Below are 72,089 nucleotides of genomic sequence, written 5' to 3'. Positions count from 1 at the left end.
TGGAAAAACCCATTTCTAGTGTATAAGAATCCAGTTCTAGTGTATAAGAAAGATGGGAAAAAATAAATAAATAAGATCAAAGAAAAGGGCACAGAGCAGACTTTATTGAGAACTTAGAAGTATGTGTTGTGTGGCAGTAAGGCAGATGAATCCCTAAGAAGGAGGAAGGCGATTATACGCTAACCTAGACTAAGATGGGCTACAGCCAACCAGAATGTACCTGGTCTTTCTCAAAAGCTATTACCAGGTTCAAATGTCAGTTAAGAAACAGTGTGAGCATCTGTAGCTAGCACAGTACTCTTGACTATCTTAAGGACTTCATTTGTCCTATAGAATTCGGAATACAAGCCAGGTCACCTGGCAGGCAAAATGGCAGTTACCATCAGGATGGCTATACTCTTGTCAAGTGGGATCCCTACACTGACCTATGATAAGATGTTTAATAGCTTACTGCAAAATGTAAAATATAAGAACAATGTATCAATCTTATCAAAAAGATACATTCATTTAGGCTAAAGGATCATATTTCTACACTTTTATACTAAAATATAACTTCTTCTATGAAATGAGAGTCAATATTAGAGCAAAATATATTTTAGCTACCCTCTTTTAAGTGTTCCATATTCTTAATGCATTTTCTGATATATGAACCCCAGACGCCTAGAACCACTGACTCAGGAGTCTGAGGCTGTAGTGCACTGAATGTCCTCTAAAGAAACAAAGGAACCTCACTTTCTATTAATATCTTCTGGTCATTAGCAAAGCTCTAATTTCGCATATTAAATTAAGAAAGATACACAAAGACAGAGAAGTAGGATTAATAGATAATGGTGCATTTCCTCACCAAGGAAATGTTGGGCATAGGAATGGTTAAAGGTTTTAATATAACTTGTTAACTAGAGCATAAGTCATTGATCACATCTTATATATATTTTTATTTTTAGTGTCTAGAATATAGCCCTATGCTTGGAGAGGTGAAGTTATTCAATGAGCATTTGTTTATTGAAAGATGAACAATTGAAAATATTTTAACTTAAAGAATGTTCTGGATGGAAGTATGGGAAAAGATGCAAATTATATATTTCAGGTCTTTTTGTTAACAAAAATATTTAAGACACAGAGGAAAATATAGGTGGCAATTTAACAAACATCCATGTGCTTATTGTAAAGAATTACAAATATTAATATTTTGTTTTATTTCCATGATAGCATTTTTCTTTAAGGGATGAACATTAAAATCTTATACAAATTCCTTTATCCTCACCCATCACATCATGTCCTTCCTCTTGAGAACTAACCATTTTTCTGAAATTAGGATGTATCATTCCAAGTCTGCATTATTCCTGGCTATTTTAAAAACATATGTGTCCATGAATAATACATATGATAATTTTGCATGCTTTAAAAAATTAACCAAGTAGTATTTCAATTGTTATCCTTATTCAGCTTGGTTTTCTTTAAATGTTATTCTAGAAACTATTAATGTTGAGGAGTGAAAGTCTAGTTAATTTATTTTAAGCTTGATAGAGTATTCAAGTCAAAATATACATATATTATGCACTGAGAGATTACCCCAAAATATTTTCCAAATTTAAATTCCAATAAACTCCAATGATACATGATTATTTCCCAACATATTCGTCACTTATTTCTGTCAGACCTAATAATCCTTGCAAATCTAGAGATTACAAATATGTGCTGTTGCTGTTTTAAATTGTTTCAAAGGTGGATAGATTTTTTTAAATTTTGTTTTGCTTTGTTTTGTTTTTAGTTGTTGATGGAACTTTATTTTATTTATTTATATGTGGTGCTGAGAATTGAACCCAGTGCTTCAAACATGCTAGGCAATGCTTTACCACTGAGCTGAAACCTCAGCCCCAAATGTGGATAGACTTTGACATATTATCCTTGCTCATTTTTTCTAGTAGATAACAGAAAAATATCCCTATATTGTGGATCAAAACAGTCATTCCATCTTTCAATTCTTTACTTGATTTTAATAACTTTCAAATTTACACCAAATAGTTAACTTGAAGGTTACTTTATATTGCCTGGATAGTGTTCTTTGTTGAAACAAAAACAAATAGGAGAAGTTTATTGTGTGGAAACTATAAAGCATAGATAACAAAAATTTACTTCTTGCTGTGTGATTTTAAGAAAAATTTCTAACCTCTCTTTATATCATTTTATTAGTAGATTTTAAATGTGCCAGATTATTTAAAGGGATAATGAGTTATTTTTATTTTAAAATAAACCCAGCAATCTTAATGTTGATTACTAAATCTGCGTATTTATAGAAAGAAAAAAGTTCATAAATATAAAATTGTTCTATTATTGACATACACTCCGGTTTTCTACCAATGTAAAAATCTAGTAATTATCACTAGAACCACTCTCTGAAATTAAGAAGTACTGTCGATAAATAAGAAATAGGAATGGCATTTATTTCTTAACATTCTAAAGGCAAATATATCTACCTATTATCCTTTTCAATAATCTGACACAATGACAATGGAATAGAAGGTTGTCACAGCATAATAATACCTGGCTGAGAAATTAAAACTGAGGGGAAGCCGAAGCATTTATCAAAAATAAGTGTCAAAGTGAAGGAGAAATGGTTATTTTTTTCAAAGTGAGAGACATTGATCCTGTGATAATGCTCTATTGAAATAACTTTATTTCTGTTACACCAATTGACTGATTTGGGCATAATTATTTTTAAAATAGAATTTGATGTGCTATGGCCCAATTCTTTTCTTCAGGACATAGTTACCATTTGGTGCTTCCATTTAGCACTTTGACATCTATCTTGGAAGCCTTGGATGAGATGAGAACACTGTACCTCTGTATATCTGTTTACTTTTTCAACATCTGAATTTTAATCTCCCAACATCTGAATTTTAATCTCCTTTTATGTAAGATACTGATTTATACTGAGGAGAGCTAGAAAAGTGATGTTTGCCATTAAGGACAACAGATTGTATCTCCTTCACTCTTAGATGCCTAACCCAATTTCCATTGAATGAGGTGTTTGAAAGGATGGTGACTCCCAAGACTCCATTTATGGTTGTCTCTCTGAGGTGTAGAAAAAGCACAATACTGTTCAACTTTGCTTTCACACCTATTGTACAATTGAAAATGTAACATTTAAACATGAAAATTTGGGACAGTTTTACCTAGGCCACCTCAAGCCTCTGTAATTTGTCTTTTCTACAGATTAATAGTTAGCAGCTTCCACATTTGAAATTTCGATTATAAATGTCTACAAGCATTTTTCATATAAAGGGATGCCATATTAATAGAGTTTAAAATTACAAAAATAATGTGAAAATTTATAAAGCATGGTAATTTAGAAAATCACATTGAAAGCAGGACAGGTGTTTGAATTATCTTTGTATTCCCACAGAGATCATTTAGAGGCTTGAATGTGGTACATTTTCAATAAATAGTCATTAAATAGTATTAAAAGAATGATGCTCACAAAAAATAGAAAAAATTCTATCAGTTATATGATATCTGAGCAAACTACCAAAGTTTCTCAACACCCCAGATTTTTCTAATATGAACATAAGACTAAAAAAAAGAAAGAAACAAATATTTTTCAGTTTTGGAATATAGCCTGGAAGTATATCTTCGTAAGACAGAAATATATGTCCATAGGTCTGGTCTGTATTTAGATAATCCTTGAAAACATTCTCATGGAAGCTTCAATTTAAAGTGGCCTTTGTAGATAAGAAAAATTCCAACCCTCAGAAGAACTTCATTTTCATGTTATCAAAGGCAATATTCTGAACATATAAGATAATACGTCATTATATTTGGTTCATTCTCTCTACATTTTCATTTTTAAAAGAATGTTGGTGACCTTATCAATAAAGTAAAAACTGGATTTCATTTTTTACTGATAGAACAGAATGTAAAACAGAGTCTCAAAAATTTTAACCATTTCATATTTTACACACACATGCACACAAACACACACACACAAATAATGCACAAAAGCATTTCTAGAATCCCCCTTTGTTGCTTTCACATAAGTGACATTTTAGCATATAACATGCAGAAGATAGACAGTCACTTGGTCCTACAAAAATATAATAAAAGTACATAAAGTATAGTTTACAGTAAGACATTTGTTGCAAAATAGCCTACCAGACCTTCTATAATATGTACCCAGTGGGTGCTCAATAAATATTAATTGATGATAATGATCATTTGAAAAAGCCATTGAACTTGCTTCAAAGAAATGAAACTATAATGAATATCTGGTATGCGAATTGTGTTTCACCTGAGGGAGAAACTGGTAAACAGAGGCAATGTGTATTGCTTACAGGTGATCATCAGTTCTCTGTGGCTCATAAGATGGTTTTCTTCCTTTGTACCACAGTGTTTTATATCTTGAGTCTCACACACCGCCCACCTCCTGCGTAAAATTTACACAAGCATTGAAAGATTGTGGAATACCCAAGGAAATCATTTTTCAGTCGATTGAGTTCTTAATGGAAAAAGCTCTCTGAATGCTATCTTACAAATTAGAAGATCCCCTGCTTTCTAAATAGTTCAATTGAAACCAGCTTTGTATTTATCCTTCAGGTCATTCAGGCTGAAATGTTGTTAAGTCTTAAGTCCAAAAGTCAGACTTTTAAAGGTAAAATGTCAAGTCCTTTTAGGCTTCAACTGACCTTTTAAACCAGATTAGGGATTTGAAGCATTACACATGGATTTCCACATTTTATATCCCCATATTTAACAAATGATCAAATGTAACTCCCAAGAATACTATTTTTACAAGCTTGACATTTTGGGTCTGAAAGGTGGCTGTCTGACTCTTTTTACATAAATGTATTGGTGGGGGAATTTAGTGAATTCTTTGGTCTTTCCCATCTCCATTTAGCTGAAGAAATTTGTCTGTTTTACTGTAAGATGGACAATAAGCAGTGTTTTAAAGACACAAAAGGATCAAATCTTTGTAGCTCTTTACTCAAGAGCCAGTGAGGTGAAAGTAGACACAGTAGATACCATGTAATGATGATTATGGTGATAATTTCAATACATACCCCAGATTATAAATTTCATGGGTCCTAACTTATCTGTGTTCTCCATAGGGTTTCTTTCATAAGTGGTTCCTCGTATTAGGTTTCCTTGTTCAATTATCCTGGAATTGTTTGCTATTCTTGCTCTTCTTTTCTTTCTTTTTTTAAAATTTTTTTTTTGTAGTTGTAGATGGACATAATGCCTTTATTTTATTTGTTTATTTTTTATGTGGTGCTAATATTCGAACCCAGGGCCTCACGCATGCTAGGCAAGTGCTCTACCACTAAGCCCCAGCCCCAGCCCCATTATTCTTGCTCTTCTATATTGCTTCTCAAACTTGCCTGAACATTAGTTATCCAGAAAGATTTTTTCAAAACAAAACAAACAATGCTCAAGTTGAACTCCAGATCAACTAACTCAGAATTTCTGGGAGTAGATCTTAGCATCAGTGGCTTTTAAATCTCTCCAGATAATTCACCTGTGTAGCAAGTTTTTGCAGCACCTCAAAGAACTATAAGAACTAAAAAATATTTATACAATTTATTAAAAATAATTTAATTATGAAAATGAATAGAGAAGTGAGAGGTTTCATTTGGCCACATTGTACTTGGATTTTAATACTTGACTGGGAGAAGTCTCAATATCTCTTTATTTAACAAGTGGTTATCGAGATCTTTCTATATGCAGTACAGCAAAGGGAGTGCATTAATCCATACCTTGAAACAAAAAAAATTCAGTAGGAGAACATGAGCACATACATCTATAACATAAGGGCATCGTACACATTCATACTCAGATGTTTACATAGGCTAAAGTTAGTGAGATTCTTAATTTCAGGTAAGTAAAATTAAAAAGAAAGAAGCTAACACTGCCCCACCACTGTGCAGCTCTGCTAACTCCTACATCTTTTTATGAAGTCAAGTTCAGGAGAACTCCACAATGCAAATGTACTCTGAATCCCTATACAATCTCCTCCCTATAAAATAATGGTTCTTATAATGACAAATATTTCTATACAAAGTTGTTTATAGCCAGAGCAGTATTTAAGCACAGGGAAAAAGTGCCCCAAAAGTATTGTAATGTCAAAAGAAATCAGTTATTGGGAACACAAATTGTCTGATTTTCCTTTAAAGCCACTCTGAGATGTTTTGGTTTTGTATTGGCTTCCTGTCTAGTTTTAGTCTCTAGGTTATAAAGTCCTCTGGATTTTTGCTGGGGATTTCAGGATAGCTGAAGAGTCTCCAATGCATACCTCAAAAATAATTTTGGGATAGGTCGTTCATGATCCATTAAATAGGAAAAAATTAAGATGTTAGAATTTTAAAGAGAGTTTATTGCCTGTATATTGAATAATGAATAAGGATTCCAAAATAACATAGTGAAAACCTCCTTTAAGTCTCAATGTACGGTATAAGCAAAGTAAAAGTAAAAAGGATGGGAAATTCAAAGAATGCAGAATTGCCATTTGTGGGGGTATGGCTTAGCACAGTGATATTAACACACTAAAAGCTATAGAAAGGAGTTTTGTTTTATCTTGTTGGACAATGCTGAGCACATTTGAAGTATTCTCTATATATATTATGGTATTTTTGGAGAGAATCAAAGAGGAAATCTAATTCAACTCCATGGATAAAAGTAAGGTCAAAAAAATAATAAGCAAAAGAAAGAAATGTTGAAGACCCTAGCTGGTGACAGAACCAGAAGAAAAAAAATAATTGAATATTCCACTAAAATATTTTAATCTCAGAAAGCCAAGATGACACCAATCTCTGTCAGGCAAAAGAAGCATGTTAAAAATAAAGGCATATCTATAAGGAAAACTTTTAATATCATCATGTAAGATGACTAGGAACCAAATGTCTGAGGAAGTTTGTAGAAATTTCCTCATAGGTGATGATATAAAATTACCCCTCCAGGATGACTTTCATGCAATTCTGTCTGAAAAAAGACAAGAGCTTGATTTGGGGGTGGGGATCTCTTCCAAAATGGGATTAGAGGAATAGTTGTTTCAATATTTTCACGAGTTCCTATCTTTTTCAATTTCTTTGACCGGTATGAAAAGACTTTACAGATGAAAGACATTAAGAGTACTGGCAAGAATAGCACAATATTCTTTTAAAATAACTCATTCAAAAGATGAAAATTTCAGTCATATGAAATAACATTGAGAGTGTCAATGTAGAACAATCAAATTACGTTTCCTGCAATACATGGTATACACTAATGTCATGGAGGTGAATTAACTCTTCCCAGTTCTGTACTTGCATTGAATGCAGCTGTCATCAAGTTATAATCACCACCTTTAAAGACTAATGGTCAGAAAATAGAAAGAATAGCCACAAAACACAATCTATGCCATTTTCGTGAATGGTATATCCTTTCTCAGTAAAACAGAAAACACAGTCTGGCTTTTTACTTTAAATCAAACTAAGATGTGGTATAGTAAATATATACAGTGCTAAAGAATAGGCACATAAATATACATAAGTTCCAGGTTCCTAAGGAGCTCAAAATTAATAGGTGCTACTGAATCAAATGTGATATTAGAAAATAGTAATAGCCTAGAACTTGGAGTTGGAAAGGAATGGTTTTAAATCCTAGCACTTCTGGGTACTCCATATATGGCCTTGAGTGAAAGACTTAACATCTATAAAGCCTACTTTCCTCATTTGTATTATAGTTAACGTGTTATTGAGCCCTTTACCACTCATCAGAAACTCTTCTAAGGAGCTCCTGTGCATCAGTCATTTAATACTCACCATAAGTCCTTCATCACTCTGATTCTGTGGATGAGGAATCTGAAATATATGAAGTTTAAGTAACTTATCCCAGGTATGAAAGCTAATGGTTTGCTCAGATTTTTTTTTGCAGCTGTAACTAAAAGATTTGACAAGAACAATTTTAGAGAAGGAAAAGTTTATTGGGGCGCTCATGGTTTCAGAGATCTCAGTTCATGGGTGGCCATCTCCATTGCTCTGGGCCAAAGGGAAGGCAGAACATCATGGCAGAAGAGTATGGTGGTGAAGGAAAACAGCTAGAACATGGAAATGGAGAGAAGGAGAGACAGACAGAGAGCGCCTCCAATACAGACAAAATAAAACCCCAAAGGCAGGACCTCAGAGACGTACCTCCTTCAGCCACACCTTACCTGCTTACAGTTAGCACGTACTCAGTCCCTATCACCGGATGATGCACTGATCGGGTTGATGCTCTCATAACCCAATCATTTCACCTCTGAACTTTCTAACGTTGTCTTTCACGTGAGCTTTTGGGGGAACATCTCATATCTAAACCATAACAGCTAGGAAGCAGTAGAACTGGCTTTTGAACAGAAGCAACTTACATTTTAGCAAAAGAACCCACCAACTTGGTGAGGATAAAAGCAGGTGAGATGAGAACACTAAATGCTTAGCAGAGTTTGGAACAAAGTAAGCACTGTAAATTTGACCTCTACTTGCCAATATTATTACTGTGATTGCTATTGTCTATATTACTATGATTGTTACATGTCTACTTACATATAGAAGAAAATTTTGAGGGCTAGATTACATAAAAAAATAATACAGTTGAGTTGGCAACCACTGAATAAATATTTCTTATTAAGTAGAATGACGATTTCTAATAATTTTAACAAACATAAACTAATTAGTGTTTCAAAGTCTTATTCTCTTTTTAAGAAATGTTCTTCTTCAATCCCACAACATCTCTGTTTGGAGGCATTTCCCTCCTGTTTGTACTTCCCGTCAAAAACTTTTTAAAAGTGACTTGGAGTGAATTGTAAAGTGATTAAGATACATAATAAAAAAAATTATTTGCTCTGAAACCACAGAAATGAAAAGGTTTCTCTAATATTTACTAGCTCTCAGAAGCACTACCTGTAAACAAAATATCCACACTCTGTAAAAAACATCCAGTCAATTCAGAAAAAGGAAGAAGGATAATTCCTTCTCCAAATCTAACATTGGTCATTTTGTGTCATTTAGGCTGAAAAAAAAATTGCTTTAAATTCTTAATTTGGTGAGGAACAGAAAGATGAAATAGGAAAAAAAATTGTGTCTATTTCCATTTTAAACATGTGCTCGGTCAAATTGCTCAGTCTTCTGAAAAGCAATTTTTCAATCTATAAAATATAGTCATTATCTTCTTCAAATACAGTATGATTTTAGCAAAGTAATATTAGATAAATACCATGAGATCCATGGATGAGAGACATTTCAGAGCTCTGATAATTTTTTTTATTATTATGTCCATTCTCGAAGACCTAAGAGGGTTGATTTCTTCCTGTTAATAATTCCCATTCTTCCCAAATAATTGTTGGTTCAAACAAGCTGGCACCATAGGGAAATGTTCCAGCCAGCTGGGAACACTGCTTGACTCTTGCATCTTTTCTTTCTTTAGTCTTTAAGTTTCAGTCTACACATTTCCTGCTGTTTTGGTCTCTGGTTTAGCAGTAAGAATTAGGACTTTCATTTTCTCTTTCTCTTTTTTAATTAACGCCCTATTTCACTTGTTATTGTAAGGCTTTTTTTTTTCTGAACAGAGATATTGCAATATAATCACATATTTATGAAATTTTCAAGAACAGGGATGACAATGTTGGCATTAATTCCAGGATCCTATCTATTTAAATGGGTAGGACCTTGAGCAAATCAGAGCATAGTGAAGGGCTATATGTCCAGGTGTGTAGGAGTGGGTGGTTCACGCTGGTGAAGGGCTAGCAGGTGAGTCAAAACTAATATTCCTTTCTGAAATATTTGTAAGTTTCAAGCAATCTTATACATTAGGCTAATCTGAATTTCAGATTTCAAAAAAATTGGTTGTATCCATTTTTTTTCTGATAAAATTTCAAGACAGATAAAATTCAGTTATTGTTATTGAGTTTGGTATTCAGCAGTTTTTATGCTCAAAAAATCTGATTTGCTTAGTCTCTCTTTCTCACTCTTTGTACCAGCCCATATCTACCCTTCACCGCTACCTCCACACATTTTTTTTTTCAGTAAAGATCAAGGAACATAAATCTCCCTCCCTTACAGCAATGGAGAAGACAAAATACATCTTTCCTTCCAACCCAGTGCACCACTATTAAAAATGATTTGCAGGTCTACAGTTGAAGTCTAGTACTACCAAAACACTTTACAACTTGCAAGTCCCAGTGTAATAGGATATACATTAAAGAAAAGATTTTCTTATGAAGAAATTGCTGTAAAAAAGAACAAAGTGGTTTTAATAGACCAAGAAAAGAACTTCAGTAACATAGAAAATTTGAATCTGTACCAGAAAGTTTATTGAGTATTTTCACAAATGAATTATGCATTCAGAGAATCATAGATACTGGAAATGTCATCACAGACATTTAAGATTATGATCTGATGAGCCAAGTCTTTGCCCTACCCAATTTTCTATCACAGTGTTGTCTCCTTGGACGTCTGCAAAAACTGAATACATATGCTTGACCAAAGAACACAAGATACCTCCTGTAATGGGCCATATGCAACATCATCATGGCTCTCTGCCATGATTCTATTTTTAAACCCCTGAACATTTGTTTTCTGATCTCATGTGAAACCTGAATATTTCCCTGTGCTTTTTTATTCATGTGGATATATTTCCTTACTCAAATTCTGCTGTACTACTTTCATGCACAGACTGGGAGAATGTGAATCAAAAAACGGCAGTAATCCTTCAGATAGCAAGAGACTTTGGCTACAGGGACTTCAACCAGGAAATTTTAAAAACAGAAGAGTCTTCTGCCAAGGATACTGTGACTTCCCTTGGTTGGAAGAATACCTCTCCATCTTTAACAACATTAATAAATTTCCAATCCAAGGTGGAATTAGTAACTTAAACCAACACTATCTCCTATAACCATCATTGAAGTACTAGTTATCTGTTCTTAGTAACAATTTAATGGAAATATTTGAGAAAGTTTCTAGTTATATCTGATTTTGATCTTAGAGGATCAAATAAATCATGTTTATTATTATTTATGGTTTATAAAATAAATCAGTGAAATGTTTAGACACATATATGATATATAGACAAATATATAACACTAAATAATTTTTTTAAAGGGTAGAATAAGAAAAAATTATAAAAATTTGCAAACAAAAATATAGCATATTATTAAAGAACATCCCAAGTCCCAAATGAGACCTATATTACTAAGAGATTAATAGTTATCCGATATCCATTAAATCAACACATGCTTTTAAGTCAAGTCTTGAGTTCATGAAAATATAGCACTTAAATAATTCTTGAGATTGTAGGTTATAATTATTATCTGTTTCAAGAACCTGAAATCTTCATTTTAGAATCTCACTTACCTATGTATGAGTCCTGAAACATGAAAAGGGTCATTTCCTCATCACTGCCCATTTCATTACAGGCAATATGAGGTTGTCCAAAGTATTTATATATAGCTATAGGTGTTTTCAACTTTAAAAACAAATTATAAGAAGTCATTTGTAGAATGGGCTCCAGTAGTTGTTGGTGTGTAATAGAAGTTCTATCAATAATACACCAGAAAAGTACAAGTATTATTCAAAAAGAGATATAGGTTCACACTACAAAGATTTCTGTAATTGACTCTAGAAATTTGCCTCAGCTCTATCATTCAAGATAGACTTTAATAAGTTCTGGTGCTCTATCAGACAGTAGGGTGACTATAGATAATGATAGCATATGTGTTTCCAAAAAAGAAGAGGAAAGAGTTTTGAATATTTCACCACAAACAAATGGTGTTCATGAAGATAGATATCCTTACCATTTTTTGAAAATTACATGATGTGTACATGTATCCAAACACTACATGGTACCTCATAAATGTATGCAATTTTATGTCAGTTTAAAAAATAAACTTAAAAAAGATAAGTTTTGGTTATTTTGCACAAGTGGATGAACAATGCTGTCATATGAATTCAGTGACAAATGTCATGCTAAACTTTCCACAATCTAGAGACAGCTTAATATATTTCAATCACCCACATAAAAGCAAGACAATGTGAAGAACAGAAATTATAGAAATAAGGAATGCTTTGCAAATTAACATGCACAGAACAGCTTGTAGAGATGGTGTTAGTAACATTCAAGGAAGGATGATACTTCTGGGATGATTAGTTGTGATGAAATAGCTCAACAGCACAGAATTGCAGTGACTATAGGAATACGGAGTTGAGAGAAGTGAAATGTAAATTCTGTGAGGCAGAAACTCTGTCTTGTCTATTACTGTGTCCCCAGGGCCTAGGATAGTGGAGCTCAATAACTACCTGTTTAATTAATCTAAAAATATTCACCCACTCTAGGCAACCTTGCTTGTTTCACAATTATGGAACTTTTTCACAGTGGTATAAGATGTCATATTAGAGGAAGTTGAATAAAGGATATGTAGGAACACTGTGTATTATTTTTTGCAACTCATCTGTAGATCTAGAAATGCTTCAAAAAAATGTTTTACTGTGAAGAATTTAGAGATGAGCAAAGATAGTAAGAGGAGGGCTCACTGTCCCAGTCCCTCCTCTGAGGCCTTTATGATTATGGTGATATATATTCAAGGAAATTTCAGAAGTGGCCCAAAGGAACAAAGAAGTAAAGGCAACAAGCAATGGCCAGTCAAATATATTTATTCTCTGAGGATCTTCAGAATATGAGAGCAGAGTTCTAATTTTTGCAATTAGAACTGTGGGGTAAGCTACTTTCATGTACTTGGTTATTAGTGTAAAGATGACTACAAGTGGCTGAGAAAACAGAAATACTCAGATTATATTTTGGGTTCTCCTTAGTGTACAGAATATGTGGCTTGTAGCTTTGCTCAGGGTGGGGAGAGCAGCTTTATTTGAGATCAAAAGAAGAAAAGGGAAAAGAAAGTAAAGAAGGGAAGGAGAAATAGAAGGAAGGAGGATGGGACAAAGGAAAGAGGGAAAGAGAGAAAGAAAGAAAGTAAAAAGAAGTTTAGTGGAATCCCCCCTAATAAATGCTATTTATAGTCTTTCAATCAGGACCTATGACAGAAGGAAGGCTGTCAGTCTAAATCATATTAGGATTCAGGTCATTAATATAAAGACTTGAAATCAAAATTGCCCTCAAGAATAAGTTTCTAAAAACAATTTTTTTTTACATTTAAAAAATGTGTATCACTTTACAAATGTGATTTGTAGGGCTGAGGAGGGAACATTCTTTACTCTTCAGGATGGACTGATTTAAGAGGCTGAAATATCACTGGAAAAGATGCTGGTTTGTCAGACTATGTACAGAGAGCACTGGACTCTGAGCTCTTTACTTTTAAATAACATTTCACAAACGTGGAATTGATCCAAAATTAGGATTTATTTGCTATAAAGGGTCATTTTCCAAGTGGTAAATGCCTTTAAAAAAATAAAAAAAAAACAAAGGGGAAATATAAACAACCAAACAAGAAAATTATGATGTCACTTTTTGGCACATAATATCCTGTATTTGTCATCAAATCAATTGATCCTTCCTTCCTTGATGAATGAAATCCCTTTAGGCCCTGATTACACTGACATTTAGAAAGTTGGTTCCAAAGTCAATTTATTTCTGCAGATATGAGTTTAGTCTTCATACTTTATCAGTTCTCCAATTTGTCTAATGTTTCTCATTATTGCCTGAATTTTACTTTTACTCTATCCTCAGTCTGCTTAACATCCATAACAAATGTGTTGTTGAGTATGTATATGTTATAAAGTTCCTTTAAGCTCTATCCTGAGTGTACTCAGAGTTTAGAGTATCTTTGTTGGTTATTATTTCCTTTAAAGCATCATTATCTGTTCAAAAACTTTAGGCTTCCTTGGTAATAAAGAACCTGAATTACTGAGGGGAAATATATCAGGATACAGGACAAGCAAGCTTATATAAACAAAATAAGAAGGGCTTGGCAGTCACAAAGGAAACCAAGACAAACAGTACAAGGAAAATACAAATGCCCATTCTATGTAGGGCAGCATATATCAAGTAAATATGAGGAAAAAAGAAGAACTGAGCTACTCCACCACAGAGTTATCCTTTCATGTTGCATTTCCATCTCGGCTTCTACCTACTGTGCCTGTCTTATTGACATCCAAATTGCAGTGTAGACAGATGACTTTTACTATGTAAGGAATGTAAATCTTTGTTGGCATGAGGGAGAAAGGCCAAATGAGAAAGGAATACTTCCTAGAGACAATGATTTATCCTGATGAGTTATATCTCACTGTGTAACAAATTACTCCCCAAACTTAATATCTTAAGCAAGAAACATTTATATTCTCTAGTGTATGTGAATCATGAATCAGGACATAACCTCTGGTTCTGAGCCCCTCACAGAGTGTAATCCAAGTGTCAGTCAGGGCTGCAATCTTTCAAAGATTGAAGAAGGAATGATTCTCATCCAAGCACCAATGTGGCTGTTGGCAGAACTCACTTCCTTACTGTGTTTTGAACTGAGGTCTTTAGCTAAAAATCTCACTGTTAACCTTGCTACAGGCAAAGGGTAGGTATGGGCTGGTACAGGAGTGTGAATTCTGGGTAGTCAGCTCAGCACAAATAGATGGTTTTCTCAAACATGAAGGGCAATGTAACTGAAAGGAAAAATGCAGATCAAAGAATAAATGAGAGGCAAAGTGTTGGAATGGCGCTATTTTACAGAGAAAGATTGAGAGAGGTTTGGAAGTGTGGTGTGAGGTAGGCTAGGGCAGGTAGTTTTTAGTGAATTGCATAAGCATTTTGATAACTTCTATTCCAAAGACAATGCTATCAATATCTGGTATACACCCATATTAGATATTATTATTAATAGTTATTATTTTGTTTATATTATTGTTTACTTTATAGAAGACTGTGTGTTGATGTTCAGAAACATATTACCTGAAATTTTTGTTCACTCATTCCTTATTTTCTGGCATAATTTCTTTCTTCCCGAATTTGATTCTTTAAAAAATCTTTTCTTAAGATCTATTAAAAAGCAAAAATCAACTTAGTGGACCTAGATGTATGTTATGATTTAGACATGAGGTGCTTTTCAGATACTTATGTGTTGGACAATGCAAAAAAGTTTGGAGGTGAAATGCTTGGGTTAAGAGAGCACTAACCTACTCAATATGTTAATATTAGTAAGGATTATCTGAATAGTTACTGTAGGTAGGTGGGGTATGGTTGAAAGATGTGAGACATTGCAGAGTGTGCCTTTGGGGAATATATTTTATTCTTGGTGAACAGAACTCTCTGTCTGCTGCCTAGTGCTATGTCCTAACTACTTTACTCAGCCATGTCCTAATTCATACTTCATCCCAAGGAATGAGGCCTCAAAAACTTCGAACCCCAAAATAAACTTTTCCTCCTCTAATTGTTCCTGTCATGTCTTTTTGTCAAAGAGGTAAAAAATCTAAGTAAAGCAATATAAGAGCTGAGACTATTAATCTTTTAGAAGAAAATCTAGGGAAATCACTGTAAGACTTTGGTGGAGGCAGACTTTTTGGATAGAACCCCAAAAGCCCTGGCAAAAATAGACAAATAGAATTATACCAAACTAAGAAGCTTCCGCACAGTGAATGAAACAATCAAGAGTGAAGAGACAAGCAGCAGAATAGAGAAAAAAATGCAAAACATTTATCTGAAAAAATAGTAAAATACAGAATATTTTTAAAAAAGTAGATAACCCAACTCCCTAAGAGCAAATAGTGCAATTTTAAAATGGGCAAATGATCTAATAATAGCCTAACAAATATATGATAAAATACTGAATATTACTAGTTATCAAGGAAATACAAATCAAAACCACAATGAGATATCATCTCAACCTAGTTAGAATGGTTATTATCAAAAAGATTAAAAAAATAATAAATTCTGGTGAGGATGTAAAGAAAGGGGAATTTCCATACTTCATTAGAGGAAATATAAATTAGTACAACTAGTATGGAAAACATTATGGAGATTCTTGAAAAAACTAGAAGTTGAAGTATGATCTGGTTATGACACAACTGGGTAAATATCTAAAGAAAATAAAATCAATATATCAAAGAGATAACTATACTTTCATATTTATTGTACCAGTATTTACCATAGGCAAGATATTAAATCAACTAGGTGTTCATAGACAGATGAATGACTAAAGAAAGTGTGATACACACACACACACACACACACACACACACATTTTTCAGTAACAAAAGGAATAAAATACTGTAATTTTTGTCAAAAGCAGATGGAAATGGAGGACACAATGTTAAATGGAATCTAGGTACAGAAAGACAAATACTGCAAGTTCTCACTCATTTGTGAAACTAACATAATGATTTCATAAAATCTTAGAATAGATGGAAATAGCAGGACTTTGAAGGGGGGGGAGGAGGATAGATGGAGAGAGGCTACCAGTATATACTTAGAAAAGAGAATTTAGCTCTGATGTTTTAAAGCATAATAGGGCAACTGTAATCTAAAATAATTTATGATATATTTCAAGACAACTAGAAGATTCCCAAGGTTCCCTGCACAGAAATTAATGTTCAAGTAGATGTAAGTGCCAATTACCCTTATTTGATCATTTCAATTTGTACATATATAACAAATTATTATGCTATACCCCATAAATATATTCAAATATGTGTCAATAAAAAATCTATTAACAGTAGATTTTAGATGTATAAAAGTGTCTTTTCTCTCATTATTGATTGATGATATGCTAAGTATATAATTCAAAGCATATACATGACAATAATTTTTTCTACATATTTGGATGATGGTTCCATTGTCTCCTGACATAGTACTATAATAAGAAATTTGCTGTACAAATAATTATAATTCCCTTAGCACATCAAATTTTTAAGTTCTTCTTATTCTCTTTTTGAGATTCTACAATTTCTCTACAATGTTAGGACTCACTTAATATTCATAATACTCAGAATTTTGTTGTTTTTGAATCTGAGTATTCATATTTTATTCATTATAAAAATTTCTTAATCATTACCTCTTCCAATATTTTCTCCAAAATTCTCTACTCTTTTCTTTGAGAATTCTTAGTTGAATGTCTTTCTCTTAACCTTTTTTCATACTTCCTATTTTTATATTTCTTTGTGTGGCCCTCTCACACTCAGGGTATTTAATTTACTAAATATTTAATTTGTTTTTAATTTTGAATTGTGAACTCTAGAATAGACTGTCACTCCATAGAATGACATTTATTCTGCAAACTACCCTAGAATTATCATTGTCTGGAACCAGTTTTTATGTTGATATGTCATTTTAGAGGATATTTAATCTTATAGCTAGTTCAAATATAAAATCCAGAACCTAAAAATTCTCAGAGCAGACTTATATTTTTCACCAATAGCCCAGGTTAAGAAAGACCAGCATCTTCTTTGACCTCTGTGATTATGAACAGATTCTTTTGAATTCTTTCTTTCTCAGTCATTTAAGTGCCTAAGCTTTGTGTCTGAGTTTCATTTTCAATACCATGCCTTTCATAAGTCTGAGTCCTGATGCCCTAATTATTCCTGTCTTAGTTTAGGTGGTTACAGTAGAACACCCCAGACTGAGTGGCTTAAGCAAAACACATTCATTTCTCACAGTTCTGGAGGCTGGGAAGAACAAGATGCCAACAGATGTGGTGTCTGGTGAGTTTCTGTTTCCTGGTTTGCAGATGGTGTTCTTCTCATTATATTCACACATGGAGGAAAAAGCAGGGAGAAATGAGTTCTTATGTCCCTTCTGATAAAGGCACTAATCTCACTCACAAAGGCTTTACCCTTACGGCCTGATTATCTCCCAGGGACTTCACCTCCTAATAGCATTGCACTTCAAGTTAGGACTTCAGTGTACAAATTTGGTAAGGGGGAATAAACATTCAGTCCATAACAATTCCTCTGAGGATTAAAGTCTGAGCCTCTGGTTACTATAATTCATATGAACCTCCCCCTTGTATTGCCCAACTATTAGCATCCTGCTTCTACTGCCCAGCAGCCATAGCTCAGTTTTTTCTTCCAAAAATCACTCTGAATATTAGTCTCTAGGGATTTCTTTTGCTTTCAGCTTAAAGAGATATTTATTATGTTCACCTACCATTTCTACCTTCATCTACTTGTTGCATAGGTGTGTTTTTAGATTAAAATAGACCAAAACTCAACTTTAGTCATTTCATCTTCTTGAAATCTAAACATTTATTTTATTTCTCTGTTTTTAACTAATGCTATAACTTCTGAAATGTTTCCATATATTTGTACACAAAAGCCCAAATGGAAGAAGATGATTTTGTCATACCATACTCAATATACAATATTCTCTGGGGAAGAGTTCAAGGCCATTTGTAAACTGCTAACTTTCCATGGCTATTTCGTTTGGTCTAAAACCTTTGGCTAAAGTGGGGATTAATGATCCAATTAATTGTAGGCCAGGTTATCCAGACCCCATGAAGGAATTACTTTTGAAAAACTTTGCTAGAAATGAGCTTTGAGAATAATACACATTCAGATTATATATACTAGAATTTTCACTATAGTTTAGTGGCTAATTAACTGATGCTCTTTAATTATTCATTTTTGTATTATTTTATCTCACTAAACAATCTTTTATCAGATATTATCTCTTATCTAAACACTCTTAAATTTATTGTCAATATCCAATAAGCACATTTTGATGTCCTGATATAAATGGCAAAGCAAGTAGGTATGAGCTATACCAGGCAGTATAATGAGTTCAAGAGAAGTTAAAATTAGTTATTTACGTAAGGGCAATAGAAACTGAGTCTGGGATACTTAGGCAAAAGGCAATAAGATTACAAAAGTGAAAGGAGGAAGAATATAAAAAATACCAAATTGAGTAGAAAAATAGAGTCTTATGTTAAATACAATAAGAATAAAATCCTTATTAATCATCTAAGTGATATAACAGGAATTAGTCATTCTAAAATTTACTATAGACAAAAAAAGAGAAGTTAAACACCTCCAAGTTTGCCTCAAGTCCTAAGGCAAAGTATTTTAAAGAGAAAAATAACTTGATAAAATTAAAGTAAGTTTTGACCAAAATTTTTATCTGTAAAAAAATAGCCTTGATAAATGAAGTAAAGATCTATTGATTTAACTTTCTAGATAACTAGAAAAATGCCTTTGTAAAACCATTGGCAAAAAGTCCAATAATGATTTAGAGTGCATTGATGATAATAAAGAGTTTATAACTTTTAATCATAAATCCTAGCTTCAAAAGTTCAAAATCTCCCCTGTTTTTGCAAGAAGAACACCAAGGTTTCAAATTTGAGAGCACAGGCTCATCAATTTTAGTAACGAGCATCATTAACAACTTTCAGTTTAGTTACACTTTCTAATTTTGCATTTATTTTTCCAGATGGTTGTAGAATATTTATATCACAAAAGTTCTTCTCTTAATAATAATATGAGCTTGTTGTTGTTTTGTTATAATCTTTGAAAAATCGAGGGATGTAAATGGATGGAATTTTAAAATGAATGCAAATTTTAAGACCATCTTGCGGGGGGGGGGAGATTTAATACCTTGAGTTTCTGAAGAAGGACATTCTCAATGAGTCCCCATGTATAAATATGATTTGATGTCACCTAAGTAATAAAATTCAATTTGCTTTTGTGCTCTAGTACAGCATTGGAAGATTGGAAAACTTCCCAGACTCACTAGGCTGGATATGAATTCTCACCTCCCCCAAACTTCTGTGTTTAACAAGTGCCTTTCCCAATTATAGCTGTGGTTCTGACAGTAACTAACCATTGCCCTGAGTGACAGGCAGAGAAAGCCAAGAGCCTTGAAGCTAAAAGGGAGAAGTGAATGTGATCTCCAATCATACACTCAGCCAAAGAGGATTCCTCAAAGATTTATTCTACTGTTTTCTGTATCAGAACCCAATCAATGTGAGCAATTTTTCAGATGCATTATCAAGACAGTAGATACATTATAGTAGACACAATAACTATAAGATGATAGCAAATTTAGTGACCCACTTCATGTTATTATGTTGAAATTGCAACAAAAAACCTTATAGTAATAAATAAACTTCCTTATTAATAGAGAGGCAAATTGCTTCATAATAGGAGAAAATTTAGTGATAATGAAAAAAAGGCTACTTCCATTTTATTGACAATTTTCTTCAGTAATGATAATTCAAGGCAGTTAATCTTTCTGAATATTTTTCCCTTAAGAAACAAGTAAGGGTTTTGAAGCTGAGGGTTAACTAAACTTCACAAAATATTGTTATTTACACATGAAATATTTGAAAAAGTCAAATTACCATGCAACTCCAAACTAAAAACGTTCTCAAAAACAATTGAAAGTATATGCAGCTCTACTTGATCCTGAGACTCTGCCTTTAAATATTAAAATGCTGTGATTTTTTTCCATCTCTCTGTCTCCCTCTCTCTTTTTCTCCCCTTACACACACACATAGACACACACACACACACACACATATACACACGCACAAATCATCGTTAATGAACAACATCTAATTATCTGATCTATGAACTAATTGGGCCATTAATAGATTTTGGAAATATAATTGCATTTGTCTGCTTTCTGATGTATGAATCTGACCTTTGTAATCATTTCTATATCAAATTCTTTTGTATTCATTATTAGATTTTTAATCACTCAAATATTTAAAGAAACTACAGAAAACCAATCTAAATGAACCACTTTTCCATTTCCAATCCTTTGTAAGTTTATTTCTGAGATAATTATATCCTCTTTGAAGCTTCTTTTTATCATGGTTCTCCATTCACTGACCTATGGTGTTAAAATCCAACAGTAGGGGACTCTTCTAAACTAGGTTTTTTCCAAATGTGCTCCATTGACCATTACTGCCACAAGATGGAATTCTATATTCTGAATTCAAATATGATTCAGAAAAGATGATTTTAGAAAAGGTGAATAGGTTCTTTTACTCCATCACTCTTTGGAATTTTTATTATTATAAATGTTCATTGCAGGTGTACAAGGGTTATTTGCGTATTGTTTCTTAAGGATGTTGGCCATAGAAATACTTTTTTTCCACTGAGTATTTTAAGGGATTATATATTTTTTTTCTTCGAGATACCCATTAGTTGACAGGAGTTTTTAAAGTGACACTTTATTTAACTAGTAGGAATAGTAATCAACCACTAGAGTAAGTATCACAAATAACAGTGGCATAATAATATGTGATAATACGGTGGGCTTTTAATCTCTCTTTCGATTAGTATGGGCAATCCACAAAAAAAGATATTCAAACAGCAAATAAACATTTTTAAAAAGCACAAAAAGGAAATGTCCAGCAAAAACAGAACTGAAATAAATTGTGGCCTATTCGGATAGTGAAATGCTCTAGAGCAATAAAAATAAATAAGTGCGCCTTCATAAAACAATGTGGACTAATATCAAAAATTTAATATTAAGTGGAAAAAAGCCATATATAGAATATTATGTATTGATAATTCCATTTATACAACATTCAAAAATCAGGAAAACCTTTTTTATTTTGAGGGTTGCTTCGTTAGGTGTTCAAATAATAAACAAAGCAACGAATGATTACAATGAGAAACAAGATTACAGTTTTCTGTGGGGAAGAGAAATAAAAGGGAAGAAGATTGGAAGGGTCACCTCAGGTGTGGGGAAGATGGACAGCTGGAATGTTCTGTTTCTTTGACCAGCTATAGCTACTGGGTGTTTGCACTGATGTAAATCTGAGAACTACACATTTTCATTGTAATTTTTTTCCAAGTGAGCAGAAAGGAGCAATTTTCATTTGTTGTAGGGTCAAAACAAAGGTCCACACAATTTTTTTTAAACTACTTTTGGAAAATCTGTAGTCTCTACTGATGCCCATCTTATGGCACCAAATGAGAAATGCAGCACCTTTACACATTAGACAGTTCAATTTCAGTTGCTTCATAAAAGATTTTCAGGGTAATACTTAGGAAGCTGCAATCCTTCCAAATAGAAGAAGCTGCTCTCCATCAGCATCTCCTTTGTCTCTCTGCAGTTACTGCTCTCTGAGGACTAACGACTAAGCAGCCTCTACAGAAAGAAAAGCAAGAAGTCAATGTGGTTTCCAAAATCCAGCCTCAAGGGAACAGTGGTCACATGTTGGAGGGTTATCATCTGCTATGGTACTCTTACTCTACAAAAAAAGGAAAAGATGAGGTAAAGGTATGAGAAGTTATCAATAGTCAAATAAAATAGTAAAATTTAAAAGCAAGACTAAAATAAGACTAGGGTTTGTTGATTTTAAACAATATCTAAAAGCATATTATCTCTGACCCAGAAAGCCACTCCCAACAACCTCAGGGGACTGTAGACTCCTTTCTATTACTAAAATTACAATTCTTAGTTTGTCATTCTTCTTAAATATTTAGGTCACGTCTACTTGCCATCTTTCATGTAAGAAATCAGAACCCCTGAGTAATTTTCGCAGAATCAAATGGCATGTCATGTATTGGGTGGAAGCCAGGATTAATGACCTTTAATTTGAAGTCAAGTAACCTTAAGTCCCCATGAGGATACGGGGAATGGCAAGTCTGGAGGAAGACAATCAGTTTCCTAAATGCATTTCATAGATCCAGGCTGATGTGCTATTATTGTTCATGATGACAGTGATAAAATATTTTGAGGTAAAAATATTTTATATTATGTGCTTACAGACTTGATGATTCTTTTAGCTTTAATTACCAAATTGTGTCTATAAGAATTGTGTCAAAGGAGTTTTATATCCCCATTTTACAGGAAAAAGTTTATCTTACCTGGACATTAATATGGAAAAATTCTAAGATGCTAGGTGTTGTAGTTTGAAGATGATGTGTCCCCAATTTTCATGTGTTGAACAGTTGGCCCTCATTGCAGCAGTGCTCAGGGGTGAAACTCTTGGGAAATGGTCAGATCATAAAGATCAATGGATTGATCTATTGGTAGTTGAATGGACTATTGGGTGGTGGAGGAAACTGTAGGCAGGTGGGGTGTGGTTGAAAAAAATAGGTCACTGGGAATGTGCCCTTGGGAACTATATCTTGTCCCTGGCTTTTTCCTCCCTGCCTTTGTCTGCTTCTCAGCTGCCATCAGCTGAGCAGCTTTCTTCTGCCATGTCCTCTGCCATGGTGTTATGCCTCACCTCAGGCCCAGAGCAATGGAGATGGTGAACCATGGATGGACACCTCTGAGACTGTGAGCCGAAATAAACTTTTCTTCCTCTAAGTTGTTTGCTTAGATACTTTGGTCACACTGATAAACAGCTAACTATCAAACAAGGAAATTCATTCTTGGGTTAGCTTTCATGCAGATCAGTTACCTACAGTAGGGATAGTAATTTTTTTGGCACTGTTTGGGGAACAAATCCAATATGTTGCTTCTCAAACTGTGGTCCTTGAACCACCTGCATTAGAATTATCTGGAGGAACCAGAGATATTTAGACCCTGAAGTTCCACCCAAAAGCTACTAAAGAAGACTCTCTAAGGGTAATAACAAAGAACATGCATTTTTAGAAAGTTTCTTGGGTGCTTCTTATTTAAGCTGAAACTGAGTACTACTAATCTGCACACAAGTGGCAGTGAAATTGTTAAATAGTAAAACCCAAAACAGCCTCTGTAAAGCAGTGAAGTTTATTATTGCTTCACAGAAAGCATTGTAACTTCTACTCTCTGAAACAGAGGAAGAGAGTAGTGATGGTTGTTTTTAATATTATACTCAATATAAAAGACTTACTTCCATTCCAAACTTATTCCCATTGCTGCACTAGTGTTTAGGGGAAAATTAAATACATATAGAGACAGGTAGTTTGTCACCAAGAGACTGAACTAGATGGTTTCAGAGTGCACTGAAATATAATTATGGAGACATTTTCCACTGGTTCCTGATCTTTGAGCAAGCATTGGCTGCTCTTAACATTAGACATATATGAAAACAACCAATATGTTATCAGTTGGTACAGGGAATAAGCAAACATAATGTTGAAGTAGTTCCCTGCAACACACCTGGGTAAAATTTCCACCTGTTCCTCATGATGAAGTATAGCAATTAATTTCAGAGCCACACTGTGGTTTGTTTTCTTTGTTTCTTTTTTTTTTTTTTGTATTTGCAATGTATAGTAGACTGAAATTAAATATTAACTAAATTGTAGGTAATTCCATGGGGGGGGGTTATAATAATTTACAATACTTTTCTTCACTTTCATAAAGTCCATATTTTGAGATGACTTTAGATGTTCATGGTAAAGAGAAATGGGCTTGTTACATTCCAACTAACAGCTGTTTTCCAGGTCCTGAAGTTTAACCAGACAGATTAGGTCATGAGGATCCTGACAGGATGGTATCCTCACTAGTATTTTTTCTCTGTATACTATTCTCTTCTTGAGATATCTCTTTAGGCTATGATTTAATACGAGGATAGAGTAAGAGGAGTAAATCTCCGTTTAAATTTAGTGAGTTTTGTGGCTTGATTAGTTCCTATATATTTCTTAAAATCCAAATTATATTTATAGTACACTTGCTTCCCTCCCACCCCAAATGTAATAAAACAGCTGTGCTATAAACCATAAAAATATCATGCTATTCTAGAACTAGATAGTGGTGATGGTTGCACAACATTGTGAATGTACTTAATGCACTAAATGTACACTTCCCGGTGGTTAAATTGGTAAATTTTATGTTAGGTTTATTTTTCTATATTAAAGCATACGAATTTAAGAAAACACATCGTGCTACGTTCAGACATGTTAAAGGCAAATTGGAACCTACTTCAGATGGCTTCTGATGACTTCCAGCTTGGCTTCTCTGTGATAGAAAATTATTTAGCTATTCATCAATGTTTTCTTGACTTACATGATAATATTGTAAAAATATATGCATCATCAGAAATAATATATCTGTATATGTTTATTTTTATTCATAAAGAATTATCTATTAAACCCTTACTGTACACATATAGACCATGTAGACTATTATAAAGGCAAAGATAAATTAAATGAGATCCTCTCCCTCATGAGAATTTGCCATATATCAATAGAATGGTGAAAAAGAATACTAGCTGCCTCCCAATTGGGAGGGAAATGTAAGAGGCAGTAAGACATAACTGCTAGGTTTTGGGTGAGTTCACAGAGTCTTATGTGGGAGGGAGATGAACATGAAACAGACTTCTATCATGTGACACATGCTTTAACAGAGCAAGATCAGTATCATTTTAGATCATAGGCAGTTGAGGGGAAAGTCATGAAAACTCAAGACTGACCTACACAGGCCCAGGGGAAAATGTCAGCATATTGTTTAGATTCCATCTGCAAATCACATGTCAGTATACTGCTTAGATTCTCACTGACCCCAGTTAACATAACCATGGTTTTCTTACTTCTTCTATCTAGGAATAAAACCTCAGGGTTTAAGCTAATTCAGGACTTCTACACCAATAGGACTAGTTCTGTGACCCTGAGTGAGTCATTTTACTTTTCTGAACTCTAAAGTGATGGTAATAGTTTCGATGCTGCAGTGATAATGTCTATCTCTGGTGTAATTTTTTTTTTAAGTTTCCATGTGGCCCAATAATTGAGATATAAGAACTTAGAAAAGTGCTTGATAGAGCTAAATGTTCTTTAAGATTAATTAAAAAAAAAAATCAGTACTGCTTCATCTGGAAACTTGAGTGCCAAGGGATAAGTGGTATCTAATAATTAATAAAAAGTGGTTGTGAAGCATTTTGCAAATAAAAAATGCCAGATAATTTATAAATATTTAAATAGTTATTAAATTTAATATGAATATTACATAGATGCCATTTTGATTTCCTATGCCACTTTATTGCCTCGGAGTGCTTCACTGATATTAATTATGTTACTGTTGATATTATTGCTGTTAATTGCATGGTTTCTTGAGGGGTCTATCCCAGGTAAGGAGGAAAAGGGAAATAGGGGTGAATAATTAGTTGTACAATTTAATTACTGGAAGGCAATATTCTTTTCAATTGCAGTATACTTGAGGTTTATGTCAATTAATTGCCTGGGGTGTAGGATTCTGTTTTCTTCTTTTTTAATATCTTATTTATTTATTTTTGTGGTACTGGGGATTGAACATAGGGACACTTTACCACTGAGCTACATCCCCAGCTCTTTTGTTTTTGTTGTTGTTGTTGATTTATTTTGATACAGTGTCTCACTAAGTTGCTTAGGGCCTTTCTAAGTTGCTGAGCCTGGCCTTGAACTGTGATCCTCTTGTTTCAGCCTCCCTAGCCACTGTGCCCAGCTGATTCTGTTTTCTCTTAAATCTTACATCTGGTTTTGACTTTGCTTCTTCTGCCTTAAAGGTTAGATGACAACCTATTCCAAGCTACGCATCATGCTATGTTTCCATTCTTCCATAATTTCTTAGTTCGATGCCTATTTGACTACCTAAAAAAAAAAAAAAAAACCTCGCTAAACCCTGAAAAGGAGAAAAGCTCACACGGTGAACACTCATATGTCAGGGCTTCCCACCAGAACTCAGGTAATCCACATACCCTTGCCAGTAGGCATCGTGGTCCCAGTAGAGAAATGAAAAGACAGATTAAGGTAGACTAACTAGAGCACTAAGTTTAACCCCCCCAAGCAAATGAGGGACCCAGCTTTCTTTGATCCCAAAGTGCCTGTTATTTCTCATTACTTAATATCACCTCCCTAGAAACCTACATCAATTAAAAAAAGGTGGAGTTGTTTGCAATAGGAGTTTAGAGGGAACTATTGCATTTAAAAAAAAAATTATTTTTAATTGAGAGTTAAAAAGTACTTTGCAAACTAGACTAAGAAGAAAGGGGAAAAAGACAAAGAGGAAGCAGGAAAAGCAAGCAAATGCTTAAATAAAAGTAAAGCTATAAACATTTCTTTGTAGAAAGGAAGACAGAGGACTCACATCTTACCTCAAGGTAGTAACTCATGTGGGGCAGAGAGAGGATCAGGAATAGAATTTACCTAATACCCTGTGGGCTTAGTTGTGGAGGTGTGGTAGAGTCTATAAGCAAAACCACAAAGCAAGCACATGAGAAAGTAATTGGCTTTGCTGATAAGAGGCCAGGAAGAGAGCTGACTGCAGGTGGGCCCAGTGATAAGCAGAATGTGTGATGCTGGGAAGACTTGATTGGAATAGTTTAATAAAAGCATGTGATTGTTGCCAATTAGAAGCTAAAAGTAAAATATGATTCTGCTGCTAATTTTGCATCCAAGTCGAATTATACTGTGATTAGGCTAATAGAATAGCATTGGAAATCTGTAGGCACTGCACTGGAGACTCACTATCTAGCAAGCAGCAGAACAGAAGCAGTAAAGCATCACTATCTCTACCTTACCTGGCCCCTGAGATGCTCAAGCAGAAATAAGCTTGTGCAGAGGTGCCTCAAGAAGGGGTATAGGGCCTTCCCAACGTGCTCAGGAAAAAAAAGATGCTACTAACTTCAAGACTCAGGTCCAAAAGGCTACTTAGTCTGATGGGAATTGTGTAATTCTAGAAGTTCAATATTCAGAAAGATTTTTAAGAGTCCTCTACAACCTGCCTTGTGTCTTGCCCGGCATGAATCCTGTGCCTAGTTGACAGAGACTCCAATAGCTTAGAAATAAGTCCCCTCCATGAGTTAAAGGCCTGATGTTTTCATCCAGGAAGGTCCTGCTGGGGATTTCTCTAACTAGAGTCACCTTCCTTTCCAACTCCCAAGAGTTGGATGTGAGATGTGAAAAGAGCATCCAACAACGTAGAGATAAAGCAGCACTGGAGAATAGGTATAAATGGTCCAACCTGACCAAAGAAGCAGGACGTTCTCTTCTATTCTTTGGCATGTTATAGTTTTCTTTTTCCCCTGGCTCCTGCCACCCCTCTGCTCTGCACCATCCACACAGGGACTTGGATTAAAGGCTGATTTACATCTGTTGTGTGTCCTAATTTCCCAAGAGTGTATGAATGAATTTACAACAAAGACAATCTCCTTTTATTTCCATGAAATGTGATGCACAGTGTCATTCTGCAGCTAGTGACATGTGGGCTGGCAATAATAAGGTCTTGCCTTTTGAAATAATCTGTGAACAATCCATGTTTAACTGTTCTTCCTATTCAAATTAATTCATATTTTGAAATTATATTGTGGAGCATCCTAATTCTTAAAGTACCATGCAACCAAAGGTAGCAGCATGGTAGAAGAAACACTCTCTCTCTCTCTCTCTCTCTCTCTCTCTCTCTCTCTCTCTCTCTCTCTTTCTTTCTTTCTTTCTTTCTTTCTTTCTTCCTTTCTTCCTTTCTTCCCTTCCTCTACTCCTCCTCCTCCTCCCCCTCCTCCTCTTCCTCCTCCACCTCCTTCTACTTTCCTCCTCTTCCTCCTCCACCTCCTTCTACTTTCCTCCTCTTCCTCCTCCACCTCCTTCTACTTTCCTCTTCTTCCTTTTAAATCAAACTGGTTAGCTGGTACTTAAAACCAGCATAATAACAACCATACACAATCCATAGCAACAGCCTTGACCTCCTAAGTTTCACATTATCACTAGTGATTTCCCAACCTTGTAATCCAAGCCATGTCAATACCTCCCTAATATCCACTCTATATACTCTAATCCAAGTAAACTGGTTAACTCTGCTGTTCTTTCCCTGAGTTGAAAATACTTGCTTGATTTGGAAACACCACAGTAAAGACTTCTCACCTATTAAATAAAATTATTGATTTTTTCCCTACTTTCACATCTCAGGAAAACTCTCTTTTTTCTATTAGAGGGTCTAATCATTGGCTCAGATTTCTTTAGCTCAAGTTCATTTACCAACAACACAGATGTATGACATAGGAGCACCATTCTCAAGCCTTTGAAGTGTTTTGACAAGGAACTAAATCTTTGAGTCATTACAACAGCCTGATGTTGATTTTTCTGTATTGATTTTGTAATATAATTGAGAAGAAAGCAGATTTGGTTAATTAAAGAGGTCAAGTTGCAAGGCAAACACTTTTTGAATGAATGAGGAAGAGAAGACTGCATGAAAATAATGCACACATATAATAAGTGCTCAAATATTACAAATTCAAATGAGTTCTGTTTTATCTAGTTCTCTTCTTGCCATGCTACAGAAGTAACAGCCATAACAGCTATTATTTGGAGGAGACATAGAGGTAAATGAGCATTCTCCCAGAAAATGTCCAATATATATGAAGGTCAGGATAATACTCCCCCAAAGATGTTCACATCCTAGTCCCTACAAGTTCCGAGTATGTTACCTTCCTTAGTAATAGGGATTTTACAAATGTGATTACTTAAGGATTTTGAGTTGAGGAGATTATCCTAGATTATCGGGTGGGTCCAATTAATCACAAGGGTCCTTATAAATGAAAGAGGAAGGCAAGGGAGTAGGACTCAGAAATTTGAAGTGCTGTGCTATTTTGAAGATGGAGGAAGGGCCTAACAGCCAAAGAATGAGGACAGCCTTTAGAAACTAAAACAAAGAAACCAGTTTCTCCTAGAGCCTCCAGAGGACACACAGCCATGCCACCTTCATTGTAGCACCATAAGAACCCTTTTAGATTTTTATCCTCAAAGACTGTAGGATAATATGTGTATATTGTCTTAAGCCATCAAATTTGTAATAATTTATTATAATAGCAATAGGAAACTAATGTTTCCCATGTAATAGACTAAGATATCTATCACAGGGATAATTCAATGGACTACCATCCTCTCTAGGATCATGCCAGTTAAATATAATGATTGCAGAATAGGGAGAGAAAATAATATTTGTAGTGCTCACTCTGTGGTAGGAAATATACCCTCTACTGGCATCAACTTACTCAACTCTAAATTTCATACCCATTTTACAGATGAAGTAAATGAGGTATAACAAGCTTAAATGACTTACCTGTGTTCACAGTACCCTAGGGGGCAGAGCTGGATGCCTGGCTTTGGAAATGGACTCTTTCAACCTGTTGTACCTTAACCTCTACTCTAGGACATATGATCCATGGGGCTAACATTCCTTATTAGATGTGGTCAATCAACCAACCCATTTGAATTCAATTTTACTCCCCAGAATCTAGTAAAATTTATTGAACTTAGTAGATGTTAATTAAATCTTCATTGATTGAGTATATTATACAGGAAAATATTTCACAGGATCCTCTTTTAAAGGCTCTGGAATTTCTTCCCTCTAGTCTTAAAAATATGGATTAAAGCCTGTCTTGTCCATATTGGGAGTGCACACCTAACTCTGCAATTTTCTTCTTTCCAACAAAAGAATGTTAATATATCTGCAGAGCTTAATGTTGTATCATCAGAATCTCCTCGAACATAACAGATTGTTCAATTGCTTTTATAGGAGCAATAAGCAAACTAGGAAAAATTATGATCCATATAGAAAAAGGTATTGAACAAGGATTCAAAAAAACAAAAAAATCCACAGGATTCTGACTCCAAATGAACTAAAGAATTGCTCTCTAAAATAAAAAAATATATAAACTACATCTCACATCACAGTTTAACAAAAATTTCTTATAGAAGACAGAGATCTATTAATTTAAAACTTGTTTTAGATAAAATATCTACAATATTTAACCTATAAAAACCTAAAACGTATTAGAGAATGAGTAGGCGACTGTGTTAGTCAGTTTTGTGTCACTGTGACCAAAACACCTCCAAAATGAACAACTTAGCAAAAAGAAGAAAACTTGATTTTGGTTGATGGTTTCCAAGGTTCAGTTCATGGTGGACTGACTCCATTGCTCTGGCTCAAGAAGAGGCTGGACATCATGGTGGAAGAGTATGGCAGAGGGTATTTACTGCTCTGTTCATGGTGACCAGGAAGCAGAGAGGGAAAGAGGAAGGAACCTGCAGAGAAGATAAACCCTTCCAGGGCATGCACTTAAGGATAAATCTTCTGCCATGCCTCTTTTGCCCACAGTTACCACCCAGTCAGTCCATTCATGAACTGATTAGACTAAAGGCTCACAATTCAATCATTTTCACCTCTGTTCATTACTACATTAACACAGGAGCTTTGGGGGGACACCTCACATCCAAATCAAAATAGCAACCATACTGGACTGTTGTTAGTTGAATTTTATGTCAACTGGGGCAAATTTTCTAAGAGTAAATGTCTGTTAACTATCCTCGAGACTAACTGAAAAAAGTCATAGTTGAGACGTGTACACACTTTGCTTGAAGAGTCACTCCCATGAGGCTGGAGGCAGGTTAAGAGCTGAGTATACCAGTGGGCATGGGAGACTCTTAAGATAGAGACTGTGGGTCTCAAAGAGGATGAACTAATCACAGCAGTGAGAGTGGGGGAAAGGGGACATATGCAAGAGAGAACTGCAGAAAGTAGGGCAAAGGTAGTAAAGGCTGTCTTGATTCTTCCTGCCCCTGGATACTATCTGGCATCCTGTATCTTTTCTCCAAACTTGTATCATATTGTCTTTCTTCTTTTGTTCTATTTTCCTAATTCACTCCCCTTACTTTCCACCTTTCTCCTTTTCCTCTTATTTCCATGTATAATTTCTCTACTTCCTCCTTTCTATTTAATTGGTCATAACAATGAACTGAAGTATTTTTATTACTTACAATAAAGTTTGAAGTTCATTGCTTTTCACTTTGTTAGTGGGCAAGCTGAACATTTTGTTCATCTTTTTGCTCTCTAAAGTTAGTTCGTGTTCTTAATTTTTCTGTAAATTGTTCTTCAAAGACAGTATTACATGCTTAAATTGACAGACCCTCTCCTGTGCCTGCCCTTCTTCATTTTTGGATCGACACATTGTAATGTGCAATCCAAGTGACTCCTGAAGTTCAAGGGGGAAATGCAGAATATAGCAGAAAACACTCCTTTTTAAAAAGAAGCAGTCATTTTGCCAAAGTGCACAAAGGCCAATTGTGAACTTTTGTTTGGGGACTGCGATTTAATTTCTCATTGCTGCAAGTGATGAAATATAAAGGTGAGAGGTATTTTACTGATGTGCTTTTCCTTTAAAATAATTTTCAGTGTTTAATGGTAATGTGAAAACATGATACACATTTTCAACTCCATTTATATTTTTGTTACTGACCAAAATAGGAAACTCGTTGATGCCTGAAAATGTCTCTTTGCAATTCAGGTACTATCATGTAGGATAAATCAGTATGAATTTCAAACTCTTGAAAGCATTAAAGACAAAGGCCTTTCTATTCCAATGGGAATGTAGAAAATATGAATAAATCATAATGTTCGGTCTTAAGGTATTACTAGAGGTCAAGTGGACTTCAAGCTATGTGGCAATTTCTTATCTGGGTATTTTAAAAGAATTTCATTTCTCTTAAGAAAGAAATTTTTGCATCTTGTATTATTTTCAGATGAGGGATACTCATTTGAATTAATATCAAGATGCATCCCACGCAGAATTTTAAAAAATCATCAATCTGCCATCTTATCCACATTATTTTGTACCTTCAGGCTCTTGATGTAGTTTTTATGAACAGGATTCAAATAAATTGGCTCTTTTTCCTTGGTGGTTTCTTTAATTACTTTGTTATTATCCAAGGAACTGGTTTAATTTAAATGAACACTGTGTTCCTGCTACTACTACCCGGAGAAAACACAGACTCAGAACATGCTGTTTTGTAGTTAAAGTGTATGTCTCTGCATGGGGATGCCAGAATTGGCAGTACAATGTCCTCTTCCTATTTTATATAAGGAGAAAAATCAAACCTATTCTGTGAAATCATTAACTTCCCCCAAATGCCTATTCATCTTGCTAGATACAAAGAATAAGTAGTAAATATATAAACGGATGACTTGCTTTAAATAAGTCAGAACATTTCATTCAAGTCAAGCAAGTCAGTAAGTTTACATTGTTCTTTCCTTTCCTAAATATCTTCATAGGAGGAACATTTAAAACCAATTATGGGCCAAAGTTATCATGATTGATCCAACCCTCCACTCCAACCTCCCTTATGTTGACATTATATCAAAATCTTATTAAACACCTATTTGTAACTGAGATGTTTGCTAAAATGCAAGATTGGTTCTCCCTTTATATTTCCCATTCAATTAAAATATGTTATAAATTTCTAAGGAACATATATATGCATATATATATGTATATATACACTCATGCACACACCACACACACACACACACACACACACACACACACAAACATTAGGATGTCATAAAGTATTTTACAGACACCATGAAAATAAAAAATTGTATTTCATTTCCTGAGCTGGTTACAGTTTTCAACCCCAGCTCTATGTCTTTAACTGAAACCATGTGTGAGAAAAGCAAGTTTAATCTTTAGAAACACTCTATTTGGGGCTATTGGCTGAGCCCTTACAGAAAGCATGGCATTTTTTCTTTTGCAAGAAAAGAGAACAGACTTTTTTGTTTACCAGGGAATAAGTAAAACTTGGTAAAACTGGGGTACAGTTCTTCACCTGTGAGCAAAGAGCAGCCTCATACATTGTTTTGTTTCACACCCATCACTTGAGAATTAATCTCTCTGTCATACAATGCAATCTTAATTGTTTAATGTACAGAGAAGTAAACTGAAACATAACTCTTTGCCAGAGGTGACAACAGAATCTCTGATACCAGGTTTGGTATATTCTTTTAAAGAGGTAGCATAGAATATATGTGGCTATTAGAGAGAAGAAACTGTCACTATTTGAAAAGAGCTTATACATTTCAAGGTCAAACTAGATTTATAGTTAAGGTTTGCTTTCTGGAATCAAATGCAGATTTAAAGTGTTTCCCCTGCTGCCATTTGAGCTCAACTCCTCTAAGCCTCAGTTTCCTCATTTCCAAAATGGGGTAAAATTTGTGTCTGCCTCTTAGGGTGGCATTGGGGGAATCCATCAGGAAAAAGCATTTTAAATGCTGAGTAAGGCTCCTGGCATGATCTTCATTACAGCAGGCTTAGAAGATTCCCTTGATCCTTTGAAGCATCCTGCCATTGCCCCTTGCATTCTCCTAGATAGTATTTCTCAAGATGTCGTTTCTGAACTAGCTGCATCAGACTCTCTTAGAGTGCTTGCAAAAAGTGCAAATTCCTGGACCCCACCCCAGATGCCAGATTCTCAGGGTGTCAGGCTGGGAGTCTGGGAGTGTGTACTTTTAACAAGCTTACTGGGTTTAAAAACCACTGCCCAAATGAGGTCACCTTTCAGCCCATCCTCCAGAGCGTCTGACCTTGACATGAAGGCACTTGATTCAGACAGTACTGTCATCACAGATACCTGCTGAGACCCTTTTTATACAGTACTTATTCAGGTACAGAGTTAATGAGGAAGCAGTGTTAATGGAACAAACTCTCCTAAAATACTCTTCCCAGAACCCCCTGTGCGTTTCTCTCCCACTGGTCTTTTGCTAGGTCATTTTATATACACTCTAAATGTCTTGCCTCCTCTCTGTCTGGTAAATCCTACTAATCTTTCAAATCTAGTGCAGAGTCCACTTCCTCAGGGAAAATGGCCTGACCACATTCTTTTCTCCCATTTTTGTATTTTTACACCAAATAGCATCTGTAAAAGTCCTCTGGCTATTAATCATTTTTTCTGCCTTGTTTGTACTGTTTCCTATAGCTTACTTACGTTGTTGCTTGTTCAGGTCTCATGCTAGACTCATGTTGCTCTACCTCTCTCATGGTGAAATAAATTTCTTAAAGGCAAATGCCCTGTGGTAGACTTTTTAGACTTCTCAATTGTCCTCAAGTATCCAGCACAGTGCTTTGAGGTTTGCTTTTTTGGAAATATTTGTTGAATGGGTGGGTGTGGACCACACTTTAATTTTTCTTTGTAAGAATGAGAAATAGATGCCTTGACATTTCCTTGGATTAATCCGGCAACACTAATTAAGATAGTCAGGTATTATATGCCTCTTGTTATGAAGAAATAGGAAAAAACTACAGTGTCATCTGCTAAATATTCTTGCTTAATAAGTTAAACACCAACATACAGAGTCATGAGTCACACTCAGAGAGTGGAAAGTGCCTCTGGACAGATGATGAATTGGTGGCATGGAAAAAAGAGTGGGAAGGGGCACTGTTAACAAATAAAAGGGCTTTACAAGCATAACTATTTGCAATAAATGAAATTATGACATAATTAGAGAAATCTAAATGTGGATTATACATTTCTTTTTTTTTAATATTTATTTATTTTTTTAGTTATCGGCAGACACAACATCTTTGTTGGTATGTGGTGCTGAGGATCGAACCTGGGCCGCACGCATGCTAGACGAGCGTGCTACCGCTTGAGCCACATCCCCAGCCCGGATTATACATTTCAATGAAATGAATAATTGCTATTAAAATTTGAGGTGCAAATATGGCACAATGGTATTAATTGCCTTTATCTGTTAAATACACATACAAAATATTTACAGGTTAAATGGTCTAATTCAATTTAAAATTATTTTAAGAAAAATGTGAGGACAGGTGAAATCATTGGCAAAGTGTTGGTAACTATAAAAGCTGAATGATGGGTACATGGGGTTGATTATACTAGTCTCTCTGCTACTTATATGTTTGAATAACAACAATTTAAAATGACTTGGGCAGAAAAACACCAGCATTGTCTGAAAAATACTCCACATTCATCTTTTCAAGTGGAATGAGAAAAGAAATGTTTGTTTTAAATATAAAAGTTTTGCTTTCAAAGCAGGGAGAATATTTTAAAGCTACCACTTGGAATATTTTGAACTTATTATTTATGTATATATTTATATGCTGACTTGTTCCACAAAGGATTTGAGGAGGAAGTTTTTGGAACAAATATAATTGCTACAGAAAACATTGTTTATGCATTCGTTCATTTAGGTCACTTGGAGGAGGCTGTGGCACCAGAGGTCTCTGGTTGCATGTACAAAGAGAAGGAGATAATAATCTAAGGGACCCCCTCACCTGGATGATTCTCCCATGTCAATCAGGCAAAAGCTTGATTGAACAGATGGGCCTTAAGCTGTGCCCTGAAGGCCAGCCGACTGTGTCAGAGCAGAGGGCAAAACAAACCGAGTCACATGCCCTCCCTGCAAGATCTTTTCTTTTTGGCAGATGCAAGTAAGTGAAGTACAGGCATTAAAGCCCTGGCTGACTGATTAAAAATTTATTCTATTGCTACTTCCAAAGAGGATTTGAAGTGGTGTCACGGAAATATATTCCCAGGGCCTCCTGCCCCAAATCTGGGAGAGGGATGTTGAGGAGGGGTGGTAAGATATATGGCTACAGGAATGCTGAATTAATTATGTAAGTACAACTGGAAAGCCAAGATCTGTCTATTCACTCCAGAGCACCAGAAAATGCTTCAAATGTTGAGAGTTAAGACAAGGTTGAGTTGTTTCCTAAAGGGACCACAGTCTAAACCTCACTAATTTCCCATAAATCCTGGGAGACAGCTCTGAGCGGCTACTGTATGGAAATGAACATTTGAAAGTACCACTATTTGGGCATATTTGACACAGAAGATTGGCAATTTCATGTGGTTCTGCTTAATAGCTCAATTGTCAGGTGAATTCTGGGGTGGCATACAAAGGGGAAAGAAAGAAACAGAAGAAAGGAAGAACTGATTTTAAAAAATGACTGTCAATAGGAGATCAAAAGGACTAAGTCAAAATTTTCTTTGGTTTTTCTGTATTGGGGCTGAGAACCTGAGAATATTATGAAAGCATTGTCAGAAATCAGAAAAGAAGTCAAAACTGGAATGAGGAGGATAATAAACTTTATTGTAGACATGTTGAGTTTGAGATGATGGTGAATATTTAGGTAGAAATGGTAATTTGGTACTGGAAAGATTAAAAGCAAAAATTCAAAAATGAGATCAGAGCCGAAAATAAAGCTAGCTACCTAAAATAAAGCTAGCTGCCAAGAACATAGATGGTTAAACATGTGCGAGTAGATAGAATCTAGTAAGAGAAGATAAGACCAAGAACTACAACTCTGGTCTGGATGAAGAGTTCAGAAAAAGAAATTAGGAAAGAGGACTCAGAAGAGCCTGCAAATGTCAAGTGTTATAATGGCCCCCCAAACAATAGTCTGTAACAGAATTTCTGCAGAGAATAATGAAATTCAAGGTCAGTGAAGTTCCCAGTGACTCTTACTCTCTCACCTAAATGCCTAGTTTGTGTTTATTTGTTCATGTGAGTAAAATAGTATGTTCAAAGTATTTCAGTTATTATGGCTTTGGAGTTTTCTAGAACCATTCTTAAATCAAAAAGTATTCATTCCCATCCCCTTTAAATTTTACATTACATTTTCATTTAAAAATCATGCTTTACTTTTTCTTATGAGTGTTTTAAATCTTATTGCAAGTCACACAGTGACAGGCTGAGTTGCCAAGAGCAGGTCCTTCCAGCCCAGGTTTCTGTTATTTGCATTATGTGGTTGGTTCGTTGCTGTATGCTGAGCAGAGCCAACGCCGTATGCAACATTGCAAGCAGTCTTATACATCATCCGTGTATCTGGATGGTGTGATCTCAGCAAAACTTCCATGATTTCCCTTGTTTTCAAGGAAGGTTTCTATTTATTAGAAAGAACAGGATTTCTGTGTTGGCGCCCTTTTTTCTGGTACTAGGAACTCCTTGAGTCCAGAAAAAGACGCACATTTTGAAGATTCCCTAAGGTTTCATCATGATTTGGAGGGATGCCATTGTTTAGGTTGTTGCTAATCATCTGCAGTTTTCCCTAGTTAGAATCTAGCTGCCAGGACACCAGAGGAGGAGGGAGAACAGAGGGGAAGACTTTGCTTTCATTTAACTTGACCTCCAAACACAAAAAGGCCCAGCACGTTTTCCTGAACAACTCAAGCTGGGGTTTCACTCCATCTGACCTCCCAGTAAGAAAGGCTTCTTGTTGAACACCTGGACTCAGCCCCAGCAGTTCTGGGCTCAGGTCCCAGCCCTGGCACATCTCATCTGCACGTGTCCTGGTCCCTGTTCTCCTTTATTTTCAACATAACCATTACAACTGGGAATGACTGGCCACCGTATAAGATACTAATAGGCTCTACAGGGTCTGTGGTCTTTGGGATGCCTGGAGATTGTGCTTGCTAATTAGTTCTGCCCCACTATCAGTGCAGATAACCCAGGGAGCATCACGATTGGATTGACAAAGTTAATGGATGATCTGCCGTGAAAGCTGGATCACTGAGGAGCCAGCCACGGCTCTAGCTGGAGGCTGAGTCCCAGCTACAGTCTTTCTGCACTTCATCTCACACTTCTTGTGCCTGCACAGTAATCCCTCTTGCAGAAGCCCTGAGTTTCTCTGCTCCACAAAATATAAGCAATCCTCCTCTTTCCTCCCTTATGCTAAGCCCCTGTGGCCTGCAGCTGGCTAAATTTGGAATAAGCATCATATCTGAGAGTGTTCCCAGATCAAAAAAACCTTTCGTTCCCCCTCCTCCATTGCTAGATAGAGAACAGAGTTAAACATCATTTAGCTTCAGGCCATGCCTCTGATATTTGTTCATTATTTCAGTATTTGACACAGTGAGATAGGAAGCCTCCCAGATCCACAGCCCCCTGGAAGCCAGGGAATAAGGATAGCTTGGAAAGTCCACCCCTGTAGATTCTGGACCTTGTAGGATTCTTCCTGTCCTGGCTTCCCTGAACTTGCTCATGGGTCATGATAGTAACTGACAAATATATCACACAAAAGCCACACATGTCCTGGACAAACCTGAGGATAGTAATGCTCTGTCCAGATGACAGGGAAAAAAATTGAGCGATGTATGTCTAAAAAGATAGTACCTTAAGCATTTTCTACTTATTTCATCAGTTGACATTTATCGAATACCTGCCCTTTGCCAGGTACTAGTCTAGTTTCTGAGGATACAATAATAAACTAAATAGAACACTTTTCCTGAAGGAGCTTTTATGGTCTAATGGGGAAAGCAGGCCTATGTTTTATGCTTTCTGCCATCCTCTGTCCATTATTCCAGACATACCGTTTACGGGAAGTGGAAGCAGGATAAGGAGTGGCTCTGGTTTCTCAATGCACAAAGGGAAAAAGATTCTCTGCTTAGTTTTACTCTAGCAGACTGTCTGGAACATTAGTCCCTGGAATAATTCATCCTGCAATGATTGTGGCCAGGCTGTGACTTGCATTTCCAGCTTGTTATCTATAGCTTTGGTATAGATAACTGAATAGTAAGTCCAAGCATAGCATAATGACTATAAGAAAAGATTGTCACCAAGTTCTCAGCAATGAGGAAAATAGACCTGACATAGGTCTATTGTGCTTTAAATACCTGAATTTCCCAACACTGAAAAATAAATATATTTTTTAGCAAATACAACTGAAAAGAATAGGGTGGCATTGTACAGTTAGTTGTATTTTGGATAGGGGAACTCAATGTTAGCAGGACTCTGAATCCCTATGTCTCTTTGTCCTACATCCCTCTGTGTTAACCCCATTCTCAGGCAAGCTCTCCAAAATATCGGAGGCAAGATGGCTTCAAAAGTTCCTGCTTTACATTCTCCTACTGCCAAATCCAGTAAAAGAGTCTTTTCTCAACCAGCCCACCCCCAAATTTTAAACAAAAGTTTAAACAAACACTTTCTCTTACTTGACTAAATCACATTCCCAAACCTTAACCAATAGTTCTAAACAGCATATTGGATATGTCAACTGTATTGGGTTACACGTCCAGTGTGGGAGTGGTCATTATTTCAAAATGATCCAAAGTCACACAGAATGAAAAACAGGAGATTGCTTCCCAGAAAGAAACAAAAGAAAGGTTTCTTTGTTTTCAGAAGAAAGAAGGGCAAATGTTAGCAGTCTATCTGGAAAAAAAAAAAAAAGCCCTAAAAATGTTAACTGTAAGAACTTCTATTAGATATTTGTCAAGATGTGCATTCTGTGTTTGAATTATTGTAAAAAAAATGTGATTGGGCAACACACAGCAGAATGGTCAATATTTCAAAATTCCTAATAGACTTTTAGAACAGAGAACCGCAGGATAAAAAACAAAACATAAGTTGAAGAAGAAAGCCTCACTCTTAAGAGGACCAGGGTATCTGAGATAGTTTACTAAGACAGGCTCCAGACAGGAAGCCAGTCAACTGAAGTGGTAAAAAATGGATCATGGCATTGACACTGACTTAGGCAAGAGTATAATGAAGGGCTGAAGAATCAAAGAGTGAAGTTGGATTTCCTGAGCCACCAAAGGAAATGGTCATGATCAGAAGGGTTCAAATGACATAACTATTGGAACAGAAGCATTTAAAAATTTGATTTGGTGCCAATCTGCTTGAATAAAGAAAAAATAATTCACCAAATATATTTCTTGTATAATTATGAACCCATTTCTTTCTTTTTTTTCTTTTTTAAAGAGAGAGTAGAGAGGAGAGAGAGAGAGAGAGAGAGAATTTTTTAATATTTATTTTTTTTTAATTTTCGGCAGACACAACATCTCTGTTGGTATGTGGTGCACGCATGCCAGGCGAGCGCACTACTGCTTGAGCCACATCCCCAGCCCCCCAGTTTTTTCTTGGTAATATACTTTCAAAAGGAAATCATATATCTTTGTCAGTGTTGGGAAATGGACTTATAAAGTCTGGATCCAAGTCTACGAAAAATTTTTAAGGCAAATTTATTATTTTTGCTTCTCAATGAGAATATAACTAGAAGCAAATACTGGTACTAGGAGGTCAAGGGTGACCCATTGATATGTCAGAAGTGCAAAGACCTAGTTGTAGAAAGACACCATATAATCTATGAAAGTTTCCTGGATTCTGGAATGTTAGGCAATTGGCACTTGAAATGACAAAATTTCTTGGAATTACCCTCCTGGCAGTAGAGGCTGCCATCTTTCCCACAGTCCACAGAAGCCAATACCTTTTCCTTTAGCAGACATTACAATACCCCTTGCTCTTTGGTGTCTCAAACAACTGTCAGTAGCATCAACCACCCATCTGCCTCTTAGGCTCTAAGCTCCATCTGAGAAGAACTGAATTCACTACACCCTCAAAGTCCTATATTAGCTGAAGGACTTGATTAAGCCCCAAATTCTACACAGCACAGTGACCCAAGTTTAAATTAAAATGTTCCATTAATCTTGCATGTTTATTATCTCATATGTCAATGAAACTATTTTTCCCCATTTAAAAAAAATATTTATTTTTTAGTTGTACTTGGACACAATAACTTCAGATTTCACTTATTTATTTTTCCCCATTTTTAATTCAGGAGAAAAGTATTTTTTGTCCCTCTATAGCAACCAAGTTCCATCATTATGTATATAGCCACTGGAGGAGAAATGAAGACGAAGGAGAGAACTCTTAGTAGAGCCAGACCTGACATCCACTCAAGGTTTTTCATTTAACTTGGGAAATAGTCAAATATGTTTGCAGAATTAGACTAACTTCTTTCATTAAAAAGATGAGTTTACCCTTATCTAGAGATGTTCGGTAAGATTGGCAAATGTTGTAGAATAAGCAAGCAGAAGAAAAATTGTGATCTAACTATTTCTATCTATTTATGTATGTAGCATCTATCACCATAGTTTAGTATTTGTATGACAGCCAATAAATTAAAATGAAATTCCCAATTTTCTTAAATAGCAGACACTTCCAAAGTTAAAAAGCAGGTTTCCAAAGTATAACAAAGGACCCAGTTAACTCCATCACATAGTTACTGAGAGATTTCCCAAGTTTAACACAGTTGATGACCCAAAGTATGGATTCAGCAAATATGTGTTGAATAGTTGAATTGACCAGCCGCAGTGTGACATGTCTAGGCAGACATGAAATACCTTCTCACCTAGGCACTCCAGAAGGCACTGTTGAAACCTATTTGTGGAGGGAAGCTTAGGAATCATTTGGGAAAAACAGAAACTTAAAGGCCTGTAAAGGCAAGCATTCATTACTATTAAAGATCTAAATTTATAATGGTGTCACCCAAGGTACTGTCTCCTGCAAAAGAAGGAAGATAGAATGAAGTTTTCTTTATCTTTGCCAAAACAGAGAGGGTAAAAGATAACTTCTGTTGTTGTCAGGGCATAGGTAGTTCTGTTCCTGGCTCTTTTTGGTCAAAAGTTGAAGCAACCAGTGTTCTCTGCATCCTATATGGGTAGCAAAGAGCATGAAAAATATCATTTTGGAAACAGGAAAGAACAGGATGGCTTCCTAACCGTAGGCAGTCTTCCCTTCATGTTGTTTCTATACCCACCAAAAAGTAAGACCAAACCTCTTATAAAAATGCACCCAATTAAAAAAGTAGTCTGGGAGAGCTGCTATGTTTTAAACACTTCTGGAAAACAAACAAACAACAAAAAGACACCTACAATTGACCACTTGTTATCATTTGGAGGATTTAATTTTTGACTATGGCATAAACCTTTGATGAACTAAGCTTCTGATTTCAAATAATCAGTGACTAAATTCTCATCAGCCATTGATGTTCCTACCTCTTAAATTGTATGCTACAAAAAGCAGATAGAATTCTCTTGTAACCATAATCTGTCTTCCAGGCTCACTACAGAAACCTAAAAGAAATTTAGAGTAAGCAGATAGAAATCACAGGACCAAATTTATTGAAAATGATCAGGGCAGAGATAATTTTCCACATAAACTCCCTTAAAGGTCCTCTGTTAAAGGATTTAAGGGATGATCACAGACATTTAGCTTAAGGCTCTAGGGTACAATGCCTGTCTTTCTTGTTCACTTGATCCAGTAGCTTACCTTTGGACCAGATGACCCCCTATCAGAACATGAATTTTACATCCTCTTGCTTAATCTGTTTCAGCATTCAATAATAATAACAATAAAGGCACCAATTAGAGCTCATTGAAAGCTCTTTGATCTGTTTACAGGTAAAGCTGAGGTGATTAAGGGGTATTGGTGAACAGGGGAGGAAATGGGAGATAGATATTACAAAATGAATTTTAAAAGACTGAAACCACAGGAGGTTTACATTTCAGTCTCACACTGTATCAGATTAGCGAGGCTAAGCCATAGTGGGACCTGGGAAGCCACAGTATCCTAAACTACAACGTGGGCCACGTAGGGTGGTGTAAATGCTTCCACATAATCACCACAACTGCATAAATGAAACCAGGCAAACTTCTCTGATGATCCTATGACCCTCTAGTGTTATTTCCTGTCAAGGAAAGGACTGATAAAGAACATACTTTGAAAATCATACCATTGTTTTAAAGAAAAAGCTGTGGGCAAGCAATGTTATTGCTGTGGAGAGGGGGGTGCAAGGAAAAGAACATTTGGGGTCCATCCATAACATTGCAGCAGATTTATTCCTCACCGAACCTGCTGTTGTATCTTTTAGACTTCCAGAAAATGGAGATGAAGTGCTTACTTATTATACCTTACCAAGGGAAGCTCCATACATTTGCGTAAAATATTTTGAAAATGTCACATAAAATCTATTGTAGAAATACAAGATGTTACTAATGATTTTTCTTTAGTAGGATACACCAGAGGGGAATCGTCTCCAACAGAAATAGAATTGTAGTTTCTAGCCCCCCTTGCTGGACAGTCAATGTAAAAACATCAATTTCTCATCCTTCCAGCTGCACAGCAGATGTTATTGGGGAGGAGGTTGGGGCAAAGCAACTGGTCTGGCTCAGCCATCAGAATGCTCATTCACAACATCCTTTCAAGGGACCTCACTGGTCCCTATTTCAGCAGGGGGTGTTTAGATGGGAAGATTGCCCCATCTCCCTTCCAAGAGCAGAAAAGAGAAATAATAAAAGTTCATTGACAAACAATATGTTCCACTTTTTTAAAAAAGTGTGCCATGGCATTTTTATAAACTGGCCTGTGAAATTTTATAATCATATTCAGGAAAACCACCTCTGCTCAGATGGCAGCTTTAACACAGTAGAGAGAAAGAGACGGAAGGCAATCACACCCATCCGAAAACAACCAGGAGCATTCAAGTCAGCAGAATGCAATTAGCAGGATAGAAATGTGCAGCAAGCAAGGACCCTGGACTTTAATAACACACATGATCTTAAGAGAAGTACCATCAGATCTTTGATAGTGACACAGACACACTCAGAAAGGGAGACCAGTGTGGGATGCTTTTAACAGGGGCTCCCCTCTCCTCTCTGCCACCTTCTTGCATGTCTAAAAGAGGTTAGTGAACCGAACCTTTGAAGGACATTTTGAAGGCAGCAGGCGCAGCTTGAATGTTGGGTTGTTGTTTTTTAATGGACTTGTCAGCAGCCATTCTCATTTGCAATAGAATTCCTTTTCTCCCTTACCCTTTCTCGGGTTTGTGTTTTCCCAGTGCTGTGCCAATGCTGAATAATTTACAAGGGTAGAAAAAGAAAACTGTCACTATCACAGTCCCAGGGCTCTCCACTCACTCATCTGTCACATGGTCAAATGTCACCGGTGCCATTATTTGTGAGGGGTGAGATTAACGCCACGTAGCTACTTGCCTCCTTTCTTTATCTATTGTTAATGGTACTGAACTCCCAATGTATTTTTTAAAAGAGCTGGTGGCCATTTCTGCAACAAATGTCCCACCTAAGCAAATCCAAATAACTGACCTCCTCATTCCATCTCGCCCTTTCATCTGTCTTCATCTGTTTCTTCTTATCTGGCATTTCCACCCACAGCATAGAAATACAAATCTAGTAAGAAGTGCATTCAGAAGAAATGCCAGTGTGCAAAGCGATCCCAGTTATGTTGGTTCTGTTCCTTATTAGGAAAGGGAGAAAAAAAAAAAGGCCATCCTGGTTGCAATAATAAGGAGTCACAGTGAATCACAGAAGGAGCCGACAAAAGATCCCCTGCACACAGATGGCACTTTGCAGAAGGAAAATCAGAGGCATGGCTCTCTGAGGAATTAGAAAAGTACAGAAATGTGAGGATCAACATATTTTTTTTTCCCCCACCAAGAGGGTAAAATACCAGTATCAATTATATAAAACAATGGGAAACAACAATTGTAAAATTATAATAAACATCTAATTTTCATGTAGCACAATAAATACTATATGATTTGATGCAATTGACATTAACCGATGAAAAGTTAATGCTGTCTTCTAAACATGGAAGAAATTACATTCCTGCTTGAAGGCCAGACTCTGCAAAGGAGGATGAAGCATTTTTTTTTCAGTATCTCAGTCTGAATATACAGAAATAATAATGATAGCTAATCTCAATCAAGTACTTAATAAGAACTTTAAATGTTTTATAACTCTTACTCCATATGAAGATTGAGACTACCATTATTCCTATTTTATAGGTTAAAAAAAAAAATCCCAGGGCCCCAAAAGTCTAAGCAAATCCTTCAAGTAAATGGTGGTAGACCTGAGACTACTGTAGAATGGGACTCGAAACTTCCATTTGAAAATGTGTATCTACACAATACTGACAAATTGGGGAAAGACTGAAAAATTCAATTTACTCTTATGAGCTTGGGTCAGGTTAGCAACCTTTCAAAGACTACACCATTTGTTTCTGCCTGTCCTTGTTTGAGTGCCAATTGACTGAATTAAATGCTTAAGAATTAACTTGTTCCTGGCCTGTTGAGTGAGCTAATTTGAAGTGACTACGATTTATTTGCTTCCTGCTCGTGTTCATGACATATGATTGGATCATGGCTCCAGTTAATTAACAGGTAAGCTACAGGCACAAGTTATCCTGTCCCAAGGTTTCTTCCCATCCTTCAGTGTTTCTTTGTGTTTTCTTTTGGTTTGCTTTGGGGGAAACCCTGATATCTTATCTCATGTGATACATTAGAAGGGCAGATAAAAACACTGAGCAGCTCTGATTTCATTAGCTTCCTTAGAAGGGAAGAGAGGAATTGAGGAGATATGCTATCTTATTCACTGCTAGCAGATGAGTGCTCTCAGAGAAGGCAAAATCCCCAAGGAACCTACAATAAAGACACTTGGGTCATCTTGTGGAAAGACCCAGGCTGAAATTCAGAAGAGTGTTTTTGTGAACACATAAAACGACCTGGAGAATCCAGCTTGACCCTGAACACACAGCTAACTTTTTACAAATGTGAAATGAAAACTTGAAATTTCAAGGTAAAGCTCCAGAACCTTCCATTTCCTGGTTACAAGATTAAAGATTGACAGTGATTGCAGTCACTGGGAATGTTATCAGGCCTATGAGCAAAAGAATGCTGCATGTGGAAACACTGCAGTGAACAGACTTAACACATAGACAGGGCCACCCCTGGATTCAGTCATTTGCTCCAGCTGATCTCTACTTATGCTGTCAGTGAAACAAAGTCACCAAATGTGATGGAAAATCATCACTTTGTAGACACAGCTAGTGGTGGTTATAGAAACATGGGAACTAAACACAGGCTACAACCTGTGGTTCCCCTGCATTGACCAATCTTTTCTTAACTCTCCATAGTTAAGAGTACAAAATAAGAAAAAAAATTGTTTGTGCAAAGGCATTGTAGGAAACCGTCACTAAATTTTACCCTTAAAGATATTTAATAAATATAAGTGTTTTAGTCAGTTTTCTCTCCACTGTGACTAAGAGACCTGACCAGAACAATTGTAGAGTAGGAAATGTTTATTTGAGGGCTCACAGTTTTAGAGGTTTTAACCCATAGACAGCCAGCTCCATTCCTCAGGGCTCAAGGCAGAACAACATGGTGGAAGATTATGGCAGAGGGAAGCAGCTTACATGATTATCAGAAAGCAGAGAAAGAGAGACACAACCCCACCCCAAGATACAAAATATATACCCCAAAGGCACACCCCCAGTGATCCACCTCCTCTAGCCACAGCTACCTGCCTTCAGTTACCACTCAGTTAATCTCATTTACTGATTGATTTAAGGCTCTCATATATAATCATTTCTTCTCTAAACCTTCTTGCATTGTCTCACTTATCAGCTTTAGAGAGACACCTCACATACAAACCATAACAGTAAGTATTTTAGGGGGAAACTGAACCTATCCTTCCAAAACTAGCAACTGGATAAACAAAGTTTGTAAATTCCATTGTGTTCCCCAGTCTCTTGAACTACTAAGAAAGACAACACAACACTTCTGTAGATTCACTAAAGAATGATCCTTTGCAAAGTTGTTGCCCAACAAAATACTACTATCATTAAACCTAGACAGAAAACCTGACTTGAGAAAATTGTAAGAGCTCTTTGGAGTAGAAATTCAAGAGCAAACTGAATTACCATGAGATCTTGTGTTAACTTCTAAAATTTCTCTTATTAAATGTTTTCTGGAAAAGTTATTATAGCATTCTTCATAGGACTAGATCTCTATTTCATAAGCCAATAAAAATGCATCAACCAAATACCAATTGTTTGAGGGAAAATATTATAAAGTCTACATTGCGTGAAATTTCAGATAATTCGTTATTTTTCATTATCTGACAGAATCTTAGCCTTTTGAGCCCTGCAGTGTATAATAATAATTCTTTACCCTACAAGGGAAAGTTTCAACAAAAACCAAATACACTAATTAATTCATTCTTTCAACAAATGATTACTGTTACAGATATTACAAGCAAGACACTCTACTATGTATGCACTGGTCTTCATTCCTGACCTCAAGAAGTCTTTACTTTGCTGGGAGAAAAGAATACCCAAATTAAAAACAAAATTAAAAGTTATATGAATGTCAGAAATAGGCCCAAAATATTATAGGAAACACCAGACTAGACATTTTTTAATAATTTCATTTATTTATTTTGGGGCTATGTTCCTTTGTTCCCTATTATCAAGAGTATCATTTTAAAAATGAATATAATGATTTCTATAGAAGCATCTACTTTCAGAAAAGTTTTAAAGTACTTCATGTATGGCAATAAAGGAAGCTTATTAACAGTTAAGATTGTAAATTCATTAAAGCAAACTTGAAACAAGGCTAATTTAATTACACTATTATTTATTATGTAGAACTATATAAATTGATACTTATATAATTAATACCCTACATGAATTCATATACAACTCCCTAAACATTAGTGAGGTTGTAAAACATATTTGATTTCTCAAGTCATGCAATAGTGAGCTGGGATCAGCCTATTTAGGGTGTGTAAACTTTTTTTTTTAATCAGAGAAGGTCTTAATAAAAACAAGCTCTTTAATGTAATGATAAGAGCACTGAAAAATAATTTGGGAACAACTGAATTGTATTTTTTGTAAGACCCTTATAAAAAGTCTGTGCTATGGTCTGAATGTGTGTTTCACATGTTGAAATGCAATCCTCAGTGCAGTGGCATTCAAAAGCAGGTCTTTCAGAGGTAACTAGGTCTTGAGAATGGAAACTTTAAGATGGAGCTGAGAGGCCTGAGACCAGGGAGAGCTTGTTCATACCTTTTGCTCTTCCACCGGGTAAGGATACAACAAGAAGTCACCATTTATAAAGCTGAGAGTGAGCCTTCTCGACACAGAATCTAATGGCATTTTGATCCTGGATTTTCCAATCACTCTGAATAATAATTCCTATTGATTTTTGAAATATTAAAGAAATTCCTATTGTTCAGTCTGTTTATTCCTAACAAACTAAGACAATATGGCTATATACATGCACACATATGTATGAAGAACAGGTGGCACACAACTGTAATCCCAGTTTCTCAGGAGGTTACAGCAGGAGAATCACAAGTTCAAGGTCAGCCTGGACAACTTAGTAAGACCTTGTCTCAAAATAAAAAACAAAAAGCATTGGGGAAATAGCTCAGTGACAGATCATCCATGAATTCAATCTCCAGCACTGCCCCCTACCCAAAAAACCAAAGTGCATTCACATCAAACCTAGAAATTATCAAGATTAATTATGTACCCCTGCTGTTCCATAGGTCTCAGATCCTTAAACGCAATTTCGAGTCCAGGTATTTCTGTTTTCAGACTGTTTGTCTGCAAATGTTTCCAAGTTTGAAGTTATATATGTCTGTAGTTAGATGATAGATAGATAGATAGATAGATGATAGATAGATAGATAGACATATATAGATACATATATATAAATCTTTATTTCATAAAATATTGTTGATTTTCAATTACTGTAACTAGGATGAAAGGCATTAGTCAAGCAGCAGGATTAATGTGGAGCAAAATAAAATTATACATAGTATTGATAACATATGCTCCTAGAAGTTCATTGACACATGGATTTTTGAAATATTAAAGCAACAGCCTGCTTGAAACTTATCCTAGTATTCATAGATCAGTATGGACTTTTGCAAGCATTCCAGAAGATGACTGGATAAAATAACAGCAGTGAACATTATTATTTTCTTTTACTGGGTGATTTCTTTTGTCTGATCAATAAAGTGGATACTGGGAGCTTCTTAAAGGATTTTTCCAAACAGATGGAATTCATTTAAATAAGAAAGGTAAAAGGAGTACAGAGAAAAGAGCAATGGCTCCTGATATGATAATATTAAAGTACTGTCTAGATCATATGACTAACAGCCCGGCAAGTTATGGTCATACAAGTTGGCTACTGTGGTCCATACTTCAATAATCCATTGCTGAACATTTCACACTAACCATGTGTGAAGTTTTTAAACCTTTCTGATTGTTATCAAGTACTATTATACTATTATTGGTGCTATAGTTATCACCTTCCTTTATGTATTGCTGATTTTGACAAAATTTAAATCACCATACTGATGTTAATCTCCACAACTCAACAGAGCAGACACACCGCATGCTTATGAAATTCACTCCATGTGTTCAAGGTTTCAATGTCACCTCCTTTCTTTAAGCAGAATTCTCATTCAGTAATAGAGATAGCCATCTGTGTGTGTTTGTGTGTGTGTTTGTGTGTGTTTGTGTGTGTAAAATAATAATGCATTAGGATTCTCTCATTATAGCAGAACAGGAACCAACTTTAACTTAAAAAAGAAAGGGGCATTTTATAATTAGAACACTGAAGTGTCCAATAAAATTGGATTCAGAGACTGAAAATCAACCTTGATTTCTAATAGGTGCCACCATCTCTCTGCTGAGTTTTTTCACTTTACTATCATCTGGATTTATGTGTCATACCATAGCTACTGGATATAGGACTTTTGGCATTCAAAAGAGCAACTTAGTCTAAAGAACAGTCTTTTTGTCCCAGTTCTAAAGACCTGGGAAAATAATCTAATTGACTGAGCTTAGGCCAGATGTTCACTCCTAGTACAATAAAGGCTCAGAGGGTGGGGTCCAGAAGTACAAACATGGCTCCTGAGGCTTCCAGGTACATGAATGAGAGAAGCACTTAAGGGTTGAAAGGTATTATTGTAAGATAGGCAGATCATCCCAAATATGACAATGGCAAATAATGAATAATTTACACAGTATATGTTCTACAAAAATGTTGGCATATACACTTTCAAAAATTTTTATCTTGATCCTCGGAACACCCTTCAGTAGATACTAGTATTCCTGTTTTCAGATGAAGTAATAGAGTTGCAAAGATTATGTAAATTGCCCCAAGTTACATAGCTAGAATGTGAAAGAACTATAACTAAAACTTAGATTTTCTGATTGCAAAATCAGCACTTCTTTTTCTATTCTGAAGGAATAGCAGTTTCCAAATTTGTCAGCCTATGGATAAAATTTGAAGACATGTTTCTGTTCTTTATATTTTTCCTAACAGGACCTCCAGTCTTTTCCTTGAGAAGGCTCCCTTCCCCACATCCTTACCAAATATATCTGGGGATCCTCTCCTAATTTTCCCACAGGTGTTCAGAAGCAGCTTACCAATCAGACTCCCTGCAAAGTCTCAGCTTAAATCAACTTTTCCTTCTGTTGCTTCCTCCATCAATTTCTTTTACCCTTGAAGGAGTCTGAAGACCCTCATTGTTGCCCCTCTAGGCAGGGTCCATCCTCAGGGAGTTGATGTTCTCCCAAAGAAAATGTCTCTGATGTTTCCAAAGCTCCCCACCTTCAAAGCTGCAGAGCCCTGCTGAGATCCCTATGAAATGAGATAAGGGTCCTCCCTGTCTCTCATTTATACGGGTTCACACTGGAGTGAAGTCCCACAAAATATATCAAACACAAATATCCTAATCTAATCCTGACCTTTCTTTTGATAGTAGCTCCAATTAAGTCAAAGGGGGCATGTAGGCAGGAGACATGATTCTGGATGTCCCTGTACCTCTCTGTATCCTCCCCCTTATACAACTTCTTTCTTACTTATTCATGCATCCTTCATCTATCTATTTATTCAACAAACACTTTTTCAGTGTTTATTGTGTGCCAGCAGGTATGCCGAGTCTTAGGAGACACAGTGGTCAACTGGAAAGTCAATGGCTCCCCTCTCATGTGGCACGTTTCTAGTCAAGGAAGGGAGAAAGGAAACAAATGAGTGAATAAAGAGAAAAATTTCTGATAGGGAGAAAATGTGTTAGAGCACTGGAGCAGGTTGTAAATAGTGAGGTGAAGTGTAAGTTTGGACAGGCCTCTGTTGAAGAGTTGACATAATCTATAAATCTGATTTATATAAAGCAGCTCATACTTGCAAAAAAGAAGGAAACAAAAACTTTCAGCAAAGGCAAAAATGCCAAGGCTGTAAAGAGGAAATAACTTGATTTCTTCCAAGATTAGGAAGACTATTCTCTGCAGAATGACAAGACAGGTAGACAGGAGCCAGGTCATGGAGAGTTTTGTATTCTAGAAGAAGAAACTTTAATTTTGTTCTAAGTGCAAAGCAAAAACCACTGAAGTTTTTAAAGTAGAAAACAGTAATTTTAAATGACCAGTCTGGCCACTGTAGGCAAAATAAATCTTGAGCATAAAACCTATTCCTTCTTTCCTTCCTTCCTTGCACCATAAATAAATAAATTTCCATGTGTACCAAGTCGTACAAATACTTGCTTGTGAAGAAAAGAAAAGGCTTGCTATCTAAATCAAAGTTCTGGATGAGACAAGATTCTTCTCCATGCATACAAAATGTTTGGGTCTATGTTATCTTCAAACACCATTAAGCACTATAGAAGTAACAAAAACAGTATAGGACACAGCCTCCAAAAATCTTCAGTCAAAAGAAGGTACAGCCAAGAAAAGAAACAATTCCAATTCAGTGCATTATAAGTGATTTGTTGCTGTGTTACAAGTTGCTCCAAATGTAGTAGCTAAAAACAACTCACATTTCTCATTTCACAATTTTATTGGGTAAGGAATTTGGAAGTAGTTAGGTGGTTCTTGCTCAGGGTCTCCCATGAGATTACAAGCAGGATGTTGGCCAGGGCAGAGCTTAAAATCTACTTCCAAGATGATGCCCTCACACAGCTCTTTGTTGGACACCTCAGTTCCTTGTCATGGGAACTCTTTAAAAAGGTGTTCATTTCTTCATGTAGTGGCAGATAGCTTCCCCAGAGAGAGCAATTAAAGAGAGAGCAAGAAGGAAAATGAATGTCTTTTAAAATCTTGAAAATGATACACAGTAACCTCTACAACATTCCATTGTTCAGAAGCAAATTCAGAAGCATTAAATAGACCCCATTAAATGAGGAGAATTAGACTTCACAAGAAGGAAAGGAGATTAAAAAATAATTGTGGACATCCTTTAGAACCATCATCCATGAATGTGATAAAATAGTGCTACGGAGGCAAAAAAGTGGCATCCCTACACTAGACTTGAAGAATCTGCAAAGACTTCCCATAGGAAAGTTGAGATTGGGGATGGTGGCTGAGGATGAGTACCCGAGGCAGAAGGAAAAGCCAAGAAATATCCCTGCAAATAAGAAAATGTGGTGCTTTAGAGAAGCAGAAGTACAGCATCTCACTGAATATATGAAGCTATCAATTGCAAGATGGTCCTTCATTGTATTCCCCCTGCAAGAAGCAAAAAATGCTGCTACTTGAGTATAATGAACCATTAACTGTAAAACACTTCTCAATTTCACAAGAGTGAAGGTATGAAATGAAATAAAAGTGAACGTAGAATCCCAGAATTTGTAGTTTGATACAGAAAAAGCCCTCAATGAGGTAGGAGAATGTGGAATTTGAAGCTAAAAAGGTAATGGGCTGGAATATTTGGGATCCCAGAATCCTATATATGCCATCTTTAATCTGTTGTCAGTGGGAAGTCTTAGAGGTTTTAAACCGATGGATAATGATCAATCAGATTTGTATTTTAGAAAGATCATAGTGGTTTAAGTGCAGAAAATGAATTGAAGGACAGCAAGGATTCCAGTTTTATGTTGATTGCAGTAAAAATACAGAACAGATAAGAAGGTGACTTGAGCAACAGTTACTGACAGTAGATGGATTGTAGAGATATTAAAGAAAAAAATCAACCAGAGGTAGTGATTAATTGGATGTGGGGGCAGGAGAAAAGAGTGGGCTCTCTAGTATTAAAACATTGCACCACTATAAATTTTATGCAATGACAATATATAGAGTTTTAATACCATTTTGATTGTTATTAATTACCATTATTGGCATCATTATTCTTATCACTTCATATTTTATTATCTTGCTGGGACTAGCTGAATTCACATTATTTAGAAAGACAGCATGATATAGTGAAAAGTGCAGGGACTTGGGAGACAAAAGAGAGATCGTTATGCAATGCTGCCTTTATCCTGTAGTAGTAAGTGCATTTGGGCAAGATGTATGACCTCTCCAAGAATGTTTTCTCATGTTTCAAGTGAAGATAGCCATGCTTCCTCTGCTGGTGAAACACGGAAAGTTTATGTTAAGTGTCTGACTTAGTGCTTCATTGCCTAATATACAGTGAGTGCTCAATTAATGGTTGCTATTATTATTACATTCATATAACACTTAATTTGACAAGCCAAATGACCATTTAGTTGGTTATTTTTTACAGCAATTTTATGAAATAATGGAGAAGGTAATGAAAATGGATGAAGCTATTAAGGCAGGTGAGGGATAGAGGGATTCCAGTTTTTGCTTCTACCTTATTCTGCCAAGGGTATTACACCACAATAACTATATGTGTTAAAGTTCAAGAGTTTCTGTGCAGGATATCCTACCCAAGGGTAAGGGATAATTTTGCCAAGGATATAGGACTCTAATTTACCCCACAATTAAGCAGGATGTTAATGGGTATTTCATGAATTATTAAAGATGAGTTTCACAGTCAAGTAAATTTAAGAAATGCTGGGCTTTGTTAAACTAGTTTATTTCCTGCAGAATTTACCAAAGCTTTAAATATTCTGAAGTGTGCTGTAAATCTCCAAGAAGGAAGACAAGATGCAGCTTCTCCCAAACTTATTTGATGATGGAACTCTTTTGAGACTAGTTTTTCACAGAACAAGAGTTTGGGAAATTTTGCAACAGACTGTATTTTCTTGAATATACGCATCTCATATGCATCCTGTCTCTACCCTACTTTAGAAATAGCCATCATATCTAAGAGACACAGTAAAAAGATTATTTTCATGACTCAGGAAAAGAGAATCTTAAAAGCACCCAAATCTAATGATTTTTAAAAATTTTTATTTCTTGACATTGACTCTCAGAAGGTTAAAAGGGTTCACAGAAATGATTAAAAAACTAACCATTTGCATTTTATTTTTATGACTGTAGAGAATAATTACTGTTGAGTAACAAGACTATATAACCTTGAAGGTATTAAAGAAGCTTATATATATATATATATATATATATATATATATATATATATATATATATATATTTAAACCCATGGAGCTAGAAGAATCCAAAGAATGAGTAAGCATCTTTTAAAATGTGTATCCATTCTCCTTATCTGTTTATTTGAAATTTTTCAAATATATATATATATATATATGTGTGTGTGTGTGTGTGTGTGTGTGTGTGTGTGTGTGTGTGTTTGTGTATCACCACTAACTATACCAGTATCTGAAAAAGAGTGGAATATCAGAAATCAGGGAATAGTGAACATTAGTATCCAGAAAAAGGAGAGAAATAAAAATAAATCAATATTTAGTAAAACTATTTTTCAAGGAGCACTGGAATTAACACTAAATCTAAAAAGCTATGGTTAAAAAGATTAAAAAGTCTAGTCTAGTTGGGACTCAATTCATTCCCCACCCCTAATACCTCTGAAGGTGGCCTTACTTTCCTTAGCCAATCTCCCTGGCAGGGCTGAATGGCCTTAAAGTTTGATCTTTGGCATTTTATGGATTAGTTTAGGTCAGTTTGTGCCTTTTGTAAGCTGATCAGGCATCATCATTTTGATATGGGTATCTCAATGTATGACCAGGAGTTTTTTCCATTGATTCCTTTAAATTACTTGTGGAATGAATTTTTCTTTCCAGAAAAAAAGTTATGAATAAACACTTCATTGCTCCCACATTGTGTTAAGTTATCTATGTATTTCTAGAAATATAATGGCTCCACGTAGCCTAATCACTTTTTTCCCTCTTGAAGCAAGTCTTTGTGTCTGTTTTCAAAAGTGTATGTGCTGTACATTAGATTCTGCCCAACAAGCTTTTCCTGTGCAGCGATCCCTTGTATCATTGCTACAAATTGTCAGTGCCCCAGTGAAATGAAGATATTGATTTCGCCATAACTCCTTTCACCACCTCCATAGGAGGCTCTTTCTGTGGATGCAGAAAACGCATTAAAACCCCATGCTGTCATGAGGTAGATTAATGCCCTTGTGTCACAGCTCTCCTTGGAAACTGCATCAAATACCAAGCATTAGAACGAGATTACGAGCCACTGAGACTTTTGAACATCCTAAGATTGCCACTCACTCTGTCCCAGGTGAACAATAGCTCCATTTGCAAATAGAGTCATGAAAACAAAAATGCCTAGGGACAGGACTGCACAGATGTCCTTAGGTCAAGGTCCTTGCACACAAAGCAAAGAGTGGACAGTGGTTGTAGATAGTGATTCAGGCAGCATCAAACTGAGTAAGAAAGAGAACTGGAGATGTCAGATATCTGAAAATGCTTTTGAAATATAACACAATAAAAGATACCTAAGGATAAAAATGACTTATCTGAATGATTTCTTGGCCATCAGAGGTTCCATTATCCTGAAACTCTATCTGATGCCTGCTTCCTCATCTCACCTTTCTGGGATAACAATTTTTGCTACTTCCTGGTTAACCTTCACTACTTGTTTTTTATCCTTTAGAACTAATCCTCTCTCAGGGCTGTCAACTATCTTTCTCAGTTGAGATTATTACCTGCTTTCATGTTTTTATTCCTAATTCCTCATGCCCCTAGTTTTAGTTTATTCCCAGAATTCTTTAAGCAGACTTGGTATTTCTGACACCATATAAGCTATTTCTTTCTGTTATCCTTAGAGCAAACAAAGAATTTCTCTTTCTTGTCAACAGAACAATATCCATTAGGAAGAGTGTAATTCCATGCCCTCTGAGCATCCAAAGTAGTTTAATGAAAATTCCTGAATTTCCATCTTTGGCAAATGACTTTCACAAAGACCCAAGGAATACAGAAGTTAGTCTACAGAACTAACAAAAATTTTATAAGACCAGTACATGTAGCTTTGCAGGCTATTTAATATACAACTCCAAAGGATTCTGGATATGAGTGAAAATACTATGATCAGTGTCTATGCAGTCATGCAGTTTGTAATTGTGGCTATCATATATGGTGGCCCCATTCTTAACTAGTCACAATGTAAGATCAGTTAAAAAGCTGAGTAGACCTTGCAGATAAACTCTACTTTTTGGTGAATTGGAAAAATTTTACCACTGCATTTATTAATTTGAAGTAAGAAACTGCTGCTCATCCTCCATGCCAAGGTGAGACACATTATTAATCTATAAACTTTTTCCTTCTCACATAAGACCTGGGGAAAATTAAATCATGTTCTGGCATCTATTTCAGGAGACTTTGGATGATCTAATCTGAGACACACTGACATGCAGAGTTATGTTGGACAACTTCCAGGACCAGCACTTACATTGCTTACTATAGAAATAAGATTTCCATCCTTGAAGTTTATTTCCAAAGTAATTCAGATGGTGGAAAAAATAGATATAATTTACTAGGCCAGGATGAACAGTTCACAGAAAATTGCATTATTAAGTAGGCATATCTGGGAAGGACAATGAAAGCAATGTAAAACAGGTATGACATGACTTGACCTTTCTCACATATGATGATTTTTGGCCATATGCCATGAGATTGGTTCTCACAGTTTGAGAATGAGATTGCAGCTACTGTGAATAGATTGTAATACTCGAGTGCTTTCAAAGAAGTTCAAATTCTGGCTCTTTTGGAGTACCTGTCACACACATGAAACCAATCACCTGTCAACTGATTTACCATTGGTAATCTCATTAAAGTGAAGTTATTAATACAAGAGAGGCTCTTAGTTCTAATATCTTCCTGGAAAATCACTTCTGTCTACACTTCTATTGAAAGTTTCTGGGTGCATAGACACGTCTACTATCAAAGAGGGAAGAGAAGATATTCACAGCACCAGTCAGTCTCACCAAGACTGGGAAAGAACTGATTTATTCTCCAACAAAACAGAAGAGATTGTTTTTAATGGTTTCATAAGGAATTTAAAAATCCCTATTTTAAAGCCCCAAATATATTTATTGTTTGTTTGATTTAAAATCATAGTTGGCCTCAAAAGAATTTATGAATTGATTTCATCATAGCTTGCTACTATCTTAGGGCTATGGCAATCTGCATGCATAAGCCTTCTCACAGAAGCCAATGCAACAGAAATATTTTTAGTGGAATGTCCAGATAAGTTGGAATTCTTCAAACCAGATAATTTGGGACTACAGATTCTATTTCTAAAGGACTCTTTGACTAAAAGTCAAAATATAGATGACCTCAGCACACCTATGATTCCCAGTCTAAGAGCCAGCAGAACAAACACTAAAAGGACTAGAGGGGCTACATCTCCTATCACACAAATGCTTATGACACCTGTTCTCACTCCAGTATTTTTTCCTCTGAGTTGCTCTTAGTGACTTTCCCTCACATTGAACTCATCTTTTTATGTACCCACTAACCTCTGTGGTATCATCTATGAGTTGCGAGCCAAAATTTCTAAATCGTAGAATGCGTAGCGCAAGGGAAGAAGTGATTAGAGATGAAATTGTAAGAGAGGAAAATAAGATCATGAAAGACCTGATGATTCATACAATATACTCTGCCTTTTATCTCATAGGAAAAAGGAAATCATTGGTACTTTATAAGCAGCAGAACAATATGATCATGTTTTCATTTTGTAATTCTTACTTTCGCTAGACTGGAGAGGGCAAGATGGCATTGGGGAAACCAGTTAGGATTCTATTGTAAAAGCAGTCAAGAGATGATGAGACCTGGACTAGAACCGAAGTGGTAAGGAAAATTAAATTTGGGAAAATATATGAAAGGAAGAAATGATGAGACTTAAGGACCAATTGGATTGGAGGAATGATAATAAAGAAAAAGGGAGAAATCTGCACTGACTCAAAGATTTCTGACATCAGATAATTAGATAGTGGTATCACTCACCAACATAAGGAAAATTTGAAGAGGAGAACAATTGTGGCCTACTATAAAATAAAGACTTTATCTGTAGAATAGTCAGGTAGAGATGTGTGTTCAGAAGTTGACCATGGGCATCTGTAGCTGAGGAGAGAGCTGGATTTATTAGCCATTAGTATAGATATGGTGGATATCATCATTTTCTAGGGCAGATGTAACAAGACACCACAGACTGATTGGCTAAAAGAAATTATTTTCTTATAGTTCTGGAAGCTAGAAGTTTGGGATCAAGGGTTCAGCAGAGATTGTCCTTTCTGAATGCCACAAAGGATCTGTGCAGGCCTCTCCTAGTGGTGTGTAGATGGCCATCTTCTTCTGTCTTCACATTGTCTTCCCTCTGTGTCTAAATTCCTCTTATACAGACATCAGTCATTCTGGATTAAGGCCCACCCTAATGACCTATTTTTATTAATTACTCTAAAGATTCTGCCTATGAATATAGTCAACTCTGAGGTATTCTGGGGCGAGGACTTCAACTTGTGAATTTTGGCAGGGAGGGGAACAGTTCATCCAATAAGGTTGAGCAAAATCATAGGAGTAAAGAGTATCCCTCAAGAAAGTGTGAGAAGAAAGAGAGAACAGAAGCCATGAAAATACAATTATTTGCACAGGAGGAGAAAGGACTGGCAATTGGGAGGCCTGGTCAGAGACTTTGACGGGATCCAACAGGGTGAGATTTTGCAGATGCCAGAAAAGTTCAAAGAAGAGAGTAGTCTCTGAGTTAAATAAATACCTCTGAGGAGCCACACAAAGTGAGACAACATTTGGTGGCACAGGTCTTATCTAGAAAATCTTAGATTCAGTTCATATGTTTGTGCTTAAACAAGACTATTTGGGTCCTAAATGAGGTTCCAAGGATATCATTAAGAGCATAATAACATACTTAAAAACAGTATTTAGGCATCATAAACCACAGATGATGATAAAGACTATGAAAATCATAAGTAACTGTCCATTAAAACTAAAAAGTTTAAATACTTTTAATTAAACGAATATCAAGTACATTAGCAATTAACATTTTATGTTGTTTATTGTGTTACTTTATTGAAGTAATATAGACACAATGAAACATTAAATATGGCAGAACATCTTAGGATCTTCTCATCCATCCCTCATCCAGAGGAAATCACATATAATTTGTTTGTTTCAGTTCCTAGTGTGTTTCTGCCAGTCTCTTTAGGTAATAGATTCCATACACAGTTTCCTTGTTATCAATCTCCAGGGTATCTATTGACTATGTGTTGTGATAACTGGGGGAAGGGGGGCCACTTATGCCACAATACTCATTTCTCATTTTCCAACAAAGTTACTGTGTTCCCAGTTTCTTCCAGGTTACCTCTGGTTTGTTTTATCAGTGGCTACCAATTTCAAATAGCACAATCATAAGTTATCTTAAATCTTCAAGTGTAAAGGATAGAAATTTTTTCCTCATTTGGATATATTTGATTTAGAATGAAACTTTATTTTTGGTAACTGCAACATTCAATGACAACTTTTGAAGCATACCTGTAATTGCATTACAACATGGAATGTGAGTAAATAAAATTGAAGTTTGATTAAAATGAGGGCTAGAATGCAAAAGTTAAATAAAGAGCTTAAATGGTGAAAAAACAAATTGGATTTCTAAACTTACTTTCACTTTGATCATCAGAGGTGTTATATATTACATTTTGATAGCTCAGAGAATGACTGAAGTGGTAAATTTATAGAGTATCATTCCATTTAAATGAACAGCAGGATGTATTTTGCAGAAACAGATTAATGTTTCCTGGAAATTTATTAACACCTGCTTGTTTTTCTGCACTCCTGTTGCTATGTGGATTTTCTATCATATGTAAATTCCATTCTTATTTTTAAAAATAAAAGGCAATGAAACTGAAAGATCTGTTTCACACATTACAGCCAGTAAAGAATGCAGTCAGATGTAGTTGATTCCCCCACTGTTAGGAAGGATGGTGAAGCCTTTTGGAAATCCTGCATATAGAAACCAAGAGGGCAGCAGAAAAAAAAATTATTGCTTTTCCTCACTTGCTTTTAAGAAGGCACATAGCATACATCTACCCTATTTGAAGAGGAGAATTCTCCCTTGGAGTCTGTAGATTCCACAGCTGCTGAAAAGGGAGCTTTCTGTAATGTTCTAAAAATCAACGTGATGAGTGTTAGAATGGGTGAGAAGGATCTTCCTTTCCAAGCACTTAAGTGAACCAGCATCCTCCCTGGAAACAAATTATGCTGGGCCTGGGCATTTCCACTAGCTACCTCAGTTACTTTCAAATTCTTGGTGCCAGATGTGCATTCAGGGTGAGCCCCATTCCAGTTAACAAAATGATGGATTGTCTTACTGACTCAGGATTCTTAGGATGGTAGATGTTTCACTATGAAATGTTGGAATTGTTTCTTCTCAAATCAAGAGTAGTTCGAGTCGTTTCTGTGGTGCTTTTTTGCATCTTTAACATCAGAAATAGAATACACAACTTCATCCATTTACATTTTATTCTTGAACTTCTCTGTCCTGGGGTATTTTCTTTCCTTCTTAAAATGAAACAATAAATAATTTATAGTCAGAGACAACACTCAAGATTTTGATATAAGGAAACTGCTTATAAAATTAAAGGTGTGTGTTGTAGGTATTTATATGTTCATGTGTGCTTTGTTTTCTGGGAGGGGGTCATTAGACCTAAACTCAAATAAACACATCATACATGGTGGCACATGGTATAATGGCAATCTATTACATAAAGCCAATGAAGAAGGTTGAACTCTTTACAGAGTTTTCAGAATTCTATTTCATCATTCTCCTTTAGGCTTGGATACAGAAAAATTACTCTGTAACCAATACTTTGAACTGGATCAAAATTTTAGAGTATAGGAAACACAACTGGTTGTTCAGAGCAACCATCAGACCTGAAAACCAAAATGAACCAAGCCAGAACAGATAAAAGATAAAGTCAAGAAGGAGCAGTCAGGTAGTTAAGGCAGGTCAGGCAGAAATGTAGTAATACAATTAATGATAACCCTTTTCTCCCAGATGATCTAGATCTTTGTGACTTCAAAGCCCATACTATGCCATCTCCTTAACCTTGCCATTAAATACTCAAAAAAGACAAAGTACAGATCATTCTCCTTTTGTAATTTGTTGAACTTTCTATTGACCTAAAGGTGGAGGAAGTAATTATATTTGCTACCTTATTTTATTAGGTAAATAAACTTTGAGCCCAAATAAAGAGAAATGCTTCAGTTAATATAAGAAGCTGGAGAGTTTACAACTCTGATATGTCTTGGTGCTATGAGAACCACTTGATTTAAAACTCATGGAATCTCAAAGGACCGCCCATTAAAATAATTCTTTCGTGAGGGATCATGAAGCAGTGAAGCAGTGGTCATGACCCTCATGACATAACTTTGAAACCTGACAGTTGCTATTGTCTCCTGTAATAGCCAAATATTAAGGCCATAGTGAGCACCTCCTATTGAACATGCTTCACACCTATATTCTTCTTCCCTTTTCTGCCTGATTTGGACTCAGAATGAGTAAAACCTTGTCAGGTAGTTAATTTAAAAACTTACATTAATGTCAAGGTCAAATAGAGTGAGTTTAAAGAAATTCCAAGATTTAAGTTAAATCGTACTTTGAATATATGATTTCAAATACAAAGAGTTATAAGATCTTGTGCTGATTTTTAGGGAGACAGGAATACATAAGACACGGTATTGATCCACAAAATAATATAAGTGGAAAGAAAAGAGGTTCTCTTGAGTGGATAAGTAGGAAGTAGAAACAATAACAAAACAAATGGTAATTGTAATGAATGGTGTGATGGCCACCCAGGTTTCCCTTCAAGAATGTAGGATGTATTCCTCCATCTGCTAGGAGTGATGCCTCTGTAACAGAAAGCTGCCTTGTGCAATGAATGACATGCCTGGTTCTGGAGATAGCCCCCATCCAATAACTAGCAGATATCTGTGGGGGGTCTATCAAGTCTGGCCTCTGTTCCCAGCCTGGATTCCTCTGAAGGGTTATTCCAGCATTAAAACCTTCCAACATCCCCCATGATGGCCCAATTTCTCCTTTGCCAATCCTGATGCTGTTAATTGGGCCCAAAAGTGATTTCAGATACTATGCAATAACCTCTAACTCAGGGTCCTCAATGGTTTCAGATATTGGAAACACACACACTAATCTGTACAAATGCTTGAAACATCTTTCTTCTAACTGGTCAACATCTGCTAGCAATTATAATGGTGTGGTATATTGGTTTTTTTTGTAGAGCAAGGTGGTGCCTGGTAGTTTACTAAACAATAATTCTTTCAAGCAGTACCTGATGATTATCAGTCCAAGATAAATAACACTTCAAAAAGTTTCAAATAAGAAGATGCCTGGTTTGATTTAATGCAGAAATTAGTTAAGTACACTTAATTTATACTACATATAAGTTACATATATACCACAATGTATAAACACACTTTCAAATCAATAAAGGTATTTCTTGATCTCCACCATATATGTATTTAATATATGACCAAGGAGTAAAGTAACATAGTAGGAACATATTCTTTCTCCAGAAGCTTTTATTTTAGGACAGATGCTACTTATACACTTATAAATATTGTATTACCAATTGCAGTAGGCAGAACATTTGAACTAAGAAATCAAGCAAGTTTTCCTGGAGGATATAGGGTAAGAGTAAATTAGACAGACAAAAAGAAGGAAATTCACTAGAGCTTTGGAACAGAACTAGAAATAAGGTATTTGTAGGCAAAAGAGACACTCTTGCTTAACCGAGTTCTGAACTCATTCTTGCAAATAAACACAATCTTTATTTTGGGTGTCAAGGTTCCTCATCCTCTAAGAGTATGTATGGAAAGATGCATTCTGAGATCTGATGCACTGTCTATTTTCCACTTCCTGTATTTCTTCTCTATACTACTGCTCACACCCCCATAGATTCTCTTCCTTTCTTGCTACTTTTGGTAGCTCTTATATGCATATTGAAGTTTGAGAATTCAATCTTCTTCTAGATTTATTGACACATATTTCTTTTATTAAAATTCTCATTTATTGTATTTGCACAGTTCTCAAAGTTTAAGGAAGAGATGCTGAGTTTTGTGACCCATTAAAGAAATCCTACAAAATATATTTCAACGGAAACATGTTCAGGACTTGTGAATGTGTAAGGAGAAAGAGACAAAGGCACACACACACACACGCACACACACACATACACACAAAAGCCATATTGAATTAGCGTTAACTAAGAGAAGTAATTACTTAGTTCAGATTTTACTGTCTCATTTGTAATTTGAATTGATATGGTAAATAGGCATTTTCACTCACTTATTATTTTGCATTTGAAATCTGTTTTATTGTCATTGATATTTTTTCTAAAAGTAGCTCAAGATAAAATAAAAATAAGAGCTCCTTTTATTCACTACTTTCCGCTACACTTCACACTTTTTATTTAAAAAATTCACTAATATATATAAAAATATTAATATCATATAGAATCAAAACATTTTCTTCAAAGAACTATTTACCATCTATAGCATACCAAAAATATGCAAGTTTCCTAGAATTGTCAACTGCATCACCTGAATTTACTAGTTAATCTGTATTTCATCCTATCTACATTAGCTCTTTGAAATGCCTCCTGATAACTATTTGCCTAGATACTTTCCTTCCCATTGCTTGTCCAACCTGGTAGCAAATTAAATAATCACCATGTTCACCACACATATCCTAATGTCACTTATAACTTTTTGTGACTTCTTAGAATTATCTACTCTGCAAGTTAAAATAATATCCATTTTGTAAGGACTACTCACTTTCTTAAAAATCTCTGCTGACTCTTATTTTACAGCCAATTCAAATGATTGTTTGCAAATATGAGATGCAACATAGTAATCATTTTAATAATTGATTGAATAATATGAATACAAGTGAGGTTTCTCTTGCTCTGGTCTGATCATAGTGACAAAACTATTTTTTCCTATGTCTAGTTATTTAGAATACTATTTCTCATTGAAACAATATTTTTTAATTTTTTTATACTACTGCAACAGGACAACTCATAATGGCACTTTTTCTCCAAAATTGCTTTTAAGTTCATACATGAAGTCTGGAGGAGCCATTTAAAACCAGAAGATTATGTTATGATAATCACCAAAGAGACCAGTGCCTGGGGTCTGTTATGACATAGATATGAGTTATCCCCCAAAAGCTCATGTATGAGACAGTGCCTGAATTTTCAGAGGTGAAATGATTGGGTTATGAGAGCCTTAACCTAATTAGTGCATTAATTCACTTGACTGTAATAACTGGATGGTGGTAACTGTAAGTAGGTAGGGTTTGTTGGAAGAGATGGATCACAGGAACTGTGTCTTTGTCCTGGGCAAGTTTCAAGTCTCTTTCTGCTACCTGGTGGTCATGTCTTAAGTTGCTTTCCTCCTCCACACACTTTACCAATGATGTTCTGCCTCACCTTGGGTCCAGAGCAGTGGAGTTGGCCATGTATGAACTGAGACCTCTGAAACCATGAACCCCAAAGAAACTTTTGTTTTTCTAAAATTTTTCTTCTTAAGTTTTTTTGTTAACAGTGGTGAAAAAGCTGACTAAAACAGTGTCATTTGAGGAAGGACAGAAGGAAGACTTCTTTAGTTTGGAACATTATGACTTGTTGGAAAAATAATATTGATGATTACTTACCATTGTCTTTTTCCTCCATTAATCTCTAGAGTTTCATCTTTGTCAGATTAACTTCTAAGCCTTGATTTTGTAGAATTTGGAGAATGCATGACAAGGAGAATGCAGAAGCTTGATCTGATTGATCCATATTGAAGAGGATAGAGAGTTATTTATAGATAAGACCATGAAATGGGAGTGGGGGTTGATAATAAGACCAGGAAAATCTGGAATATGCTGTATTAAAGAAGAGTTCATGGAATTTTAAGAGTGAGGCAGAGATATTTGTTTAGTTGACATAAGATTATTTCAAAATATTCAGAAGACATACTGATGAGGGGAACTTTAAGGGAATTTTTGCTGTTTTTTATTATTAAGGAAACTATTTAATATTGTCTATGTAAGTAACTTTTAATAATCTTTTTGTGTGTCAAAATGACTTTTTCTTTCCTGAATGACAAAGTTCCATATAGGTTGTTCTGTTTGGATTAATGGAGACATATAAATGTGGAAATGTCTTACAGACATTTAGAGATATATTACTTGAGTTTATATCACAGAAAGCTTAAAAAGATTTATAAATCATTTGTTTGGTTGTGGCAGCTGATGCAGCCAAAAGGAAAGAGCTCTCTGATGAATGTAGTGAAGTGAAAATCACAGGAGCTAGATGCTCAGGAAACAGTTATGTAAACCAAAACTTGGTTAGGCATACAAATATTGATGTAGAAATTCTGGAATGAAAGAGTAAGGCATATCATGGTTGGCTGAATAGGAATCTAAACAAACTAGGTTTACTAAGAATATCTGCGAGATACAATCCTATCAGAGCAGAGTTAACATTCAGAGTTAGATGTCAGAGAAGTAGATTACATGGGCAAGGAAGAGGAAGAACTGTAGATAATAGCCGTGAAAGTCTCCCAAAAAGAAAGTGGTAAAGACAGTGTCTACCAGCTACTTACTTGATTGGGGAAACACTGGCACAATTCATGCCAAACTTTATATGATATATTTTTTAAGTGAAAAATTTTGGAGCTAGATTAGGGGAATAGGAAGCTATGTCAGGTCAGCGGGATGTGAGAGGCACATCAACAGGGATGGTGAATTGTGGGCCTCTGAAAACCCATTTCTCCATGAAAGCAGTGAGAACACTGACAAAGGGTTAGAATCAACCTTTTCCATAACTCTGGAGATGAATCAAAGACTTTCAATAATTTGAGGAGCGTTTTATTCAAGGAGCTGGGGAGAAATATTCAACTAAGTAATCTTTGGGTTCCATTGGTGAAGAATTACTACTTCCAGGATACTGCTAGGGCTCTGCTCCATATAAGGCATTTTACTTGGGTTTTCATAAAGAAGAGTTCAAGATTCTATTGAACTGTGATAGACTGATCACAGTATAAAGAAGTTGGAGTGAAATGGGATGTTTGTGCAGAATTTTAAAAATACATTAATCAATTGGAAGAAAGCTACTTCATAAAATTTTATTTTAATGCTTCATTCTAATATAATTCTGCCTTTAGGAGTGCTCTAATATGTTGAATAATCCTTTAAGACCCATTTGAACCTGAGATTTGCATGGGTACTAAGATTCTACAATTGCACTAAGCATTAATATATTATTTTCCCCAAATTTATAAGGTACTTTATGTTTTAACAAAGCACTTTCACATGCAGAATCTCATAATTCTCATGGAAGTTCTATGAGTAAGGTGATATGATGCCAGTTTTTACAGGTGAGTAAAATAAGGTGCAAAGAGGTAATCATTTGTCTAAGGTCTCCAGGTGAGAAAGAGTAGTGATCAGACACAACATATACTTTCTTAATTTCTTCTTCCTCTATTCCTCCTCCTCTTCCTTCTTTTTAAAAATTTTTAAAATGAGGTTTAAGAATTATACAATGAAAGTCATCACTCAGGTCAAAAAATAAAACATTACCAGAGCCCCAGAATCCTCTTTGGTGACATCCTAAATTGGTAGTCCTCACTCCCCAGAAAGGGAGCTACTTTACCTGTTTTAATACCTCTTCCACTCTTTATTTTTACCACCTAAGCATTCATCCCTGAAGACTCTGGGTGTACTTGTACTTTGCATACACTATGTAGTATACAAACTATGTAGTGGTAAACTATGTATACTACTAGGTAGTGGTATATGCAGTTTATGAATATATCACAATTTATGTATCCATTCTGTTACTAATGGATATTTGGATAGTTTCCAGTTTTAAGCTGTTTCTAATAATGTTGCTATTAAAATACTTATATATGTCTCATGGTGCATAATGCATTTTTATTGAATATATACCAAGAAGTGTAACACTGAATCATTAAGTTTACTCATCTTGAACTTAGTAGAAAATGCCAATCCATTTGTAGTATCCTCTTTTCTAGTAGCAGCTATTTGTCCATTTTTCTATTTCTTTGTTTTTTTTTCCTTTTTAATTTATAGGATTTGTCTTATATAACAAAACCTATAGATTGGGTGGCTAAGTATAGCAAGTACATCTTTCTCACAGTCCTGGAGGCTAGAAAATGCAAAATCAAGGTGCTAGCTGATTTAAGGAAAAATGAGAGCTCTTTTTCTCATAGGGTCAAAAGAGAAAGCGGAAGAGAGAGAGAAAGAGAGACAGAATATATTGCTGATAACTAGGGAGGGTCATATAGAACTGAAGTTTTGTCCTCTCCAGAAATCTTTCTTCTTATGAAAACACTAATCCCATCCTGAAACACCTAACTTCATGACCTCATCTAAACGTATTACCTCCAGATATAATCATATTAGGGATTAGAACATCAACAAATTAATTTGTCAGGGTGGGGGTATACAAACACTCAGTGAATAATAAGGAGTTTTGTTGTTGTTTTGGTGTGTGTGTGTCTGTCTCTGTGTGTGTGTGTGTGTGTGTGTGTGTATGTGTGGGTGTGTACATAAGTATTCTTTCTGGTTAACATCTCTTTTTTGGTTATGTGTGAGAAATATTCTATTGCATGATTAATTTTTTTCTAATTATGTTAGAAATTCTAAGTTTTGTTAATGCTTTTGTTTATGATAAATGTGTTCTATGCACTATTTAAGAAATATTTATCTTCCTGGGACCATCAAGATAATTTTCTAAAGTTAATTATTTCATCTCATATTTATATCTAAAATCCATCTAAAATTTTTATTTAGTCTTCTATTATGTAAAATATGGGTCTCAAGTAGACATCTAATTGAAACAGGATATATTTAAAAGATTGTGCAATGCAGTCTTTTACAAAACCTTAAGTGTTTGCATACATTTTGATATGTATTTGGACTCTCTATTATGATCCATTGGTTTTTTCTTTTTGTAAAAATATCTCCTTATTTCAATCATTATAGTTTTATAACAAGTCTTAGTATCTGATTTTGTGGCTCTTCTAACTTTTTTTTCAATATTGTTTTGTGTATTCTTAGCCCTTATCATATCCATAGGGAGATTGAGAATTAGTTACTCAATTTTCACAAAACACACACAGTGGGATGATTTTGTTTTTATTACAATGAGTCTGTAGATCAATTTGGGAACAATTGATATCTATATAATATTTAGTCTTCTTATCCATGAACATGGTATTTCCCTCCATTTATATAGGTAAACTTTTATTTTCCTTGATAATTTTTGATAGTTTCCACATTTGAATCTTAGAGATTTTAAGTTTTTTTAACAGTAAGAATTTGATATCTTGATACTATTTTAAAGCATCAAAGAAAGTGAGAATTTAAAATTTTACTTCTTCTAATGTTTGCTGTGTGTAGAACTATAATTGATTATGTTGGCTATATGCCTATGCAAAATTCACTAATTCTAACATTTAATCTGTAACTTTTGCCTTTTTCTCTAAGTAGATTATCTTGTGATCTATGAGAGATTCTAATTATTTCGGTTCTGAAAACACTTCAATCATTACACATGCAAATATTTTATTTGCTTCATTTTCTCTTTCTTTTTCTTTCTTGTTCATATCAAACTTTCTCTTGTACCCAGTATAAATCTTCTCCAGTTCCCATCTTTTTGTCACTCCATGCTTCATCCTGTTTTTTTTTCTTAGCTGATTAATCTAACAGTTTAGTAATCCTCTTTTCCATGACATCAAGTCTGTTAAGTCTATCAAGTTCCTAAATTATCTTTAATTTCATAATTTTTTTGTTGGTTTTCCAAAACTTTTAAAATTATAAGTTACCAATTTTCAATTCTTTAACTTCTCTTTGAGTTTCAGATTTTCTCTCTTTGTTTAAATAGTAAACAAATTCTTGGATTTTTTAAATTCAAGAATTAAATTAGATTCTTAAAATATTTTTGTTCAGCTTTTCATGTAATCCTTACTGGAAAGGTTGGCTTGAATTATTCAGTTCACCATTACTGGAATAAGAAGTCAGGCAATCTTGGATTTTTTTATCTTTTCACATCTTCCTCCTTTAGACACAATGTCTCCTTCTCTGGATCTATAATATGACTAGCAAAATATGGCTCATGGCCATTAAGCAGTTACGGGGAGCTTAAGGCAATCAGTGATTGAATGAATACATTAAGTGCTTGGAAATCAAGAAAAGGTAAAGCACTCTGTGGACACTTAAGAATAAGAAGAGCACACAAGAGAAGAGGCCATCTGAGGGAAGAAGATTAGATGTGGCTAAGGTGTATGAATAAAAGGCTAAAAGGGGAGTGGATGAGGGAGGGTCTTATGGAATAAAGTTTTGTCATGCCTAGGAAGTGGATAAATGTGATTTGGATTAGAAAATCATATTAAGGGAAAAATTTAAAAGTTAAATGGAGGAGTTCATGGTTTTATTCTTAGAACAATTCAGACTGTGAGAATTTCTAACCTGATTGGGCAGGTCTGGGTTACATGGTGCCTCGGAAGCTGACTGATGTGGTATACTACACACTAACCATATGCACTGAGAGTGAAAGGCAATCCGAATTACTAATTTCAGCATATGAAAATATAGATTGCCCAGTTAAATTTGAATTCAGATAAACAATAATGTGTTGGTGTGAGTATATACTCTGAAATATTTGAGCCATGTTTACATTAACATGCCATTTGTTATTTCTCTGAAATCAGAATTGACTAGCAGTCTTGCATTTTATCTGGCAATCCTAAATAGGGTACTTCCATAAAGGAAATGGGGATGTTATCACAGATGGTGGAATAGGTGCTCAGCAGACTAAAATACAAAAATGCTAATATCTGCCAAGAGTTATATGGAGAAGGAGCCAGTAGAATCATCCTTCAGTATCCAAGGGAAATTGGTTCCAGGACCCCCAAGGATGCCAAAATCCATAGATATTCCAGTGCCTTGTATAAAATGATATCATAGTACCTGAATAGTACATATATCCTCCAGTATACTTTAGGTCATTCCCAGATTATCTAAATAGCTAGGACAATATAAATGTTATGTAAATCATGTAATACTATATTGTTTAAGGAACAATGACAAGAAAAAAACTATGTATTTAGTACAGATGCAGTTTTTAATAAATATTTTAAACCCAAGGTTTGTTGAATCTGTGGATACAGAGATGAAGACAAATATATATAATTTTTTTCTAACTTTACAAAATTCTCATTTCTGATACCTCTTCAGTATAAACAAATATCATACTGACTATATTATACACTGATACACAATCCTAATTTTTAAAGCATTTGGAAAGAACATGAATCATTCCAAAATTTGTCAAGGCAATTCATTCATCTACAAATTTACTTTCTCCTTCCTTGTTAAAATAAACAACAATATTTCCATTGTTCCAGGAAATTTCAGTGAAAATAAGTGGACCAGTTCTCAAAATGTCTGTGTAACTTAAGAAATAACTCAAGTATAATGAATTGGAGGGGCAAGTGTCACCACTCAAAGCTCCCTCAGCAGGACAGAATCTGACCACTAAGGATGCTTTCTTAAATTCACACCTGATCCTTGACCTACAAAAAAAAAAAAAAAAAAAAAAATTCATTTCGCCACTTACAGGATCCAATCTGCAAAATTAAATTCCAGGTCCACGAAATGATTGGAAAAATGAAGTTTCATAAGTTTTGTGACTACAGCACACTTGTGTACAGTGTTTCAAAACAAAGGTATTTTTCAGAGGGACAATATGTGCCCAATGAAATAAACCATGAAGTACATAAGTATATGTCCATATGTGTGTGTATATATAAATCCTTATAGAGAAATATTTATGCTTACTTATTTTCTGTGGGAATACAAATGTGATTTTTTTTAAGGAAAGGTAATTTTACAAATTATAAATCTTCCATTTGGCTGACTCTTGGCCCCCACCAAAAATGCATTTTTAACCATTTTTTTTTAAATTCCTCTCCTTCGTAACTGCTGTTCCTGTCCCCAACACAACACCTAGGCCTATCCAAGCTGAAGTAAGCCCCTCAGAAATCAGAGGAGAATGGCTAAGAAGAGAGAGGCAGATGGACCCCATGATATCAGGCATTTATTTTCCATCCCTAAAAAATTAACCATGCTATTTTGTGGTTGCCAGTTTTCCATATATTGTCACACACACACACACCCCTTCTCCTCTTTCCTTTCTTCCTTCTCACACCTGTGTTTGGGAAACAACCTTAAGATCTTTTTTACAAAAGCAAAGCATAGCAGCTGGGGGTTGTTTGTTTCACATACCTTCTGGCAAGTGCGGTTCCACAAATGTCCAATTCGCACTTCCCTTGTGCCTGTCTACAGGGAATTTCTACTGCTCATTGCCTCATTTGTGGGCATCTCTTTGCTCTGTGTGGATGTATGTGGGGGAGAGTTTGTGAGGGAGCAATGTGCTCTTTGGTTTGAGCTTAACCAATATCACCTGTGGTGGAAAAACCACTTTCCAGGATGCAGTGAAACTACCCCAGCCTCTATAATAAGAGAATGGATACGTATTAGAAATAGTCATTTGCTACAAGGGAAATAGCCATCTTATTTGCATCCATGCATATCAACAATACAATTAGCACAAACTTCTTAAGACTACTCGATTGAGATGGTAATTAAAGAATTGTGTCCTGCATTTTAATGTGATTGTGAAGAGCTAAATGATTTGGTATTGCTATGTTTCCCCA

Source organism: Ictidomys tridecemlineatus, chromosome 7 (assembly GCF_052094955.1).
Source record: "Ictidomys tridecemlineatus isolate mIctTri1 chromosome 7, mIctTri1.hap1, whole genome shotgun sequence".
Classification (NCBI taxonomy): Eukaryota; Metazoa; Chordata; class Mammalia; order Rodentia; family Sciuridae; genus Ictidomys; species Ictidomys tridecemlineatus.
This window is presented reverse-complemented; position numbering follows the sequence as displayed.